Source organism: Cygnus atratus, chromosome 14 (genome assembly GCF_013377495.2).
Source record: "Cygnus atratus isolate AKBS03 ecotype Queensland, Australia chromosome 14, CAtr_DNAZoo_HiC_assembly, whole genome shotgun sequence".
In the NCBI taxonomy this organism is placed as follows: domain Eukaryota; kingdom Metazoa; phylum Chordata; class Aves; order Anseriformes; family Anatidae; genus Cygnus; species Cygnus atratus.
Genome location: NC_066375.1, coordinates 12,877,058 through 12,948,238, shown reverse-complemented (window position 1 = coordinate 12,948,238; position 71,181 = coordinate 12,877,058). Strand labels below are relative to the sequence as shown.

At 50.4% G+C, this 71,181-nt stretch overlaps 1 long non-coding RNA gene across 1 annotated transcript; it reads left to right on the top strand.

Annotated features, from left to right (window-relative positions):
- Positions 1–31,368: 31,368 nt before the first annotated feature.
- Positions 31,369–38,728, top strand: LOC118256158 (uncharacterized). Its single transcript, XR_004781158.2, has 2 exons — positions 31,369–31,572; positions 37,572–38,728. It is a non-coding gene; the product is annotated as an uncharacterized LOC118256158 (long non-coding RNA).
- The last annotated feature ends 32,453 nt before the right edge of the window (positions 38,729–71,181 follow it).

Below are 71,181 nucleotides of genomic sequence, written 5' to 3'. Positions count from 1 at the left end.
CCATGGAGCAGGAAAAAGGGAGCTGATGAAGACAACCAGACCTGCAGCGTGACCTCAGAGCTCTCAGGATCCATCTCCAAGACAACTTTGCAACAGCTCCTGTCCTGTCCGAGGGAATCCATGGCCTCTGAGAGCTCCTTGCTTTTCTCTTCCCTTCCCCAAGGGAACCACCTTTGTCCCCAGGGATTGCTGCAGCACCTGGGCAGCTGTGCAGGCATGTGCTGCTTCCCCACGGCTCCACTGGCCCCTGCTCAGCCCAGGGTTTTCTCAGCAGGGCGCTGCATTGCAAATCTGCATTAGGAGCATGGCATTAGCACTGCAGCTCTGTGGGAAGTGCGAGTGCTCCAATTCCCCCAGCGATTAGTGGGTGACAGTTCTGATAAATCAACTGTTTTATCATAAACATGTGCACTCAGCTTTAACTCTACATGCGCCCAGCTCTGTGTGAGGAAAACATTATTTGCTGGAAAAGAGAGAGCCTGTAACAGGGACACCCCCAGCGAATCCCTCCAAGGAGCTGCCGCATCCTTCCCCTAGCCCTTGCACATGTACACATGCATGTGCCTGGCCACACAATGCATGGATATGTGTACACAGGGCTTGCTCAGCACCTCCAGCAGAGATCCACATGCGCTCGTGTGCTTGGTGCCTTCTTCATGCCACCATCTCTGGGAGGAGTGGGTATGTTTTTACTCTCCAAGGCGGGGTGACCACTGTGCACTGCCTTTCTTGGTTTCCAAACTGTCTGCCTGCACCCTTGTTGGACTGACTGGCACCAGGTTTTTGCAGTCACAGCTGCGTGCTGAGCCTTGCAGAGTGGCACAGCCCCATCCCTTGCAGCCGGGAGCTGTGTGAGGAGGGGGAGCTGTATTCTGCTCCTCAGTGTCAGTATGTGGTGATGTGGGACATGGTCCCGTCCCCCAGTGTGTGATGTGCTGCTCTCCCAGAGCTGCCACAGCTGATGGGGACATGTCCACGTGGCACTGCTGGGGTTACAGAGGAAAGCTTTGCTCCATCCTGAGAAAGCGGGATACTTGACCCAAGCCTGGGCCAGGAACAGGGAGAAAGGGGCACCAAAGATACCAGGATGCAAGAGGGCCTGCAGCCAAGCAGCTTTGGATAACACAGGCAGGGAGCTGAGGTACACCAGCACCAGGTACCCAGGAGCCTGCCCTGAGGCTCTGGGGTACCATGGGCATCTCCCCGACCTCCCCATGCACAGGGTCCTGTGGCCAGGGCAGGGTGCCACTACCACACTGCAGGGGAACCGAGGTGGCATCCCGGGGGCCATAAATCATCGCGTCTCTCTGCAAATTCTGGCATCTCCTCGTTTAGCGTATGTATGTATTTGTGTATTCCTTCTGACATTTTTATTATTATGAGAGAGTTCCCCTGAAGGGGGATGAATAATGAAAACGCAGCCTTTGGATGTAGGGAAGTGGGGAGGCAGAGAGTAACGGCTCCGCCTGAGGACACCTCACTGCAGCACGTCCCCTTCCCACGCAGCGCTGTCCCCAGCACCTGCCAGCACCGCAGCCACCCTCCCCTCCTTCCATCTGCCAGCATGAACACGGGTGCAGCACATCTACCGCCCCTTGTCATCCCTCCAGTGAGCTCTGTGTCTCTTCTCTTGCCTCAACCCTTTCCAGAAGGGTGCTCGTGGGCATCGGGTCTCCCCTGCTGTCCCTCCTGCCCAGGCAACATTGGGTTGGTGACATGGAGTGGGGAGAACTGGAGGTGATGTTTGCCAAGGGGGTGTTTTTGATGGGGAGGAGTGCAGGTGCCATCTGATGTCCCACCAGGGTGTCCCTTGAACATCCCTGTGATGCCTTGGAAGGCTGCAGAAAGCGCTGGGGTAGCCTCCACACAGCAGTGGGCAGCAGCAGGGCGTATGGCGAGGGGGAGGAATAGCTGCCCCACATCTGCCCCACACCTGCTGCTACTGGGGAATGTCTCCCGGGGCAGAAGGCAGCACCGATGTCACCAGCTGGGTTTATAAAAATCAACAGTATCAGTTTCCGTGGCAACCTTGCTGCTGAGCTGGAAGCGAGCACCATGGCCCCCCTTCACCGCAGAGGTGCGGGAAGGCTCTGGGTGACAGCTCCTGGACAAAGCAGTGTCCCCACCGCTGCGTGACACTGGGCAAGAAGATAGAGCTGGGAAGAGGGGGTGCTGGGGCTGGAGTCACACATCCCATCCCTGCAGCCAAACCCACAGCCCAGAGATCCCTGCAGGGCAGGGCAATGCTCTCTTCTACTGGGGTCCCCCCATTTCCCCACCACGCACCCCAGGGACAAATGGGTTCCAGGGGGATTCAGAGCCTGGGGACCTTCCCTGGGGGGGGGGCTGCAATGGATGCAGGGGCGTGCTGCGAAACCCTGCGGCCGCAGAGATCAATAGCGCAGCATAAAGCCATTTATATCACTATAAAGGGAGCATATAAGCTAGAATTAGTTACACTAAAATGTCTGTCGCGGAGTATTAATTGGGTTACTAAATATGTCACCGCAAGTGTACTTTATAGGCAGCGTAAAGTCCTGCATTAATAAGGGGCATTTCTGGTCCTCGGGGCAGCCACTCACCATGGCGTGGGCCCTCCCTCACCCCATGCGTGGGGTGCCCGGCAAGCCTTCGTCCATGGGACACCCAAGGGACACACCAGTGTGACAGGGGGTGTCTGGGGGGCCTCTGGGCTGGGGGACGAGCACCACCGAAGAGCAGCCTTTGGTTTAGGTACAGGAATGTGAGCACGGGGTGCAGTTTGGGGTCTCACGTGTTTGCTTTGCCCCAGTTCAGCGCTGCTCCCCCTTTTTATGCATGTCTGCTGCGATCAAATGTTTCTTTAAACACAGAAATTCAGCTTTCTGGTTGTTTCAGATTATTTTTGATTCTTGCACTGAAAAAGTTAAAAATAATTTAAAAAAAAGATGCAGGCTTTGCTGGAAATGTGAGCTCCTGCCTCCCCACTGCCCAAGGGGCTCCCGGCGGCGCTAGCAGTGGCACGGGGAGTGGGGTCTCCTCAGCCAGCGCTCTGCCCATGGCTGTTGTGGGGCGGTCACAGAAGGGAAGCAATCCTGCTTTTACATGAAATATTTAACTGTATCTAAGTTACAACTGGCACACATCCACTGCAAACAAACAGCCGTGCAAGAGCTGAACTGTCAGTAAATGCCTATGAAAAGGAGGGGGAAAACACAGCTTTCAACGTAAAAAAAATCATTGCACTTGCTCCTTTGGGTTTAAAGACTCTTTAAGGGAAAGCCTTTGACCCTACAGCCCTGTTGCTCTGAGCCATTTTGGACAAGGATGTATCGAAAGGACAGTTATCGAATTGGTGAAGCTTGATTTTTTTTTAATTTTTATTTTTGGTGAGTCAAATGAAGACAGAAGCATATAGACACGTGGAAGGAAAAGGGCACAGAGAAAAAAGGTAAAAATATAATTTCCATCTCACTTTGGCTTAGCTGCTGAAAAATGTCAAGCCTACAACCTGCTCTTGTTTCAGATTTGAGAGGAAAGATTTGGCAGAGGGCTGGCAGCAGCCAGCAAGTTTACCATGGGATCCGAGCCAGACACTTCTTAGGGAGGCAAATGAGATGCCAGGAGGAAGAGCAGGCGATGATCTGGGGGCAAAGAGGTGCACGCAATGCGGGGCTTCCCCAGCAAGAAGGGGACATTATGAGCAGACCAGGCTTGCCCTGGAGGCTGGACCCTTCCCGATCAGAAGTCCCTGCTCCTGAACCACGTGCTCCGTGGAGGATTCCTCCTGCTTTTGCTTCAATGCTCGTGACTCACACGGAGCTTGAGAAGAAGAAAAAGATGTATTCCTAAACATTGTTATTTTGGGTTCATGAAAAACAGATTGTTCACTAGGTAACAAGAGAACAACTTGCCAGACACATGTAGAGGTCACGATGATTGTGATTCATCTTACTAATCCAGCAGGTATCTAGAGCCATTTAAAACATCTTTATGCTTGGCAGTGATTCACAGCGACTGCTCCCAAGCACCTTTCCAAAAAATGCATGCTTTCTTCACTTCTCTGTGGCTGTGAGAGCTGTTCACACAAGGTAAGGAGAAAGCAGTCAAGCACTTGCCAGATAACCATGAACCTCACCTGCAGACAAGAAGATTCAGACAAATCTACATTTAATGTCTGCACTCAGATAGCAAAATGTGAACACACTGCCTGCAGCAGAGCTCTGTGATGGACTCTGCTCTGAGCACTCACCTTCAATATCCCCACAGCCTTCACACATAGCTCAACCAGAAGCCCCTCCAGGAGGTATCTCCAAAACGAGACCCCAGAAGAGCAGCAAAGCTTCTCCAGTCCTATAACGGTGCTGACCACATGCACAGGGCCTTCGTCTGAGGGGTGGTGGTGGGACATCAGGAGAAAGGAGGTGAGGTGCTCAGAGGGTCTGTGGGAACCTGAGACTGGATGAGGAGAGGGTAAAACAAGGTCCTCCAGAGAGGGACTGGTGTCTAGCTTAAATCCGGGAGCCACAGGTTCAGACTGGAGTGTGTGGGAGTGGGTAGATGTGGTGTGGGTGGGAGGCCAGGGCTTGGGCAGGGAGAGAAGGGGGGGTAGGTGGGATTATGTAGGTTGCTTGGAGAGATGGAGGAAAGGCCATCATTCCCTTCCACATCCCATGTGGTGCTTGGAGGAGCAGAGGAAGGTGTGTGCAAGAGCAGGGACGGGAAGACATTGGTAAGTTTAAATAGACTGCCCTGTGCCTGCCCTGCGAGCATCTTTCAGCATGTAGGTGCCACGGTAAAGTTGCAGGGAGCTGCACCATGCAGCCGAGCCTCTGCCATCTTGCTAGGATGGGATTTAGACACCTGTATTGTCAAAGCAGTATTTGGGACAGATCTGGGATAAATATGGACATTTTAGTCAGAGAAATAGTACCCTTTCTGCCATTTCATTATTGAGGAAACCAATGCAGGTTAAATCCACAGGAAAAAACGAACCAGTCCTTTCAAACTGTCTTTATCTGGAAAAGCATGGGTCCCATTTCCATTTGTATTCCGGGGAAGAGATCTTCAGCCTAAGCTTTAATGTCAACACATTGAATTAAAGGGTTTTTCATTAGTTACAAGGAAGGTGAAAATCATCTCCTACTGAAATGTGATTTGCAGCAGTGAGCTGCAGGGGGATGATTGCGCCGGCTCGTGCAACAGGTTGCTGCTCTTCCCTGCGAGTGCAAACCGGCAGCGCCTGATGTGGGAGAAGGAGAGCCCTGGTCCCACTGCGTCAGGGCGTGCTTGGGCAGGCAGCTGGGCATCCGGGTCTCCATCACCACCCTCTCTGACCCACCCCAAAATGGAGCGTGGGTGTGCTCCATGTTCCTGGGGTCAGAGCTTGGCTGTGCCTTGGGATTTGGTACTAGAGGTTTTAGCATCACTTTGGAGCTGGGAAGCGGCTGGGGAGCAGCCCACGCACCCAGTCCAGGATGTATTGCTCATCATGCATCCCACAGCACACCCACGGGGCATCAGAGGGTCGAGGAGATGCGTGGTGGGTTCAAGCTTCTTTGTCTTTCTTTGTGGACGGACCTTTGAAGAGTTCAGCCAGCCGAAGAGGATTTAGGCAGCTGGGGCAGCCAAGAAGGAGCTGAGGTTGGAGGACTTGCACGTAGCTCATGGTTTCTTCCCCGCTGCAGCAGAGGTCAGGCTCTGTGCAGCACTGAAGGAGGGAGGAAGCATGGTGTGGGCTGAGGGTGCGAGGATGTGTGCATGCATTCATCCGTCAAGCACAAACATATACATGCAGCTGTATAAACCGTATTTACCCAATTTTACTGGGGTGTTTTTATTTTTTATTACACTATAAAGCAAGAATAAGTGATCAGAAACAAAAGAATTTAGTTATCAGCTGCCAAAAACAAGACGAAGATAGAAGCACTGCAATAAATTGCACAGTCCATAAAAAATTCCAGCATATTAACGAAAGTACTGCAGAGCAGACAACAGGTAATGATAAAGCTGAACATAATTACCGAAAAAAAATATTTTAAAATACTGGGATATTCTCAATTGAGAAACATTGCTGATCTACAGTTTAGTTTGCTGGATGAAATATCTCCAGTGAAGTCAGGAAAAGCAGAAGCAAGCATGAATTTGGCAACAAATCCAACCCAGTTTGTGTTTAGGAATGCTTCAATATTTTACATAGCCTCTGAATACGTGGCTGACACCTTGCCTGGCCCAGTTACAGTGACAGAAGAAATCGCTGCCAATGGGCCGTGAAGGAAGTTCCTTCCTTAATCTGACACAGGTTATGAACCCTTGCCCAGACTCCGGAGAAACAAATTCACAAAGCCTAAATACAGGTTTCTATAGGCGACTTGGCTTAGTGTTTCGTTAACAAAGCCCAGGCTGAAACTCTCTCAGATTGTCCCCTTTATCAGTTTTCCCAGCCAATGCGAGATGCGGAGGCTGACATCGAAACAGTGTGCTGGTTAGAGGATTCAGACCGCATTGACCAAGTCATTTTAGTTAATCAATTACCCATTCCATGGTCCTAATAGCTCTTTAGATCTCATTTTGCTTAGTGAAACTGCAAACTCTAGTGCTCAACTATACAATTTATTAATGAAAATACACTTTATAGCAATTTTAGAAATTACGGAATGGAAAATAAAGATGATTAAGAGTGCCTGCAAAGATTCAACAAATGTATATAAGATTTTAGATCTTCCTTGTGAATCAGTAAATCTAATCAATGAATAAATGTTATATCAGAATTAATATTAACATAGTGGTAACTTATTCTAATTATTGCATAACCTATTTTGGAGGGGTAATTTTTATATCAGCATGAGCTGTTGGTCTTTAATCTTTCATTAATTTCATTCATAGCCTTTTATTAATTTGCCAATCAAGTTTTGTACTTGAATTAAAAGCTCTGGGACTTTGACGTGTCAAGTCAACCAAACGATTTCAAAATCAGGATTTAGGAATTTAGACAGTTACTTAATTACTGCAAGCACCAAGTTCATTCACAACAGCCTTTCCCTCATCATGATACTCATGGTCACACCCTTCAACTCATCAGGTTTGCTCCTTCTGTAAACTTAATATTTTCTAGGAAAGGTCTCAGAGAGAAAAAAGAGAATGTGGACAGTGAAATAATGGCCTGGTTTGCATTGTGTGTTGGCTTCAAAGCACATCAATTTTTTAGTCAGCTCTAATTGGCACACTTAATTATCAAGGTCTGTCTTTGCTAGCTTGTCTTTCTGACATGTGGAGGGACAGCTTGGCATGATCCTCTCATGATGCAGCTGCAAAGCACTCGTGAACAGCCTCGTGTTTGCTTTTCCCTCCACGAGTGCCCAGCCCCAGTGCTCGTACACCTTCCCTCACCCAACCCAGGCTCTGCAGCACCGCCGTGTCCCCACACCAGCACCAGACCCATCCATACTTGTCACAGGCAAGACAGCGCTAAGGCCATTTGTGGGACAAGGAAGAGGGAGATAGAGTTATCACACCAGGCAGGAATGCTTATGGGCATAGCTGGGTCACTCCTATCTTCATTCGGGGCCTCCGAGCCCATGCATCTTTGTAATGTGCTACTTGTAATGCTACTATCTGGTGACCTTAATGCCCAGCTACTGCCTTGTGGATATGAATATCATGAATATCAAAGTTACTGTGGTGTTTACATTGAGTTAGAAAATAGATCCCATCCCACCCACAGGAACTGGCTTGTTTTCCAAGGTAATACCCTTGTTATTAGTAATTTATTGGTGGCATTTGATATCGCAGACGGGGTGGGGCGAGGAGCAGCGGCAGGAATTGCTCTCAGCATGGTAAAGATGTGCACACAGCCTGGGGGATCGTGCGATGCTGCTGCCTGGTCACACATACCAGGTAAGACCAAAATGCTCTTGCATGCAGCCTTATCTCTCTTGCATCGTCTATAGCAGGTCAAAATAGCCTGCTGCTCAAGCTGTGAGACAACATCACCAAAAATGCATCTTATTTTTCAGTGGTGAAGACCAGCTGTGAAACAGCAGCCTTAGACCTGGGGGTTCAACCTGCTGCCCAAATGGCTTTCTCACTGATAGCCATCAAAGGAAACGTCTTCTTTGAGAGGGAAGACATCTGAAGTGGAGCGAGGGCCACTGACACAGTGGGACTGGAAGCAATGGAGTCCAACAGTGTGTGGTCCTGAGCAAGTCTTGCTGAGATGCTGCCCATGCTAGCAAGGCTTCAAGTCCCCACGCTGCTTGGGGACAACCCAAGCAGTTCAACCCTGTGCCATCCGGGAAGGTAAGCAGTGAACCCAAACCAAATACCCAAGTGCTGCAGCACTTCCTAGAAAGGGTCAGGGACTTGGGGTGGAGAGGAGCAGGCAGTGAGCTGGGGCTCAGAGGGACTGGGCAGCCTCCAGTTCCTGCTGTAAAAGGTGAGTTCAGCATTTAGCCCTGAGAAACCCATGTACCTATCTGGGGCCTGCTGAGCAAGACCTTGGACTTGAGTTCAGCCAGGTTTTGTCCTCCGTCTCCACCCCTTCGCTCCCTTGTCCCCTGAGGCAGGAGCTCCCAGCAGAAGCAGCAGTGGGAGCAATTCCTCGGCTCTCACACTGACATTTAGCGTCCTTGCCTGCCTCTGAGCAGCTAGTGACCTGAGTCAGGACAAACTGAGGTTTCAGCATCCCCCGTTTGCAGAACAGAGCTGGGGGCGGTGAGAGGAGCTGGTGGCGCCCAGCGCTGCGCAACAGAGGCACAGCCGCGACCTGTTTGCAGGTGCCTCTGCTCTGCAGACTGGAGCTGGGGCTGAGGCACTCTCCTGCTTTCATCTTTGGGGTGTAAGTCTTGCAGTTCTGGCAGTAGCCTGAGGGCAAATTGTTCTGGAAAGTTTGAGCAAAGCAGGTTCAACTGCTTCAAAGTAGGAAGTGAATGACAAAAATACATAATTGCCTTCCTAAGAAAATAAAAAGCAACTTTTTTTTTTTTTTTTTTTTTTGGGCAGATTGGCAAGTACACACTTCCTACGCACTTTCCCTTCCACCCAAAACATGATTCCAGCCTTATTTTTATTTCAGGAACTGTGAATTATGAAAGGGCTCTCCCCTCCCTCTTCCTCTGCCTTTTTCTCTCTCTCTCTGGCTCCTTCTCTCCCTCCCCACTCCTCACCAGTACGATGTTAGTTTATAGCCTTCACATGCAGACCTTGTTCTAATTTACTTTATACACATGTTGCAGGGCCCGCAGGACAAGGATTGGCTTGCTGCTGCTGTGGCTTTATGAATAAATCCTTTTACAAAACAAAATCCCCCTGCAGTGCCACGGCTGGGTGATATGTTTTACTAAATCCCAGTGGCCCTCATCCCGGCTCGGAGCTGGGGACAGGCGAACCCGTCCCCTCGGGTGCCCCCAGCCCCTGGGACCCGCGAGGGGCAGCTCCACGGCCCGGTGCTGGGTCTGGCTTCTCACCCTCCCGGGGTGATGCTCGCCGTGACGCTGTGCCTGATCTCGGCTGTGACGTGGCCTTTGGGGATGTCTCGTCCAGAGTTTCTCCAGCTAAGCCTGCTCAAGAAAGCTGTGTTCCTTGGCTGGTGCCTTTACACAAATGCTGACCTGTGCTGATGAACCAAGTCCATGCAGTGAGGAGGAGCTGTTCCTGCCCTGTGCCCCGGCAGGTTTGGCTGCAGACGTAATCAGAGAGCTCCCCATGACCAGCCTCAAGCCTCGCAGACCCACCACTGCAAAGGGAAGCCTAAGGAGGTCTAAAGCCATGGGGAAAACCCCTTTGAGAGGCAGGGGAGGGAAAAAGACTTTTTGGGGGCAGAGATGCAAAGCCACTTGTGGAGCAAGGACAGGGAAGGGCTCACCTGACTCAGCTTCACTCCTCGGCAGCACCTGCTATGCACTACGCCAATACATTGGCCAGGCAGAGAGCAGCAGAAAAGACCCGGATGGTGGAGCTAAGTGTCCTTGGGAGCCTCTGGCATCAGGGGACTCAAGAAGAAAAGGATTAGGCTGGCTCCTCCACGCAAGCAGCACTTGATCTCAAACCCTCCTCCAAGTGCCCTGGGACATGACTGGGATGCTGTGCAGCCCCAGCTAGAGTGGCTCAAATGTGAGCTGCAGGCAGAGCATGGAAGTGCTAGGGCTTGGGATCCTGGGGCTGGGCAGGAGGCATTGCTAAGCACCAGACACAGTGACTACTGATGCACCTGGGCATTACCCAGGCATGCACCCATCACCAGATGGGCAAAATGCCATAGGAACTTCAGCCACCACTGGGGCTTGTGTCCTGCATGTCCCCAGTGGACTTGTAGCAAAATGAAGACTAATGCATCCTTCCTGCTATGGCCAAGAAGATCAAAACCAAAGAACAAATCCTGCCAGGACGAGTAACGTAAGCAGGAAAACAGCTGTCCATACAGCTCTTCCTTGCAGGAAGGAGACAGGCAGGCGACCTGTTTTAATCTCCCTCCCCTTCCTCTGTCCCATCGCTAATCTGTGGCACAGGCAGGTGACAATGGGTGACCTGCAGACCGTGAGGTGATGCGCGATGCAGAGGAGCTTGTGGAGAAGCAGCATGAGCATGACCAGCCCCAACAGGGGCTTCTCCTCCCACCCGAGCTGGGCAGCTCATTGCATCACAACATGCTGGTGCAGAGCAGGTGGCTCCCAGCACTATGCTGAGCTCCCACCTCTGCGTCTGCAGCTGCTAACACCTCTGCCACCACGGGCACTGTACTGCCATCACAGCCTGGTAGTCCTACTTCAACATCTCTGGAGCCTCTTGTCCCTGGATCCGGTCCTTCAGGAAGGAAAAAAAGTCACCAGAGGCCATGTGTGGTCCCTGTGAGTCACCAGGTGGAGAGAAGGTCCCAAGCCTGGGCTCTGGCAAAGGAAGATGTGGTGCTGGCATCCAGCATGGAGCAATTTGGAGAGCAGGGACCTCTGGAGCCCCAGATGGGCTGAAGCCCCCACTCCTTAAGGCACTCCACCTGCACACCTTGCCCTATGCCAAATGCTGTGTGTGCATTTATCATTCATAAGGATCCAGGAAGCCAGGATGAGCTGTGATCCCTGCTGAGACCCCTCCAGGAGCAGGGCCCTGCTAAGTGCTCTCCCTCCAGTGCGGGACTGAGCTGCTGCTTGGAGAATAAATCCCCTTCCTAAAAGCTGAGCCTGGCCCCCCAAGCTCTCGGTGCAGAGAGAGCTTCCCAAGCCCACAACCCATCCATCTCCTGGCACGCTCATCTCCGCAGTGCCTCTGGCAGAGCGGTAAGCTCCTGAATATTTTATGTGGTTATTAGTCGACAACATAATCTATCTGAGGGGAAGTCAGAACTGCTGACCGAGGCGTATGGCACGGCAGCAGGGAATGCTGGCTCCCTCGCAGCAGCAACCACTGCGGGCTGGTGGCTTTTCCTCGCTCGTGCAGCATGCCCATGGCCAAGTGTGGGCACATGTTGCACTTACAGGCAGCCAGATTGTGTGCCTCCTTTTTTGCAGGGCTCCTGTATACATCCCCACCACCCCCAAATTCATCACATATGGTGCAGACATGGAGTCTTGGTGCAGGGGCATATGCTCTGCACGCAGCGCTAGCTTGATTAGTGAGACATTAGCCACAAATATCCCGGAGATGCAAACAAGTGCAATGCATATAGCAGTACAAACAAACACGGATGTGAGCATGCAGAAGCTATGCATGCTGGCCTCTGCTTCATGTGTAACCCATCCAAGTTCCATGAGCCTGCAGCCATCTGCACCCCGGCTGCGAGCAGGCACTCACATGCCCCATGGAGGATTTCTGGCTGGCATTTCACAGGGTGTAAAATTCAATAGTCATTGCATGGGAATGCCTTCAGAAGCAAAAGATTGCAGAGCTCAGGGGTGCATGTGGGCAGTGCTGTGCAGGCACTCACTGTGCAAGCAGCCTGGGAAAGCAGTGTCTGGACTGGGAGGGTACAGAGAGGCTGCAAGCACTGCACATGCTCGTGCCGTGGAGCTGCACAGGGCCGGGGAGAAGCAACAGCACCGCACGGGGAAGGGCTGGCAGAGGGAAGCCAAGCTGCTTCTTCTAAGTGCCTGCCATCCAAGGGAGGTTTTTTCCAGTGCAAACAGGCAGCAGCTGTGCAAGGTAGTGTGGAAGAGGCTGGGCTGCTCCAAACCCGTTCCAAATCCTGGTTGCCAACGCGTCTCCCTGACTCAACATGGACACCCAGCAATGGTGTAAGCCAGGCTAGTGCTGAACTGCTTGTTCCACTGCCACTGGTGTGCATGCAGGGAGCTGGGTCATAGGTTTTCAGATTTAAACAAACAAACAAAAAAAAATTATAGCCAGATCAGCTTCCCCATCCATGTTTTTTTTCAGGGCCGTGAATTCTCCTGCTTCAGCCAAAGAGCCCTGCAGGGGATGGCAGAAGGGTGGCAGCAGCACCCAGCAGGACCAGGAGCTGAGGTGCAGAGCAGGGTGGGCCAGCAGTGCGGGGGCCTTGCTCCAACCCCTCCCTGGTGCAATGTGAGTGCTGGCAGCGGCGGATGGAGCTGCCGAGCAGAGCAGAGCAGGGCAGAGCAGGGCAGAGCAGAGCAGAGCAGAGCAAGGCAGGGCAGAGCAGAGCATCCCTGCTGAGCCCCAGCCCTGCTGCTGAGCCACCCAGCGCTGCCGAGGAAGACAGCGCTGCGCGGGTTCATCTTTATGTAAATCACATTCACTTCAGCTGGCTTCCAGGATAATCAGTATTAAAGGGAAACTATTTTCTAGTTCATTAGAGGAAAGCTGCGTCCCTGCGGCTGCTGCTGTCGGCACCTCCTTCTCCTTCCAGGAGAAATGATCTCCACGAGCACCAAACACGGAGACATTCACACTCCAAATGTCAAGTGGAGGAAGGGGGAGAGGAAAGGTCTCTGGCTCCAAGGGCAGCCCTTCCTCCTCCTCCTCTTCTTTCTCCTCCTTCTCCACCCTCCAGGGCTTGAGCAGAGCGTGGTTCTTCCCCTTGGGCTCCTCCCCACCAGCCCTCACTGCCATATGGGATCTGCCAGCTCCCAGACCCCCTGCCGTGGCTGTGGGGTCCTTCCCTCCATCCCCTGCTATGGGACCCCTGATAAGCCCTCGTCTCGTCTTCTCCCCGTGCTGCCTGCTGCTTAGAGGCATCCCGGAGAGGCCAGGTCTCTCCGTGTACACGCAGATTGGTGGTGGTGCCAGTGCCTCTGCCAGAGCCTCTTCTTCTGAGAAGGATGCTCTGAAGTCACCCCCGTGCTGGCACTGGTCTCCCCCCCATCTCCCAGTTCAGCCCCCCTTTTGTGCAGGGAAGGACGCTGCTCTCCCATCCCACCAGCGCACACATGTGCTTGTGGTTTTGAGCATTGCAGAGGATGTCCCCTTGCTGACAGATCTCGACCTTGAGACCCAAACCACCGCTCCAGGACAAGGCTCTGTGTTTGCCTGAAATCAGGAGCTGCCAAACTCAGAGCTCGGCATTAATCCAGCTCCCAAGAAACACCAGAATGGTGCTGGAAGAAGCGGTGCAGGCCTGAAGATGCAGGGAGCAAAACCTTTTAACCTACAGGGCTCTGGGGAGCCGTTCTCAGGGGACACAGGCACCAGAGGTGGCATGAGAGGACCCCAGCATTGTCTGTGTCCTTTAGGACTTTAGGAAGAGCCAAGGTACCTTTCCATTTACACACGGCAACTGGGAATGACTGGTGGAGTGTGCTGCCGGTGAGCTCTGGATGTTTTTGCCCTGGAGGTAGTGAGACAACCTGCCATGGGCCAGTGTCTTTTGGTTCATAAACAGGTTTTTGGATCACAAAGAGAAATGGCCTCAAGCTGCACCAGGGAAGGTTTAGGTTGGATATTTTCTGAAAAGGTTGTTTGGCACTGAAACAGACTGCCCAGGGAAGTGGTGGATTCACCATCCCTGGAGGTCTTCAAGAAGCATGTAGATGTAGAAATTTTGGTGGTGGACTTGTCAGTACTAGTTTAAGTTTGGACTGGGTGATCTTAGAGGTCTTTTCCAACCTGAAGGATTCTACAATTCTGTGATCCCTACCAAGCTCCAGCAGAGGATGGTAAAAGAAGCTTACTCAGGTGAGCCTCCAGGTCACCATCTTTGTGGTGAACCAGGCCTGGCTGGAAGGCAGCCAAGGGCACCCCAGGGTGTGATGGAGAATCCCAACACAAGAGCACGTGAATCCTTTCCCTGGATGCTCCTGGGGCTGGGGCACCTGCCTGTCCCTGGGGGCTCCGTCGGGGCAGGGCAGGCTGTGCTGTCTCTGGGTGGCCGAGGGGATGGGGTTTGCAGGGGACAGGAAGGTGGCAGTGCTCCAGGTGACCACGCTGAGTTTCCTAAGGACAGCACCAGCACTAAGCACATCATTTTCCACTCTTTGGAAAATGGCTGGGCTTTGCCCACTCTCTCTCCTGCCTGCAGAAATCTGGGAAGTGGCCACAGCATGCTGGCTCTGCAGCTGCAAGGCACACTTCAAGGCACACCTCTGTCCGTCTGTCTGTCCCACACATCCCCATAGCATCCCGCAGCGTGTCCCTGCTGTCCCCACAGCTCTGGGCCAGGCCACCTCCACTGGGACCTTGCCCCCTGCTTGTGCCTCTTCTCCTTGCTGGCCTCTTGATGAAGCCGGCTCTGGGTGACTCAGACATCACGCGGGCATGCATCAGTGTCCAGGCTCATCAGCAGCAGACAGAGGAGTGACAGGAGGACACTAATGTAGAATTATTAGTGGCCTCTATTAGGATGGCTTCAAAGCAAATCCATTAGGAGCAGCTGCCCTGACCGTGGCTTCTGCCTGGTGCAGCAGAAGGGCAGAGATGTGCTAAAGGCACCAAGGAGCTTGGTGTCCTTCTGCCAAAGTCCTGCCGAGACGGATCCTGAGCTGGAGCACGGGGCATGGGGCAGAGCAGCGAGCTGGGGCTGGTGCAGGGCGATGGCCATGAGCAATGTGCATACATCAGAGAGGAACCAGCAGGCTCTGGGCACAGCTTTTCCTACCTTGCTCTGCAAGACGCAGCCCTGGAGCTGTTGTCCCCAGGAGAATGGTAAAAGTAAGTTCGGAAAGACCTGGCATGAGTGCCCTGGCAGTAAGGACATTTTTTTTGGGAAAAAAAAAAAAAAAAAAACAGTACAAAAAAAACCCTTGATAGCTCCATCCTGGCAGCTCCAAGCATGCAAATGCACTGGTCATTCCCTCAGATGGAGCTGGAGAGCCAGTGTGAACTTCCCAGTCTTGCAGGGGTATGCCAAGCCTTGGCCTTGCAGAGCTGTTTGCTGCTCTGGCTCGTAGCCACAGCCTGGGGATTGCTCCGAGGAGAGGCCAAGACTGACAGATGATCCTCTAATCAGCTGTATAAGCAGAGCCCAAAGTCCCTGCTCCCACCTCCGCCAGCTAATTGCTTTTGTTACTAGCCCAACGGGGCAGGCCCGGATTTTGTGCTCCGGTGCCCTTTTTAAGCATGCATACTGCGTTTCCCAGATAGGCTGTGCAGATGCTGATGAGCGCTGATGAGCTGCTCGCCCGTCCTCCCGGGCACCGGCCCGGGCTCCCCACGCAGCAGAAGGCAGCTTGGAGAAGGTTGCAGTGAACCCGATGGAGTTTGCTCCTTTTGCTCACTCTCTCACGAAGAGAACCCGCCTGTCAGTCAAGAAGAGAGCTCTTTTTGGATGGACTGCCCCCATCCTCAGACCGAGCCCGGAGGTGGTTGGGGACCTGTGACGGCAGGCGGGGCGGTGTGCGTACAGCAGGACCAGACAAACCTGCTGCAGGCTGGAGGGACAAGTGGGGATGGCACCACGGCATACCGGGTGTCTAGACAGTGTGAATGAACGGGAGAAAAAACCGCCCCTGGGATGGGGTGCTTCTGAGCTGCTCGGGATGCTGCTACAGCAGGAGACAAAGACGCCAGGTGGTTCCTCACCTCCCCGCCGAAGGACCAAGGTCTGCTCCAGGGAAGCGCTCACAGCACTGCATCTCTGCTCCCTGCATTTCTCCCTCAAGCACCAGGAGCCAACAGCAGCTTTGGTGACAGGCAGCAGGGATGAGGTTTGTGGGAGGTGTTTGCAGCCTGTTGGGGCAGCCCCTGCTCTGCTGGGGCAGGGAGCAGCGGAGGCACAGAGCCAGCCTGGTGGCAACCTGGCCTGGAGGAGCAGCTCTGTCTTGCAAATGAGGCCAAGCTAAATTCAAAACTATCTCTGTATGGCTAATGGAGTGGAATGGGCTTTCCTTCAGACCCCCTGGGGAAGAGGTGTGAGTTTATGTGAGCTGTTTCAGACAGCAAGCTGGAAGTTCAGCCCCTAGGGCCCGAACTCTCCATGCAGAAGAGCAGGGCAGCAGCGTGCAAGCCTCCCGTTACACACAGCCTGCAGGAACTGTGCACACAAGTCATGAGACAGACTGAAACCACCTTTAGTGGTGATTACTGCTTGCCAAATGGGCCCAGAAGTAAAGAGGAACCTGGATGATGGGAAGAAGGAGAGGTCTGAAGCCCCTGCAGCCGTCAGAGCTGAAATTCCCTGGAGCTGGGATAACCAGCTGGAGAAGATGGAAAACAGGAAACAGCGAAAAGGAGCTGGAAAGTAGCCTCTGTGCTGGTGGCAGGGAGGTTTGGAGTACCTGGAGGTTTAACACTCTTTAGTTAACTCGGGAAGAGGAGAATAATTATGAAGTCCTATTGAAGAAATTGGAGGAGTACTACACTCGACATGAAAATGATGCACATGAGAGAGGGCTTCTCAACCGGAGCGTACGAAAGAAGGTGAAACCATAGAGGCATTCGCAGCTCATCAAGGACTGAAGAGCCAATTTTGCAATTATGGGTGCTGAATCTTCAGTAAGAGATTGAAATCTGATTGTGATCTGGAGCAAAAATTTTAGACAGAGCTTACTGGAAGGCCCTAAATTAACCCTCTGCAGAGCAACTAGAATTTGCTAATCCAAGAAATCTCTCCACCTGGTCTGAAGGTGACAGAGCACTGGCATGGCTTTGCACTGTGGGCATGGCAGAGAATGCAAAGTGACACAGGAAGAGCAGCGAGGCAGAGACACACACAGACCTGAGCTGGAGAGCAGCAGGAACACCAGGCAGTGATGCACAAACCAGGACGATGAGACTACCCGTCTGAAAGCACAGCGGACGATAAATATGCGTAAGGTGGATCCTGATGCTCAAATGAGGATGGTGCCAAGGCTGAGGTCACCTGTAGGCAAGAGGCAGCTCTGCAGCCCAGCCCAGCCTGTGCCTGGTGGCATGCAGAAGCTCACGTCTGCCTTCCCCATCTGTGGCTGTCCTTCTGGATCAGCCTACACCATGTCCTGTGCCATGGGAGAGGCTACTGCAAAGCCCTCTGCTCTGCCCTTGAGTGACAGCTGCCCACCAATCTCCAGTACAGCTTAATTTGATAATAACCCTGAGCCAGTTTAAATACTTCAATCATGCCACCTCTTAATCATCTTCTCTCAGAACAAAATAATCCCACTTTGCTTAATCTCTTCTCCTGTGGAAATCCTGTCACTCCTTTATTGTCTAAATGACTTTACACTGCGCTCTCTCCGACACAAAAATATCTTCCTTCGAATGAATTGACAAAAACAGGACATTGCTCCCAGTGTGGTCTAAGGAGTTTTGTGGCACTGAGTTTGTAACCCTGATGAGCATCTCGTGGAGGCTCGACACCTCCTCTGCATCCATCTGAGCGGCTGGACCAGGACAGTTTTCTCCTGCTGTCTCCGCACGTGTCTTCATTGATGCTCAAGCCTGAGCATCTTACCTCCATCCCACCTCACATCTTAAGGTCCCTGAGCATCTCTCCCTCCATCCTCGGTATGCTGTATGGGCAAGCTGTGTCATGGGGACAACCCACTGGGATGTGGAAGTGGTTGCTCCTGTTAGTGGGTGTGGATCAGCAAGTCCTGGTTCTCCCCTCTCCACTCCACAAAATGCTCTGCACAGCCAATGTTGTCACCTGGGTAGCTTCTGCCAGGAGAAACCGAGGCAGAAGATTTCAAACCTAAGCATCTGCAGAAGATTGTTGGGATGCCCTGGCTGCACTTCAAAGATTTAGTCTGCAGCTGTGAGAGCCAGACATGTAATTACAAATTTATTTATTTAAAAAAAAAATCAAGATGAGATTTTTACACATTCATTTTGACACTGGGAAGTTGGGTTTGGGGAAGAGCAGCAAATGCCTCACAACAAATCTGTGATAGTTGACACAAGTGACATTTCATCAAAATCTGGGAAAGGTTTGTGCCTGGAGGTGCACAGGTGAATCCACCCGTAGGAAACCTGTTGCTGTTAAGCCTGTACCCTCTTTTCTGACCTAAAATATTCCCTCAGATCTTTTTATTTTCCTTTTTATTTTTTAAGGAAAGTTTAAAAGGTAGCAAGGATGGGATTAGCTGTTCTACGCCCACACAGGCAATAAACAGAGAAAGGAGTTTTTCTCCCCAACTCTTGCTTGTTTGTTGCATTTTGTATCACAATTCCTTCTGCCTACAATGAAACAAATATAGTGTGTCCATATTCAATGCAATTTGCTGAGGTACTAAAGAAGAAGATGCTGATATTTAAGTGTGAAACATTATCCCCAGCAGCATGAGGTCGTGATTGAGAAGCTCTCAGGCCCCAGGACCCGCGGTGCTGCTGATGTCTCCCATCATAAAGCTCCACACAGGGTGGACAATCCTTTTCCCCAGCCGCTGTCTTGCAGTTATCATTATCAGACAAGGTTTTGTTCGGCTGGTGCAATGAGGCCAGGCTTGAGCTCAAATAATGAATAGGTACCTTTTAGTCGAGTTCATTGATTTGGGAGAGACAGCATTTCATAGCCCTGATTGATCTCTTGAATAACCATCGGCATTGCAAGCTGGGCTGAGATGCTTTGATTCCGTGTCTGCTTTGAGATTTATTTTCCTGACACACTGAAGTGTGACTGAATTGTGTACACTGGCTTAGATCATGTCGCCGGTGCCTCGGCCAGCTTCACGCAGACCCCCAGGAGTCATGAAGCAGAAAGCACCAGCTCGCCACGCTAAATTCGTGGCCTCAGCAGGGAGGGAGTGCAGCTGGAGCGATCTGCTAGGGCGAGGAAAGGGTCTCCCTGGAGCCCACTGCCCCGGTGGTGTGTTCCCACTCCAAGGGGTTCTCCAGCAAATCTGCCTTGTGAATGCGTGGAGCTCCGTTAAATTATCGCACAAGGCACTGAGAACAATAGCCTGGTCCGAACTGAGATGGGGCAGTCAGGCCTGGGCGACTCAATATCGCAAAGCCTGGTGGATGCCAGGATGGAGAGGTGTTGGGGCTGTCGGGAGGCAGGAGGAGGGATTTCTGCTCCCTGCAGAAGGCCAGTGGCTCCTGGCTGGTGTCCTGCTGGGCCACCAGCTCTGCTGGCTGTGATGGCCAAGCGTGATTCCCCACCACCAAGGAGTGCCCAGCAAAGAGATTGATGTGAGGGCAGAGTGTCCTCCGTCGGTGTTTTCATCTATTTATTTCTCTGCTTTAAAATAAATATTTGATAACTTTTCTGGGATTAAGCCCTCTGAATGGGGCCCTGGTGATTTATTTATGCATGCACTTATTTTGCTGTGGCACTCTGCTGTAAGGGAGGGAGAGGTCCTGATGGCCGAGGCACCGACACGATCATGGATGTCCCATCCTGGGGCACCTGCGTGGCTGCCATCGGCTCTAGCACCCACCCCGCACCACCAAGTTGCCTCTGCTCCTACAGGGAGGAGTAAAGCAGCAGCAAGGACCTGGGCAGGGGGCGGTGGAACAAGAGCTAAGGCACCCTGTGTGAACTTCCCCAGAGACACTGGGATGCAGGAGAAAATGTAGAGAAAAAGCACATTAAAAATGGATGATCTTGGGAATTGCAAAGAATGTCACCACAAAGAGGGGTTTTGCAGTGTGTTTGGTCACCTGCTTCTTTCAGGCCTCTGTCTTCCTTCTTTTCTTCACGCTCTTCATGTGGCAGAAAGATAACAGAAGAGAATGGGTTAGCATCGATGACAGGGCTTAGGGATAAAACTTGAATTGCTGCTCCGATGCCTGGGGCGATGCATCTTGCTGGAGCTCTCGGTCTCTGTGTCTCCACTCTCAGTAGCAAGGAGTTAAAGGGAAGCTGGGGAGAGAAATGGTTTTTAAAAGGAGCAGAAGGTAGAAGGAGGAAAATGATGATAATTTGCTAAGGAGATGGGGCACGTTGCAGGCAGATAGTTGAAACGCAACGTGCTTGTGGAGGGTGACCTGCACTTCTGGCTCCTGTCACCCATCTGGCCAACACAAGGGGGTTTGGAAAGGCTGCCTCGTCTGCTGGGCTGGGACGCACGGCCCCGTGCCTGATGGCAGGGTGCTTTGAAAGGATGAGTCCTCGTTTGGAGCTGATTTAGGTCTCTGTGCTATGCCGTGCAGATGAGCACAGCTGCAGTCGTGTCTTCTGTGTCAAAGAAGACTCAGCCCTCATCCGTATGCACGGGCCACGCCAGGACTCCCGGGCGAGATTATAAAGGCAGGTCCTGGAGCTCTGACAAATGTTAAGGTTGTCGGGATCAGACATGGGGAGAAGTCCTCTGACTGCAGCCAAAGCAGAGCCACACAAAAGGTTGTGCTGGCGATGAAGATTAGGAAAGGCAAACAAATTTTCATGAAGTGCAGAATTACCTATCGGAAAGAGCCCTTTCGAGAAATGTCAGGTTCCCGCACATGTAAGGACTGTAAATGAGGACTGCACCGCATCCAAAAAAAAGTCTGCGCTCGCTGACCTGTGAGCTGGATGCAAAGTGCTTTAGGTGAGCTGCCATGGGCAGGCGGGTGGGAGGAAGGCAATGATCCCCCTGCCCTCGGCATCTCCAAGCAGGTGAAAAGCTATGGCATGGACCTTGCTAGGGCCTCTGCTGGTGGCCACGTATGGACATGGCAGCAGTGCCATGCATCAGCAGCACCCCTCTCCCCTTCTGCCCCACCAGCACCTAGTAGGGCAGCTCCTGCCCATCCCGAGGGCATCATCTGTTCCTTTGCACAGTGCCACAGGCAGCAGCACAGCACCAAGCTGTTCCATCTGAGCTGCTTCAGCCCAGCATCCCACCAGGGATGCTCCCTGCCTCGCGGTGCGCTGCAGCAGCAGACGATGCTCTGCCACCCCTCGTCCGCTCCCTGCCCTCCCTGCTGACCTGCGAGCATCACCGGGGGCTGTGTTCATTTATGCCTCTCATTTGCGATTCAACCTCTGTGCGAGAGCAGGAGGAAGCTTTCCCGATGCTCTGAGCTGAGTAACGAGCTCTCAGTGTTTTGTTCAGGGCTGGCAGGGAGGCAGCAGAGCCTCGGAGGGCGTTTGCAAAGAGCAGTGCCCTGGGTGCAGCGAGGCTCTGTAGCAGCTCTGCTGGGTTTTCGGGTAGCTGTGGTTCTAACGAAGCAATTTTCGTCTCTTCAGTGGTGAAATGAAACCTCTGCCAGTCAGAGCGGCTCTTACAAAGCCTGAGGACGGGGCTCTCCTCTCCTGTGGCTGCCCCCAGACGCAGCCAAGCTCCTGGAGGACATTTCAACCCACCCTGGGCCCAAGGTGGTGTTTTTGTCTGATGGTGCTGGGGTGGTGGAACGCTGGATATAGGCAGCGTGTGCTGAACGAGTGCCTTGGCTGGTGTTACCCAAGAAGGGATCGGCCATGCAGGAGCATCCCTGGCTGCCACCTGGGCAAGCTGGGGGGAAGCAGGGAGCATTCCTTTGGGACAGACAGACAGACAGACAGACGCCTCCTGGCCACTAGCAGCCCAGCCCTCAAAGCACCACCAACAGGAGAGGAAAGGTAGACCAAGGGCATCTCCAATCACATGCCCTCAAGGGAATTCATTTCTCCCCAATTGCCACCTTTTGTTCCATTTGTGAATACACCCTGATTTCTTCGGAGTGCGAGCGTGTTTGCCTGATGCTCTGGATGAACACATTGTAGCCTCCCCCCGCGCTCGCGCCTGCTCGCTTCCAGCACCCGCTATTTGCTATTCATGCCCTCTCATCGGGCGCCTTTCACAGTGATTTCGAGAGGGAAGGATGACTAATGCATGCCAAGCAGTAGGTAACACACATTCGGAGCCCAGTCTCTGACCTATAATCCTTGATGATAAAGCAGATGAAATGCTGGGGATCACAAACCCCTTCATGCAAACCTTGCATTTCTCTGGCTCCTGCATTTGTCAGCTGAAAACAAGGAGGTCTCACAAACAGCAGCGAAGAAAACTCACTCCTCTTTTGGGCGCTTTTGGTTTGGGAAGGAGGTTTTGGAGGCAGGCAGTCTCACAACGGGTTAATGGCATGACCGTAATGGAAAGCACTGCTGTGTGCTGGAGTACGTACGAGGGACACATCTGACTCTTTAGCACTAATGAGAAAAAAAAATAAATACCAGCAAAATAGCCCATACCTCTGTGCTGGATTGCCTTTGTGCTGCACGCAGCGGCTGCAGAACTTGGCTACGGAGCGGGATAATGGCCCTGCTGTAACTTGTAGCCTCTTATTATGTTACCTGTGTGATCGCGTGGCGTCTTGGAGCGGGAGGCAGCAGCACGTTGCTATTGTCCTCAATTGGACACATGCCCATGAAGAATGCATTTCATCCCACCCAAACTTGCGGTGCTTGCTTTTTGAACGCAGAAAAGGTTTCTGACCTTGTACAAGAAAAGTGGCATGCGACTAATGGTATTTAATGGCACATCCGCTAACATGTCTGGCATTATGTATGGGCTGTTTCATGTGCCTTGTGCCCTCACCGGAGAATAATACAGCTGCTTCAAAGTTCCTATAACACAAACCCTCCAAAATCATGCTTGGATTTAAAAGTTAAGAATGAAATAAAATAAGTAATGGTCATTTTCTTTGGCTGGTCTTCATTACTGCAAATTTTTATTTTTGTCTGAGACCAAGGAATCTATTTTTATTGGGAAACAGCCATAAGGAGCTCCACTTTCAGAAAATGACTGATGCCTATGTTATTAAGGAGACTGAAGCTACAGTTTGCTGCAAGTAAAACCAGCTTTTCAGGATGGTCTGCTCCATGGGCACGGTTACGGCACTGTGGGCTTGGAGAGGGTCTCAGGTAGGCAAGACGAATGGTTTGAGCTGGTGAGGTCTTGCAGTGACCACCTGGCTCTGCCCCACTCATGGGAGCATCTAGAAACCCTACCCGGTACGTGCTGGCTGGCCAGCTCCTGGTGCTTCAAGGGTAAAGGACCACCACAAGCCCAAATCTCAAAGGAGCTGGCACATCTGTTAAAACAATTGTATCTTAATCTGCAGCCAGAGAATAAATAATCGATTAATTCTATTTCAATTGAATGTTGGAATTGATTGGTACGGCATGGTACTGCTGCAATACGTGAGTGTTTGGGTAATGACAACATATGTCCTTAATATTTTTAATTTAAATTATTACTGAAACGCACTCTCAGATCTGACTGTACTTCAGCATGTTTTTATATCATATTTCTTTTTCCTGGGAGAAATAGTCATCATAATCATCAGTGCCATCATCATTTTTGCAATTGGAAACTCTCTTAGACAGGAAAGATAATTTTCCAGAGGACTGGGTGCCCCGCAGGAATAAGCCAGGACAGTATGTATCCGCTCCTTCAGTGTACATAATGATAACTACAATACATTCACAAAACATTTGGGAAACACTTCAATTTGTGTAAAAAAAAAAAAGGAAGAATTATTTTGTTCTGTATGATTGTTATCATTATTATTAAAAATAGACAGAAAATTCAAAACGTCTGGAATCCAAAGCATCTCTGCCGCGACGTCGTAGCAACAAAGCTCAGCTAACGTAGCGAAGCTCAGCACAAGTCCATACAGGAGATGAAGATTTTATTTTAAAATGAAACCGATTTCCCTCACAGGCATTCTCTTATGCCCACATATTCACAAGTGCCAGGACGTGCACAGCCACGTAATCTATCCACAGTACTTGCCGTGACAGAAGAGCCGTGAGAGCTGCTGGCTGTGAAATCCTCTTCCTGCCTTCTGGCTTCTTCTTAGGATGGGACGTGTGGGTTCTGCGTGAGCCTCTGGTACCCTCCAGGTGCTGGCAGCAATGCTGACCTTTCCGTGTGCCCACCCTGTGCCACTTCTACGAGTCACTGGATGTCAGTGCCGATTTATTCCCTACCTCTTGCCTGCCTACCTGGGTATCCTACAACTTCAGTCCTTGTCTTTATTCTCCTTTAATCTGGCCATTTTTATTTTTTTATTTTTTTATTTTTTTATTTTTTTATTTTTTTTTCCCAGTGAAGGGTGCGGAGATGTGCTGAGGTCCCGGTGATCTGCTCATGTGGGGCTCTGCCATCCCCGTGTCCCTCTTCTGCCATTCCGTCTGGTCCCTCCACATCCCAGCTCTCCTCTTCAAACACTACTCATGCCAATCTCTACATTTCCTACCAAAATCTCTGCCTCTTGGTACACGCTTTTGGTGGAAGGTCTATCCATCCATCCCATGGGATTTCCCAGGCCTTTATCACTGGCAGGGAATGGACTTGTTGGCCTGGGATCTCAGGTAACTCTTGTTATCCAAGTGATGAAGAATGATGTGCTTTTTTCTTTCTTTTTTTTTTTTTTTTCTTTTCATGCTGCATTTCAGGAAATGGCTGCCCTGCTAAATCTCTTGTTTCTGCAGGCAACATAGCTGGTTGGCTGGCTGACCTGCCACGTACACAGGTTATTGTTGTTGCAGTAAAAAGAAGTGGCATCTAAAGTCAGCTGTGAGGGCTTGGCGTAGACAGAGTGATAATGGCTTCTGAATGCCAGAGAAGAGGCAGAGTGGTTATAAATTGAAGGAGATTACATTTAGGGAATAGGAAGGTTTGGAAGTGGGTCACCGAGATGCACAAACTGAGCACACTTTCTGCCATCCCTGTTGGGAATCCATCTAATGACGTATTCCTGTTAATTCTTTAGTCGTGCATCCTCCCAGCCTGGCTCAGCCTCGGGCGCCCCAGCCCAGGCGGACCTGCCACAGCCGCTGCTCGCTCCTGGTCCCCCGGGACACCTGGAGCCGGAGCATGCAAGCATGTGGCACAATGGGACCAAAGGCAGCCCCACTAATTACCTTCAGCAAAGCTGTCGCCTCCTCCGCGTTGATTTGGCCCAGCAACGGTGGCCTTGGAAGGGAGACGGAAGGAGTGATTTCATGCACTGGTTGTGTGTCCTAGATAGTGATGTGCCGGGAGGGGAGCCAAGGAGAAAGAAAGCAGCTGGAAAAGTCTTGAAAACTGCCTGTTTTCCTTTTTTTTTTTTTTTTTTTTTGACACTGTTTAGGGCTGAAGTGCGAGGTTGCATGATCTCATACTCGGCCACAGGAGCAGCGATAGCCATGTCCTCTCATTTAACTGGGTGTGAATAGCAGTGCTGGGAGAAGTGATTTAACCGCTGCATTTCCCAGTAAAGGGGATCTCCATCATCACCTGGCAAGCCCCTGGTGGTGCCGGCTGTGGTTTCAAGTGGCTTTACATTTCCGTGTACAAGCCACAGACTTGCCAAGGCTGGGGGGGATACACATGGAGGCCAAGGACTAACTCAGTGCAGTGGGAGAGTTTTTAATCCACAGGTTATATCTACATCCAAATGTGAAACGTTAACAGTGGCAGCAAATCAGTGGCCCAACAAATAAATTAAGCTTTGAGCTGGTTTGGTAGGTGGGGTGAAAACAAACCGTGTGCCTTTTAGGAACACAAAGCACAGTGCTGCAGTCCTCGCAGCAAAAATATCCTCTGTGTGTGGGGATTTGGGGAGTGTTTCAGCAAAACCAGCGGTGCAGTAGGGGGCCTAGGAAGCCAGATCAGCAGGACACCAGTCCAATTTATAATTAATGTGGATGCATGTGACAGTTATGTATTTCGAGGGGCTCTTAGGATGGAAAAGGGATCTAAAATGTAGGGAGAGCATTACTGAATATTGCATCAAATTGTGGCATCCACACTTTCATTGTGGATTAAAAAAAAAATTAGAGAGCTCAGAGAAGAGCTGCAAGAATGAAAAAAGGTCTGAAAAACCTGCTGTGTGATGATAGGCTTAAGGAGTTCAACCTATTTAGCTCATCAGAGAACAAGTTGAGAGGTGACTTGATCGTGGTGTCTAAGTACTTACAGGGAGGAGATTTCTGATAGCAGAGGGTCCTTTCATCCAGCAGACAAAGGCAAGGCTCAGTGGCTGACAGGTGGAGTTGAAGTCAGAAAAAAATCAAATTGGAATTAAGACACAAATATTTAACAGGGAAGGTAATTAACTTCAGAAACTGCTCACCTAGGGATGTACTGAATCCTTCTTTAGATGATCGTTGAAGAGCTTTGCTCTCATCTATACACAAGATATAGGCTCAACAGCACTCATCCATGTAGAAGAGAGGGAAATACCTTCCACTGTGTCTATGTGCACTGCTCTGCTTGCTCAGGACCGGACCAGTTGCCTGGCCTCATGGTAGGGATGTGCCTGGAGCTTGGGGCACATGTCCTTCCCATCCTGGCAGCCCTGCACCGGAGGATGGGGGCTTCCTTCCCTGGTGACACTCAGGGGTGCTCATGGGCTTGCAGCTGGGTGTGCATCTCACAGACTTTTACCAGTACTTTCCTTGAGTTGCCAGAGTACGTGTCCTGGTTTGAGATACTGGTGGTTTTGGCATCAAGGTTGTTGGACTTCTCCTCTGACTCTGTCACTGGACTCAGCATGTTACTGTCTCGAGCTGCCAAAGGTGCATCTTCAACCTGAAGTTGCTCCAGAAGTTCATCATTGGAAGAAAGCTCTTAAGAAAAAAATAATCTCAGAAAAGCTCCAATTGCATTGGCAACGAAGTCACAAGGAACCATTAGTTTTGGTAGGTGGCAGACCCCTGACAGACCTCAATGGCCCCAACCAGCCTCACCTGGGCCCACACCCCCACCTATTTAAGATTAGCCTCAGATCTTTCTTCCTTTCCTGAGCTGTGTTGGTGGTGAGCCCATCTACAGGTCTTCTGGCCCTGCCTCCTGGAGGGGCCTTGGACCTTTGCTGGACCTCAGTCCTTCCTGGCTCCTGCTGCTCCTGACTGGACTCTGGACTCAGTTCATTTTTGGCTATGACTGGGACTGCTGGTGGACCCTGTTATCAGAACCTGGCTCTGCTTGCTGTGTCCAGATGCTGTGGGACTGCTTCTGCTGCTGAGGATGCTGCTCCTGCTGGGGTCACCCTCAGATCCTGTTCCCCCTTCCCAAGATGTTCCTTGCTGCTCCCTGAGAGTAGGTACATCCTGGTAAGCAAGACCGAGTAGGAAAGCACATTTTCTGAGAGCAGGTCGTGTAGTTATGCAGGTATGCCTGCACACAGCAGCGCTATTCCCCTTGTGGTTGTAAGCGAATCTCTTAAGGTTGGTGGTGTTCAACATGTGCTGTGAGGTGCTGAACATGCAGGGTGCAGTGCTTCCTGCTAGACTGCAAAGCCCACTGTAATGGCTGGTAGCACTGAATAACATGTCCAGAGATCAAAATCTCCGTCAGAAGGAGAAGCCTGCTGGCTGTAAAAGTGAGGATGTCTGTGCTCATGGCAGTAATCTCATGACGTGTGGTGAACGCACCAGCAGAAATGAGAAGAGCTTTAGGGATGCCTAGAAAAGATCTTGCCAATGCAAGCAGAATGCCCATGTCATGCATCCCTAGTGACCCAAATCACTGTTTAGAAATAATTAGGGCCACCTTAGAAATACTTAGGCATCACCCCAAGGTGATATACCTGGGCTCTCAAAGCTGTGTGTGTTAACAGCATGCCGAGGGTCTTGGAGGGTTCAGAGATGTGTTCCTCCACCCAGCACTAAATGGCTGCTTGTCCCCACACCTCACTAAACCAGAGCATTTCAGGGCAGGGAGAAAAGACAAGGAACTTGGAGTGAATCTGGTGCCCTGACTCTTGTCCGTAACGTTTCTCTGGACTTACTGGCATGGCCAGACCCTGGGGACCATCGCCTGCCAGGCCAGCAGGTGGGCAGCATGTGAGGTAGCTCACGCAGGAGCCGGTTATAGCTGGAGATGGGTATTGCTGGTGCGTGGCAGCTTTTCATCCAAACATTTTTCTTGTATTTTAGTGTTGAAAATTGAAATATTTTGAGTGAAACGAAGAGCTGTTTGGAGACAAATTCATTATTTTGTTGAATGAGCGCTCCTGAGCTGAATTGTTCGTCCACCCACCAGCCCCAGAGGCTCTGCTCAGAGCAAATCCTCAGCTGCCTCCTGGAGCAAGGGGCTCTCAGACAGCTCCTTCCTCCAGTGAGTCATCCCCCAAGGCACAACAACAAATTTCCTCAAGAGCAAGGGTTGCCCAAACAATTTAGCCAAGCAAATGTTTTACTGTAGTGTTGTCCAGGGAGGGGATCACACTGTTGTACAGAATAATTTACAGAGCCTGCAGTAGAGATTTAGTGTAACAGATTTAAACCGGTGCTGAATGACTACTGAGTATGTAGAGGGGTGTGTTGGGGGATGCAACCGAGAAATCTCTAGAAATTGTGTTCTGGGGTGGCTGCTGCTGCTTCTAGCACATCGTAGCAGCCTGGCAGAGGTTGTCCTTAGGGAAGGGCAGCAGCGTTGGTCCAGGAGGCTGCATGTAGGCTGTAACCTCATTAAAATCAAACACACGCATGTAAGATCTGAGTGTTAGGAGATGGTGAAAGGAGGAAAACAAACACCAGCAGATCAGACTCATTCTGACACTATAGATGAAAAGCCAAATGAAGTCTAGAAATTCATTCATCCACATCACTCATGCTAAACCTTAAAATGTTCATACTAGCCAAGGAAAGCCATTAAAGAAGCGACAGCTAGGTTCTCTAGAGGAGAAAGAGTCAGAGTAGCAGATACGGGATATGCTTTAGCAAGAAAAATTTGATGAGCCAGCCTCTAAGTTAGTGATTTCTATGACTTCATCGGTACATTAAAAATGTAAGTGAATGCCATTTGGTGTTAGCTCTGCTCCTAAGATATTAGATGGAGTCAATTCACAGTTCTTCAGTGGATAATACTTTTTGTTTTTAGCAAAGGGTGTTGAAACAGAATGGAAAATTAAAGCAATTTTTCTGACAGCAATGCATAAATGTTGACCATGAAACAGAAAAGCAAAAAAACAAAACAAAAAGCAAGTACATGTCTAACCAAGTGCATCTGTATTAGGCAGCAGTGATTTCATTACTGTTTTCATTTGAATAAAGGCAGAGGATGATATGCCCTTTCTCTAATGGAAATGCTCTTCAAGTCCAAGCTATCCATGGTCATTATGCTCTGAAGAGAATTGCTTAGGAAATAGCTGTACGGAGTCAGAAGTGTGCCTGGGGCACAGCAGTGCTCCTTCCACAGCTGGACATGTTTTCCCTAACTGCATGGGGCTGGCTGCAGGTGGGTCCTGCCTTCCCATAAACACCTATGTCCATAGGGACATGTTCTGCAGTGGAATGTTTCTGGAAAAACTACAATTCCATCTAGAGGATGAGCTCTGCTTGGGGTAACAGGTCTTTGCTCAGTCACCTCTCTGGTCCCAGCTCCCTGCACACCTAATGCTGGCGCATCCAAGGCCCTTGCTGCTGAAACGCATGGCCCAGGTGCTTGTCCAGGTAGGGCTGTGTTAGTTTTCCCTAGGGAATGCAGGATAACGGCTTTCCCACCTCTCCCCTCATCCTTCCTCCAGCTCTCTGGTGGCAGAGGAGCTGGCTGCAGAAGGGGGTTGGACTGGCCTGTGGCATGGTGAGGTCTCCTGTGCTGCCCTGGTATGTGCTGCCTCTGCTTTGTCACTGACCCCGCACCATCCCGCCATGCTTTCTGTTGCCTGGGTTGTACTTTTTTCCCTCAAAGGATCTCCAGCTTTTGTGCATGCATCTCTGCAAGGGGACAGGAGCCTCCTAAGCTCTGTCTTGTGGCTGTGCACCGTCTTGCAGGAGCTCGGGCTCCCGCTGGGCACACCTTGCTCCTGGAGATGTCCCCATCTCAGCGACCAGCCATGTCCCCCGGGGCTCGTGGGGCACCAGTGGTGGGATCCTGCCTTCTGCCCACCCCAGCCGTTCCCCTGTCCCAAACTATGCAGGGTGGGCAGTGAGAGCTGATGGGAGAGGTTGGGGGCTCCTGGGCGAAGAGGGGGCTGAGTGCCCAAGCCGTAGCCGAGCGGAGCGTGCTGTCCATCGTGGTGCCGCTAGATGTCCTTATGAGAAAGGGCTTGGGGCTGCCCACGGCCGGGTAACCACCGAGAGAAAGCTGGGACTGGAGCTGCAGGCACCACAACCTCTCTCCGCCGGCTGCAGGAACCAGCCCCTGGGGAGCCGCGGTCCCAGCCCTGCATCGCTCGGGGATGCTGCAGCACGGGGGTGCGCGCAGGCTGTGCTGAGTCAGTCCTCGCCCCTCCTTATCAACTCCAAGTGTTAAAAAATAAAAGGCTGAGAGAGGAGCTGTGTGGGAGGCTGAGCTGGTGCAAAGGGCTTGCACATGGCTTGACTCCTCTTTGCAGAGCTCCCCGAAGCTGGCCAGAGCGTGGGAATCGAAGGGTGGCTCAGCACAAAAGGTGCAGCTTTTGGGTGCATTTTGCACCACGTCTCCGTGAGGCTTTTGCTGTCGAGGGCTTTGTGGTGCTGGCACAGGGAGCCAGCCCTTGCTGTGATGTCCCTCTGGGCGGGCCAGCACCACGCACCCCCTCCTGCCGGCTTCCGCGGTGCTGGCAGCGCGCTGGGAGAAGGACTGAGAAAGCAGAAGGTGAAACTCTGCAGCAGGGAGATTAGAGCGCTCGGGTTGTTTCTTTTTCTTTTTTTTTTTTTTTTTTTTTCCTTCTTCTTCAAAGGAATGACTTTGTATTTTTGGAAATAATAGCTGCTCCGAAAATCCTGGTACATACTCTTCCAGGCTCCAGCCTTGCTTATCACGCGCTATGCTAGGGGCCCTGTTGGGAATGTAGGATTTTAACTCTTGGCTGCCTGCTCGCTTTTCCCACTTCTAGTAACTTGCTGCCCCCTGCCCCATCTCAAATTAATGCTTGGAACTGAGGGCAAGTCTCAGCTGGGATGGTGAGGGGGCGCTGAGGCGAGGGTGCTGGGGAGCGGGGAGGTGGGTGCTGAGCAGCCGCGCTCCAGTGGCGAGTGGCAGGCGGTCTGCAGCCTGGCAACCCGCAGGCACGGCTTTCAGAAAGGGAGCTGCCCAAAATAGGAAGACTGGAAATAAATCATTGTCGTGGCTTGGTTTCTGGGCTGACCTCCTCATCTCTGGTGCAGCCCTCAACAGGGCTGATGTCTCCTGAGAGTCAGGAGTCCTGGGGAGGGGGGAGATGGTAAATTCGACAGGTGGAGCAGAAGTGATGTGAAGGAGGGGAGCCAGCAGCACACTAATTGCATTTGCAGATAACTCCTAGCTGGAAGGAGATGCAAGCTCCGGTGAGAAGTGAAACACAAAGGAACCCGGAGGGACTGGAGCTGTGGGCAGGAAGCGACAATGCAAACCAGCCCCTGATGAATGCAGTTTCTCTCTTGTGGGAGAATAACCCCAAAGCTGAATTCAATGGGAGTGAAACACCTGGAGAGCAATAGCCTTGGGCAGAAAGCACTCGGCGTACCAGGTAGGAGTTTGTAGTCCCTGCTATTGTGAGTTGCAGACCCTGAGGAATTGTCTGGTAGGGCAGGAAGGGGCCCTGTTGCTTGTCTGAATCCCAAGAAGGATACAGTTCAGGTAATGTGTGCGGTGCTGGCTCCAAGAGGCCTTGAGAAAGGTGGTGGAAAACAAGGGGAAAACTTGTGCATCTCAGTCCTGGGCAGGCTGGGAAAGGAAAGAGCTGGAGGTAGTTAGTGGGACATCAGAAGTGACAAAGCAGGAGGCTGGAGGAAGGGGGAGAAGAGGAAATGCCTCACCGCATATGTGCTTTGCTATTTTTAGGCGATCCTTGTGGCTGCTGTGTGCAGCGGTCACCCGAAGAGGTGGGGTGTGGTTGGGGAGCAGCCTTTCCTCAGGCTCCTGCCTCCCGTCTGCAAGGGGCAGGGAGCATGGGAGCCTGGCACGGAGTGTGGGGACCCAGTGTGCAGCTCCTCAGGCCACCCCACTCCTCGTGACAGCGGCACCTTGCTGAGGGACATGGCCAGGGCTCAAGGGACACAGCCTAGAGCAAAACAGCCATCTGATGGCCTGGGTTTATTCACTTAGTCTCTGTCAAAGCCACTGCCTCCAACTCCGTCACCCTGATGTGGATTTGGAGAGGCCACCAACTTCTTGCTGCCCAGGCTGTGAAGAGCAGTGACTGACCTGCTCCTGATCTATTTTCAGGACTTGTGTTTTTCATGTGTTAGATCAGCCCTGTGGAAATCTACTATTGCCTTCTGCTTTCCACTGAACTCATGCCGTGAGCAGAGCACTCCTCTGAAGTGTCTCCGAGCTGGTCCACCTGAGCTCGTCCTCCTGGGACTCAGTGTCCCCACTGCTATGACATGTCCCTCACACCCTGTCCTTCCAAAGGACCAGAGGAAGACTCCCTGTGTGTGTCTTGGTGAAGGAGGGGGTGACCCCGGGCTGCTTGGCAGCTCTGACCTTGCTGGTACGGTGTATGGGATCAGTCACATTCCCTGGCGTGGCCCCATTTCACCAGGGGTGGATGAGTCCTCGGTCAGGGTGAGACAGGGCGATGTGTGTGGAGCTGGGGCCTCAACTTTTCTGCAGGGCTGGAGGAGCGGATTTATTTACATGGGGTAAAGGGCTATGGAAGAGAGGTGTGCTGCCTGTCAGCTCATTATAGCAGAAGCACCAGCCAGTGTTTTAGGAGACCTCAGCTCCCTCTTCTGCTCCTGTAATGGTGAAATCCATTTCCAGCAGCCCTCCTGGGATGAGCCGCATAGGTAGTGAGGGCTTAGCATGCCGTAATGTGCTTGCGGAAACGGCTGCCCTCCCGAGGCTGTGCCACACGTGTTAGCCTGCCGTTACACGGATCCTTGGCCTGCTGGAGTTAACAGCAATCATAGTTCAAGTCTTGCTGCAGAAATAAATGGGATCCCAAGGGGCTTCTCATGACCGGCCCCTCTAGGTCATGATCTGTGCCGAGCAGACTGGGACAGTGGGTGACAGAGCAATGTGGGAGCTGGGTGCAGGCACCGAGCAGAGGGATGCTGTGCCGACCCCTCCAAAACACGGCAGCCTGGCTGGGGACAGAGCAGAGGGCAGATGTGGTGAGAGGGATTACAAGACTCCAAACCCATGTAAACCAATGTAGATGGAAAGGGATCAGCAGCAATAAGAGTGCAGCAGAAACAAGTGGCAAGCACGGATCGGACAGATGGGTGGTCCAGGAGAGATGCTGCTGCCCCACAGGTCTCCTATTTTTTGCCCAGACGTTTCTGTGGGAGACCCAGTTCTCCCAGGGCAGCATGTCTGGGGGGTCCAAAGAGTGCTGCTAATCCCAGCTATATACCCTGAGGTCCCTGGGACCTGCCGGCCAAGCCCGGTGGGGTCTCCAGCAGGTGAAGAGCTGAGGACAGGTCTCAGCCAGCTTGGAGCCTGAAGCAACCAAGGTTGGTCCCCAGGAATTTGCTCCATGATTGATGCACGTATCTGCCCAAGCCCTGTGAGACCCAACGTGTGAGGGACTTGTGCTTCAAGCAGGACCTCGGGTGGCCCTGCGTGGGGATGTGCAGTGAAAACAAGCAGCAGCATTTTGTCTCCTTTCCCCCCTTTTTTAACAAGGACACGCTGTGCATCTGCTGTGCTGTGTTGGAAGAGGCCTCGGCTTCCTTCAGAGCTTATGTCAGGAGCTCCAGCACCCACATGAAGCTTTCTGAGGATTTTGTCATTTGCAGCCACCGTAGCTTGAAGCTGGTGCTGGAGTTATAAGCTCTGGTGCCACTGGTGAGCCCTGATGCGATCTCAAAGCTAGCTGAGCTCTGGTGAGCAGCCTGTGTCCTGCAGCCAAAATAATTCAGGCTCTGCAACTTGAAGCACAGAGCAATTCACAGGCTAACCCACTTGTAGGGTGAAGGATGAAGTGCTACATCCTGAATATGAGCAGTGAAATTACCAGTGCCACCTCTGTCAATGCCACTGAATCCCTCTGAAATGAATTCCTGAGAAGAAATGAGCCCGTTAGACGAAGAGATTTGCTGAACACCATGGATTTGCCTTTCATACCTCTGTGCAGGGGCAACATAGGCTCACCTTGTTCCAAGGTCGGATAAAATCAGCCTGGGTTCAGCAGCGAGCGCTTCCCAGCACGCTCACTCCGCTTGCGAAATACTGGCAGAGTCTATTCCTGGGGAGGTGGTGCCAGGTTAGGGCAGGACTGCTCTGCTTTCTGCAGGGCAACAGCTTAATCAGTCCCACCATGCCTCCTGGAGGCACGGGTGTTAATGCATGCTGGTAGCAGGATGCTGCCTCCGAAAAGGTTCGGCTGGGATCAGGGCCAGGGCAGGTGCCGGGGAGCTGCTGGGTCAGCCTGGGAGCTGCGTGGAGCAAGACCCAGGGCCAAGAGGCTCTGCCATGGGGTCACCTCCCTGGAGAAGCCCATCCCCACCCATCTGTCTTGGGAACAGTTGGTCTCAACCTATTGCCCCCCAAGAAGATGCCTGTGGAGGGGCAAGGAAGGGGTTTGCCCTCTGCCTGCTGCTTCTTGCTCTCCCCAAGGGCTCTGGCTTTTGGGGAGGCTTGGAGCAGCTCCAGTACAGCTATGATTGCCCCCATTCGGGGTGTGCGTGGAGCTTTTGGGTGGCTCAGATGCTGGGGGACATCCCTAACCCCCTTGGACAGATTCGTTCCCTATCTGAAAGAGGCTCCAAGCCAGCCACATCATATACTGGCTGGGTTAAGGTAGTCAGTGGAAAACTGTTTCCTCCTTCTGCAGAGATTTTTCCCTTCAGAAGAGAACATGAGGTACGAGACGTCACAGGATCCAGACATTTCATGCCTGCTGTTTCCTAGCTGCTCTTCTGACTGGTGCCAGTGTCCCTGCGTGGCTCGCTTCCCAGTTACATCTTCTAACCATGTTTTAGGGAAGCTTGTTGGGCGTGACAAACCTTGGGGTCCCAGCACGTCTGTGTATTGGGATGTCCCAGGAGGACCTGGCAGAAGACAACCTGTTGTGCCCACGGGAGGTGGTGGTCCCCTCTGTGGTGGGGGCACATGGGTGTGGGGGTCCCCAGGAAGCCCCAAACCTGCAGATGCTGGGGTCTGCAGGGAGAAGGGGCTCTCTCAGGGGTTGGGATGGGAACCCAATGCCCGTGTGTTGGCTGTGAGCAGCCCAGGACAGAAGGACCCATCTCTGAGGACAGGGTGGGCGAGGGCAGAGCTGAGCAGAATGCTTTCTTCTATCCCTGCCGCCAGGCTCTGTCTTCAGGGGCTCTCTGCTTACAAAGCAAAGCCTTCCCCTTGATATTTAAATAAAACCCAGCTTTTGAGGTCAGCAATCCCTTGGAAGGGGGGAGTGTACAGGAGAGGCCTAGGGAGGCCTGCTGCAAAGAATATCTCTGTTGTCTTGGTCTCTCTGTGCTGGGAGCATGGCAAAACCCTCAGATCTTCCTGATTCTGAGGAAGGGAGCACACAGTAACAATTTGGTCGGGTTCCCCACTGCTGGGAGTGCTCTTAGATGTTGTGATTTCTTAATATACTCCCTACGTGTGAACATGCCAGGTGTAGTAATTTCATAAATTTGCATCTTCGCAATAGCTGCTTGATTCCCCCAAGAGGATCAAAGCTGATCTTTCCTGGAGAGGCAGCCTGTCTATTCAAAGCGTTTTTCTGTGACAGCTCTGTGACAGTGCTGTAGATCTGCAAGTAGCCACCACCCAGAAATGCGTGCTGCTGTTTGCATTGCTGCTTTACAGTTCTGTGCTCTGGGGCTTCCTGCTCTGTGGGCTGCCTACCTGCATGCCCCTGGTGCCAAGCGACCTGGAGAGGGGCATGAGCACACCAGCGCTTGAAATGGAAACCTTTCAGCTGGCTCTTTATTCACACAACTTTTCACCCCATGCAGACTCTCAAAATCTATTAGAAAAGACATTTTTCTTGGGTGAACAAAAATATCTCAACGCCTTAATGAGAACATTAAACTCAGTTTTACCTGCTTTGACTGGTGCTATGAGGTCTTGTAGCAGAACAAACTTTTTTTGTCCAATTACTGGGGGATAAAAAGAACTCTTTCCCTGGCAGGTTCTGTATTACCTTGTTCTTGAAATTCCCTTCATTGTTCATCACGTCAAGCAGGGACACCCTGTTGTTGATGGAGTCGATCCCAGCTCTTAAGAGACAAATTTGTCTCTTAAGATTGTCCAAAGACAATCCTTTGTCATTGCCTATGCACCATCCTTTTCATGGATAGCTAACAGTAAGCCCAAAAATAGAGGATTCCCACCTTTTGGTAACAAAACATGAGTATTTCCACATATTGCTTGTAGTGTTTCGGTGTCCTCCATCAGTATTACACATCTCTCCAGTAAAAGTGCCATGTTCCCAATCTGTCACTGAATTATCACACTGTTTGATGTCTTCCAGTCTTCTGTACTTGGTGGAAATTTAACAAATATCCACTGAATATGGTGTTGTAGTTTCCTGGTATTGAATCTGAACTTGCTGCCTGGGTTTCTGTGCTTGTAGCACATGGATTTGCATGAATCTGAAGCCCAGAGTGTGAAAACCAGCAATTGAGATTAGTGCTGTTGCTACTGACCTTGGAAACTCTGCTATCCCCAGACCGTTTTGGGGGGCTTCACTGAAGCCCAAAGACAGGGGTTTGCTATAGTCACGGTGCTCTGAATGCTGCTTGTTCCTCCCTCAGAAGATGTCGAGCAGGCCCAGGGGGAAGATCTCATCCACGTTGGCTTCCAGCTACTTCCTCCATAACTTCCACCTATCCTTGCGACTTCTTTCAGCTCCAAGTCACTCTCTTAGGGGCATCTCCCAACTTCAAGTTGGCAAGTTCTGAAGGTCAGGAGCACAAAGCAACCCCAAATACACCGTGGTGTGATCTAAGGCTTTCACCAAGAGAAGTGTACCTGGATAACAAAAGGGTGTCTATGTAGGTATCTGTGCTGGTCCTCATTTCAGATGGCTGTTGGCCAGGACTGCTCTATCATCACACCTTTCCCTTCAGCTGGTCGCGGTGGGATATGGTCCCATCCCACATTCCTGTAGCTTCCTCTGCCTTTATTTAGATCCTTCTCTATAGTAATGACCCTCTGGCATGGTGGGTCTCTTCCACCCCCTTCTAGTTCACCCTGTGACTTTGTCTGCACCCTCAGAGCAGCCTGCCGGGGCTGTGAATGTCTGGGTATCCCAAGGGCAGGAGTCAGGAGGTAACCTGCCAATTAACATCTCCTAATTGAAGATCATGTAACAAACGCTTCTCCTCAGGCTAGCTGGAAGTCATGCCTGTGATCAGAAGTTAAGTGCAGCCCAAATGCAAACGTGAGCAGATGCATGGCTCGGCGTTCCTCCACGCTGCCAAGCTGGGGACCTGGTATTTAGGTAAATGTTCAGTTTCCCAGAGGGGCTCAGGTTGAGCAAGAGCAGCAGTGGTGAAAGGGCTGGAAAATCAGGGAGTAGTTTGTAACCTCGTTATATTCATGCTTCTGTTTCTCCACTTTTTTTAGCTTGCTGTTTCCAAGTGGAGGAATGGGTGGTCTTGGCTGGGCCTGCAGCTCTACCAGTTTTTCTTGGGTGAAGTAGCTCCTTGTGAACATGGAAACCCCAATATGCCTGGGAGAGTCACCTTCCAGAGATGTCGGAAGCAACATCTACGAGATGTGATGATGCTAGAGACAAAAACCATCTGGGTAAGTGGAAATCTGTAGAGACAGAGGCAAAGAGGCACTTTGCATACTCCAAAAACAGCAGCATCAAGGGCTTTGCTGAGCTGGCTTCCTGACCGAGTCAGCTGCTCTTTCCGGAGGACCTCTACATGCTGGTTTGCTTTGGCGAGGATATCTGCAGAGCTGTCGCTTGCAGCCAGTCTCCCCAGGGACTTCATTCTACGGGGGCCAGCACAGCTGTCCCTCTCTGAGCTGAAGTTCAGGCCCATATTGTGTCCTGCAGGAGCTGTGCATGGGCTGCTGCTGCGGGCTGGCCATGGGCAGGGAGTCAGGCTGGAGGGCAAGAAGCCCTTTGCTGTGGGGCCGGGCACTCCAGGACCAGACCTGGGTGGTGGAGAGGAGGGCTCCCAGGGTCTGCTGGCAGCTCCCAGCTTCCCACGGACTGTCTCTGAAGGAGCTCAGGAAGGATTGATGGCACCGGGTGCCTTTCCTAGACCAAAGTCCCATCACTCAGAAGACGTTAGACATTGTCTGGCGTGACACTCTGCTCTCTGGCACTGACCGGGGCGGCCTGCTGACTGCAAATCTGCTGGGTCCACAGGCAAATTATCCGCACATCAGCACATTTAAGAGAAATTAATTTCCCTGCAGGAGCGAAGAAGAAAGTCTCTTCCAAATCAGAGTCCAGCTCACAGTGTCTGCTATGAAATGCGGTGACAATCTCGTGTGTGCCATGCAGAGAGGGACCAGCACCGCACCTGGAGACACAGCCAAGCCAGCAGGCAGGAAAATCACAACAAAACATGGAAAAAGAGACTCTGGTAGCCTGCCTTTAAAGTTAGTTACAGAGGGCTGGGAGCCCTGAGGGTGTTTGAGGTTTCCCTTTGCAGTCTGTGCAAGGACACAGAAGCTCTGTGAAGAAGCAGTGATGGGGAGAAAGGGGTCACAGGTGTGTGGGTGAGGAGGGAAGTATTTATAATAAATCTGCTATAATCTAATTAGTGGCACCTGACTGAAGAACAAACATCTCACTGCTTAGAAGGAAGAAAAATTCAACCTGCTTGCACCTGTGCTGACCTAAAATACTATGTAAGGTTTAGGGCAAAGGACACAATAACAGAAAGGAAGGGAAGGTACATGGAGGTAAATATGAAATGGAATAAAATGTAATGTGGCTTTGCCAGAAAAAAAAAAAAAGATCAAGTGAGATAAACCTGCTGTCTCCTTTTAGGAAGATAACTGTTGCTGGTTTTTTTTGTTTGTTTGTTTTTTTAAATGGAAGGAAAATACAGTAGATTTCATCTAGCTGAATTTCAGCACAGCACTTGACATGGCACCGTGTGAAAGCTTTCTCGTGCTTCTGGAGGAGATGGGCTCAGCCAGGTGAAAATGACCCCAGAAAGGTGTGGGGACAGCTACAAAACCCAGCTCCTCAGAGTGATGGTGGGTGAGAATCCAGTGCAACAAACCAACCCCAGAATTACAGGAATTAACGTAGTGCTGATTCGGGCAGCCCTGATAAAAATGGTTATAGACAACACTGAGGTGCCACCCCTTGGCTTCAAGGGGCAAAGGAACAGCTTCGGGAGGAAGGCATCCCCCTCTCCCACCACACTGCATCCTGCCTGCAAGTTGCTCCGCCACTGCTGTCCCCAGGCTGCTCTTCTTGCACGTCCCCACGTCTGAGTGCACATTTCTGCAGCTCACTGCGTCAGCCGGGGCTGGACCGGAGCTGGGAAGTCTTTTATGTGTGCAGACATTGAAAGGAAATGAATGCTGCTTCCCCTCCCAGGTCTGAGATGGGGGAATGATTTGCTGGGGGGGTGTAATAGTGGTGATTTTGAACAAAAAAACATCTGGATAGAATTTGTGTGGGATAGTCCATAAAAATAAGTAAAAGAGGAAGTCTGAAAGCAAGAAATATGTCTGCATCTTACTAGGATAACTCATCTGTAGGGACAGAAAAATTAAGATAAAAAAAAAAAAAAGGTTTTCCTAGCTGCCAGGAACTGATCTTGCCATTGTGACCCCAAAGAGCATCAGGGCAAGAATTTGTCCCACACCAGCACTTCTGCAAGGTCCTGGGGCAGTGTTGAGCAGACATGTGGACAGATCCCCGTGCTCCAATCCTTCCTATGGTGTGAGAGCCCCTCTTTGGTGCACAGAGATCAGTCAGCATGCTGTGAACATTTATCCAAGCCCTTCCTGGATAAGCCTTGGACTTGTGCTGGGATGCTGACGGCATGGGAGCCAAATTTGTTTCCTGTGACTGCACTTTGTCCCCTGCAGTCCATATTATTTTCCAGGCAGGACTTGCAGAGGTTGGTGCGATCACTGACAACAGGCATTTCGGGTGCCTGTCTGGGTGCTGTGTCCTGTTTGGGTTTGCTGAGCGGGGAACAGGTTGCAGGCTGTGAATTGAAGGACAGGCAGATGTCCTGCTGTCCTCCTCCCCCTGTGCTGCCTTGGACACTGCTTTGGCCGTGCAATCAGGTGCTGTCACCTGGCTAGAAGGACACACCACTTTGCCCATTACCTGTGCCAGTGCTGTCTGCCTGAGCATGCGGAGAGGCACGAGGGAGGAGTGGGGCTGGAAGGAGCTTGAGCTTTCCCCTTTCTGGGGCACTGAGCTGTGAGGCCACCTGCGGGGGTGACTTTCAGCTTTTGTGTCAGGGGGCTGGTAAGAAGCTGTGATGAACAAGCTACCAAGGCAATTAACTGCTAACGACCGTCCCTCTGATAGACTGTGGTGGGAGAGAGCAGAACAAGGGGCTCTGTGTTCCTCAGTAATGGAAGAAAAGACCGATTTGCTAACTCTGCAGCATCCAGGGGCCAGTCCATGTGCAGAGGCAAGGGGCAAACAGCCTTGGCTGCTCAGCAGTGGGACGCCAGCGGGAAGCTAAGCAAAGGCTCTGCAGGATGCTGGCCTCGCTGGAATACACAAATTTCCCTGGAGATATTTCTACAGGAGCCCAGCAAGGGCCTGGAAAGCGGGGCTGGGGATGTGCTCGGCCCACTCTCACACTGCTGATGGTCAGGTCACTGTCAGGGCAGTAAAGGCGTTTTGGGGAAGGAGCATCACCCAGCGGGATCTGGCACAGGGCAGCATGATCTGGAGGAGGAGGACAGTGCTCTGCTCTGCATCCTGCATCCTTGCCGGCCGAGCTTGCCAGTTGTGTGTGGTTGGAGGCTGCTGCTCACCTCCTGGCCCACTGCAGGATCTCCAGGGACACTGACTTATGGCTGGAGCAGCAGCAGCGTGGCGAAGCCCTGTGTGCTCCTGTGGTGGCTTGGGAGCTTCTCTTCCCCAGAGGTCCTTGCAGCAGTCTCATTTCTCTTATACATACAATAAACCTGTTGCCATTCACAGGTGGCATTCAGCCTGGGCATTCTGCCTCTCCTCTGGTAAGCTCTCCAGCAAGTTTTTGCTGGCTTGGCAGAACTTTCTGCTCAGAAATTCACTCACCACCTTTCCAGAGATGTCCCAGGCGAGATCCAGGCCACACGTATTGCAGAAACCCTGGAGACCGGCTGCTGGGAGGAATCTGGAGGCTCTGTGGGCAAATCTGTCAGGAAGAGCCACCCACAGGGGGCAGGACGGCTGTCCCACCACCGTAGGGGGACACCTGGAGACCCCCAGAGCTGGGTTCTGGCCACCTCTGTGTTGGCTGCGAGCGCCTCAGGCCAGGAGGACGTAGATCTGAGGACATGGTGAGTGGGGCTGAAAGCAAGCAGAAAGTTTTTTATTTCCCTGCCACAAGACCCTGTGACTTCTGGGGCTCTCCACTTAAAAGGTGGTGAAGCTTCACCCTTGCTTTTTAAAAAAATAAAAGAAAAACAGTTTTAGAGTCTGGACATCTCTCAGGTGCAGTGTGTCTGGTGGGATGGCCAGCCCAGGCTGACATGCAGCAGGCCGTGGTGTGCGCGCAGGGGGGACTTTCCCATTTGCAGTCCCAGCAGCTCCTCCAAGGCTTGATGGTGCTGTGGGGTTATTTCTCTTGCCTTCCTGTGAGGAAGCACGGCTTTGCCTCCCACTTGGTGCCCGCAAGCCTTCACAGCCCTGGGGAAGAGCCACACTAGGCAGAGCACCTGCTTCTGCAAGAGGCCGCAGTTTTCCTGCTCACTCAGGACTGGGAGGCATTGGTCTCTTTGAGGAAGCTCTCCTGTCCTACTGCTCGTGTGCTGCAATTCAAAATGAAGCTTTCTGTGTCGTTTTGCCCCATTTGATGCCATGAGGAAGCCTGCGGGCATTAGGAGATGTGTGCAGGAGGCCAGCCTGCGCCCGGCTCTCGTGGCTGGGCCAGGGAAGGCCTGATGCTGGGAGGCTGGCGAGGACGGAGGCGCTCTGTGGCCAGGAGCTGCTGCTTCCTTTCTTCCATGTTGAAAGCAAAAATGACCAGTCCCCCCACCGCATTCTTGATGCAGGAAAAGCCTCTCCGATATTAATAAGAATCTAATTATACATTTATTGTTCCATGAATTAATTACATTGCAAGTAGAGTTACCTTTTACACAGCCATTAAACTTCAGGAAGGCCTCTTTATACCACTCCATGGATAATTTAATTAGCATACTAATGTCTTATTAGCTATAAACCCAAAGCTGGTTTAGAATCACTTAAATTAAAACTCAAAAGCCTTCAGCCACCCTACAACCCCTCTGCCTGAGTGGTGGGTGGAGGACAGGAGCATGCGCTGGGCGGGGGTGAGGAGCCCCTCGGCTTGCCTCCTAATTCGCAATTTATTTCCTGGTGGCTCTCATTGGTATTTGCATTAATTGGGCTAGTCCGGGACAGCTGTGGTAATCCATTAGGGATGGACCATTTCAAATGCAGGGATTAAAGCCACAGGGGGGAAGGCAGGAGCTGGGGCTGGGAGTGGCTGTGACACTTCAGGGGCACTGTGCCCAGCCCAATGCCACCATCTCCATGCGCTTTCAGCAAAGGAAGCCCATGGCCTGGCTCCTCCAGTTCTCACCCAAGGTTTGCAAAACTGTGGGTGCTCCCCCTGTGCAGTGTCCTCTCTGTCCCTCACCGCCCAGCAGCACTGGGGCTCATCTCGAGCCACTGCAGCTTCAGTGGTTGCACTGCCAGGCGTTACATGATCCCAAGCATCCCACTCACACTGGGGTCAGGACTGGCACTTCCATGAGTTCTTCAATATTGCGGTGGGTGTGCTGAAGCCTTTTTAAAATGACCCCTTCCGCCATTCAATTCATGAGTGTAACTTTTTTTTTTTCCCCCAGATCTTCTTAGCTAATAAATAGCTTAATTTGTAGGTTTGAAAATTGACTCAGAGGCAGAGTTTAACTAAATCGAAGAGCAAGACTACTGCTTGAATGTAATAATCTGAAAATAATTGATTAATTTGCATGATCCTTCGTAATTACTTCAATTTACACCCAAGAGGCCACTGTCATCAATAGATGAATAAGACATAATTTTTAAAGTCCCAATAATGCATGGAATAGAATTTAGAAAACTCATTCATTCTGAAACGTGGAGCAGGCTCATGCGCACGATCAGCTCAGCTCCACTTCCAGCCCGTTACGAGGAGAGTGCTCATTGTTAGAGAAATCATGCTGTAATTTAATTCACTTGTTAGGAATGTAATTATGTTCATCATCCTTGGGAAAGAAAAGGATCAAATCCTATCACAGTGATGCTAACCTTTAGACTGAGAGATTTCAACAAAATGAGCAAGCTGGCCGACAGCACCAAGAGTCAGAAGTAAAGAGATTAAAATTCTGAAATTTGGCATGGATGCTCTTTAAGGAGTGACATAGCAAAATAGCTACCTTCTGCAAGGTACTTAACCACATGCTCAACTTTAATTGTCATTAATGAGATTTCAGCATATGTTTAGCTATTCTGAGACCTGACAACACCAACGGGGCTCAAACTGCCTGTGTAGGTCTGAGCAGCAGGCTCGGGAGGATGGCAGGAGCCAAGGCAGGTAAATGGCAGGGTTCAGGAAGGTGTTTGGGCCACACAATGGCCCCTCAGAAAATGGAAATCCAACCTTCGTGAGGTCAGTAAACAGGGGCAGAAAAATACAAGCATGAGAGAGGGGAAACAGGAAGCCTGCAAGAAATAGCAAGACTTAGAAGGCAAGAAAACAAACAATAGATGATTCAAGTCTGCCAGGAACAGGAAAGCCTGCAAAGGAACGAGACAGGTCTGCTGGCTCCCCAGGAGTTAAAAGGAACAATTAAGGAAGATGAGGACACAGCTGAGAAGCGAAATGATTTCATTTCATAAGTTCTCACCTCAGGGGATGTTGGGAGAAATCTGCTCTTGACTTGCTCTTTTCTGGTAATAAAGGTGAGTTGCTATTAAGGATTAAGGTATCAAATGAAGAGGCACTGGCGCAAATAGGTAATTTAAAAAATATTAAGTCACCAGGTCTAGATGGGACATTCAGGGGTTTTGAAGAAACCTAATAATACAGAGGCTGAGCTGCTGGGTGAGCTGCAAGAGTATTCATCTCTGTCGGAGCATGTGCGGGATCAGAGGGCTGGAGGGCAGCAGCAATTGCTGTGCCTGTGTTTTATAAAGAAACACCAGGAAATCCAGAAACTGCTGGTAATGGAGACGTGAGGTGAAGTGGCCAGAGCACGCAGAGCTGCGAAGCATCTCTTCGGCTGCCACCCATCCTCTTGGTGATACCTGCGTGGCTTGGGGCATCCATCTGGCCCTGGACTGCTCCTCACCAGCCATTTTACCCTGCCCCGCTCCCTTTCTGCTTGCAGGAGTTCCATGAGGAAGGTCAGGATTGTGGAGATCGGGTGGCAGCAGCTCAGAAAAGGGGGTGTCTCAGTCTTGCACCTTCTGCCTGCTGCTCCTTAAGACATTTCCCCAGAGGAGAAGGAAGAACTAGCTAAAGTGGAAATACAGAAAATGTACTGAAGCAGAAAAATTATTCAGATTTAAGGCTGCCTATTCAACCCTTCGTGCACATACATTATGGCACAGCACAAGGTATGATTCAATTCTCCTCAAGTTTGTTTCCTAATAGGTAGCTTGCTGCACCTTCATATAGCATTTCCTTCCACCCTGAGATGAGCATCTGAGAAAGGCAGAATGGGATCCGGTTTGGTGACACCCAGAGGTCCCTTCCAGCCTGGATTGCAATTCCCCATGGGGGAGCTGCCACCATCCTAACCCTGAATCCAGACAGGGTATGGAGATTTAGGGATTTAGAAGAATGCTTATTTGGGAATAATTCACCTCTGAACAACTTACTTTAGAAGTCCAGCATATTTCCCTAGAGTATGAGGTGCCAGAAAGAGCTTACTGGATGAGTGGGACCTCTCAGCTGATGCAGCCCAGCAGTGCTCTAGTTCAAACAATGACTTTTGTGGGACACAACCAAAGCGGAAACTCTCCACCCAAACATGCAACCCTGTTATAAAATCACAGCACTGAAAAAAAGACATTTTGTAAATCCTGGGCAGCCCCACAGCTATCCCTTGCACCACTGTGGGATTTAATGTTGTTTTTTAGCCTGACAGCACCATGGTTGTCTCCAGCAATGTGTTAAGGTATGGAAATGCAAACCTGGAACTTAGGAAACCCTGGCTGTGATTTGTGATGGTGATATGCCACAGAGGCGTGACTGGGGCTGGAGCACTATGGTGACTTTTTTAAAGTGGTGTTCAGCTACGCTGGTATTTAGATATGTGATAAATTTGCCTTATACTTTTCTCCTTGCTAAGGCAGGGAAGGGGTACGGTGCTTGGGAGTTGTAAAGTCTCTTTGCTGCAAGGGCTCCTGCCTCACGTCTGCTGCCCACCCTGAAGGTGGTCTGTGCCCCTGCCTCCGTTCCCCCCAGGGGCTGCAGTGTGAGTGATGCAAATATTAAAAATCAAGAGAAAAACAAACAGTACTGTGACTATATGTGGGGTCAGTGGTAGTAAAAGCCCGTCTTTGGGAAAAAAAAATCATCCAAGATGACTCCAAGATATGTCAAAACATTGCAATGCCTCTAGGTGTTTTTCACTGTTCCTGTGTTTTTCTTGTTAAATGTGTAGTTTAGAATATTTCTATCTTAGTGCTTTACTGGGGACCGTAAATACCTGATGAAAAACACTTACAGACTACCTGGGATGCTCTGAAAAATGTGTGAGCAGTAATAGTCTGCAGGAACATCTGCATCCTGACAGTCTGTGAGTTTATCTGGGCAGAGCTGCATCCATGTAGTGCTTCCAATTTAATTTCCATGTTTTTCCAAAAAAGAAATGTCTTGTGTTTCCTGGGTGACTAGAGGAAGGTTTTAGTGTGCCAGACATCTCTAATCTCCCTGTGCAAGATTTCCTTGGTGGCAGACAGAGCAGCAGCCTGGCTAGGCAGGGAGAAGTGGATTGGGTCTGCTTTATGGAGGTGTGGGCTTTCATCACATCCTGCTAAAAATATCTGCTCACCTTCAATAGAAGTTGGCTGATCAATGATCACGAAAACAATTGATGGGCTTGGGGTCTCAGTGAGCCCAGCCCTGCTCCTGCACAGCTACAAATAAGCAGTGTCCCCAGATCCCTCTCTGCTGCTGGAGAGCCACAAATCTCTGCCCTTCCCTCCTGGAGAAGTCCCAGCTGCTCTGTGCTGGTGGCTGCTGCAAGAAATCCAAATCAGATTGCCAAACTTTCCCCCTTACAGGACTCTCTCAGCTCCCAGCTGCCCCTCCACTGCAGGAAGCTGCTTCCAGTTAGAGCAGAATAAAGAGTGGAAGGGAAAAAAAATCATGAATATTAATTTGAATTCAACTGAATTTCAATTAGGCTGTGTTCAGTCTCTACAAATATTTGAGCAGTGCTATTGCAAATATGGTGAAAAAGCAAATCTGTAACTTTAACACACAAATATTCGCAAAAGATAAATTCTGAACTGCGTGCTCCCAATTCATACCAGCTTGACGTGAATTCGACAGCCATGTGCTATTGTTTCTGTGCCTGGGCCGGGTGGTGTAGGAGCCTGTGAATGAAATAAATGGGCCGATTTAATGTAGTCTGGTGATCTGCTGCGTTTTCAGCAAGTGCTCAGCAAAGGGAACGAGGTCAGGGGCAGAAACAGGCTGGATGCAATGCTGGGGAAGTTTGGGGATGGGGATGTGAGGGCTGGGGAGGAATCAGCAGCAAGAAGCCACCTGTGGGCCACAGTGAACGAGAAGCGCCCGCCTTGGTATGTCCTGCCACCGAGCATTGATTTCAGGTCACGTAGCACTGAGGTAGGGAGGTCCAAGTGATGCTCTCTACACTTACGGCATGCACAGGGGTACATGTCCCCGTGGCAAAGACCTTGCATGAAACCCGACATGGGCTGAGCAGTGGCAACAAGAGGAAGGGCTGCTTGGCCTCGTCAGGAGCAGAGTTAGGCCAGAACCTAGAGGTGGGGAAATCCCTCCCCTAAGCAAAGCGATCTTTGGCCTCCTCACTAATGGGAGCCTCTCCCTCATAAGGGTGGGTTGGGAGGCCTCGGGCTGGAAAGCTGTTAACTGTTTGGAAGGATTTCAGAAAAGAAAGGGAGGAACGAGCCTCTGGGCTTCTGCTGTGCATTACAAGAGCTATGCTAGTGGAGAGGTGGGGATGGAGAAAAGCCACCTGAGGAGCAGGTGTGGGGGGGCCAGTGGGCTGGCACTCATCAGGCACAACGGGCTTAATGAAGAATGAGGGTGTGATGGGCTCATTCAGCAGCACTGATTTGTTTGGCACCATGGGCCAAAAACAGCCAAGCTGGACAGAGAACAGCAAAAAACAGATCATAGAAATCCACCGTAGGGGGGTTGTGCAGCTCTCAGGTGCCACTTCGGCCAGCCTCTCCCCTGCCCCTCAGCATTCTCAGCCAGCACCCAAAGCCTGGGCACCCGGGTTTGTGCAGGAGGGAACGGGGCGGTGGGATTCAGCTGCCAGCTGTAGTGCTCCCTGTGGAGAGGGGAGTGCATCTTGCCTGAATCTAGAGGTCTAACTCAACTGTTCAGGCTATTTTTAGGGGAGGCTGGAGAGAAGTGGGCACTTCACAGCATGGTTGCTTACTTTCCTCCTAAGGTAAAGGTTTCAAATGCTCCAGATGAGTTGCACCCTACATTTCTGTGCTTTTCATCAGCTGTGAAAGGAGACTAGATGAGTAGCTCAAGTGTAAACATCTCTAATGTAAAAAATTCCACTGAGAAATCCCCCTCTGTGTCCTTCACCTACCTCTTTTCCTGTGAATAACTGCTTTTTCTGCATGCTGGCCAGCCCTTTCGGGTGAGTGATATTCAAACAACAGGCAGCTGCCCGGCTGCTCCCGTTGAGTCCCATTGTGAAGCTGGTGAACTGATTGATTGTTTGGTTTCTTGAGAAGCTGATGTTGTTTCTGCCTTTTCACTGGGTGGCTGAAACGTTTAAGCAGGAGAAAGGAACAATAGCAGCAGCAAATAAAGAGGGGAGAATTGTTAGAAATTAAGCCTATATAGCAAATGATTAATAGTGCATTTCCTCAGACAAACAATAACAGTCGGTGCGAAGCAATGACCACTGGATCCGTGAAGATTTGGTGATTGGGGATGCTTTTACTGACTCCCTAAATACAATAAATAATGGGAATGGGGGCTCCCTTTCCCTTCAAAGTGAGTATGGGCCCTGACTCGCAGGTGTGTTCTGGGAGGTAACAGGGCAGCCTTTGCAGGGTCACAGGGCATGTGAAAGGTGCTGGTAACAGGACACATGAAAGGTGCCATGCACTGTGCCAAGGGCTTTGAGCTTCTAGGCGTGCAGGGGATGGCCGGGCCGTCCTGCCCCTGCAGCTCCCACGGGTGACAAGCACCCTTGCATCCTCCTCCCTCCTCTTCCTCTTCTTCCTGCAACAGTGCTCGGGGTGGATTCTGTCATTTCTGTCAGACAGTCTGATGCTGCCCGTGGAATTCATTTCTTTCCCATGGTAGACTCAAAAATTTGCAATAAGTCAAAGAAATTAAATTTTAAGCTCACTATTGAAGGATAATGAATCTGAAATATGTGATCTTTTGTAAAATTATATTCTTTCAAATGCTTAGATTTGGGGAACGCTATCTCATAAGGGAAGTACACAAAAAACTGCAATCAAAATGACCTATACAAAACATAAAGAAGAGTTAATAGGATTGCTCTGAATTCTAAAGGGGGTGGTGCAGAACAGCACAAGTGGGCCTTGCAGTGGGGCATTTATAATCTCCAATTCCATTAACAAATTTTAATATAGTCTTTGAGGGTAGAAAGCAGTCGTTAATAAAACTTTAAATTAAAGCATGCTAGCTGTCGGATTAGATCATTAAAATTGCAGGGTACCGGCGGCTGACTGGCTCTGCAGAAGAGACAGCGTTGCTAAACCTACATTGTTGAGACCATGAAATAATTCCAAAGCAAACAGGAAAAAGGAATAAAACAATTTTATATGTGTGAATTATGATTCTATATCATGTTTAATGAAGAGAAAAATGTAATCATATTTCATCAGCTCCCGGTGTAATCAGTGTTTCCGAACGCTGGGGACTAGACGTGGAGGGAGAAATGGGTGCGGGGTGGGTCAGCAGGCAGTCCTGCAGACGGACAGCAGGACACGTGTGGCTTCTAGGCAGGGGAAGATCACGGCTCTGGGTCAAGGCAAGGGGTGCACCTATCCTGCGGTCAAAGGACAGGACAGGGTCTGACGCCTGCCAGAGAAGCCACGTCTCCCCATGGGAGAATTTCCTTGGCAGAAAGGCAGTTTTGATTTCTAGAAATGCTTGTTTCCTGGGGGCCTGGGCAGCTGCAGGATGGATACATTTCTCATGGCAATACATTCCCAAAAGATTTAGGAATGATCTGGTAATGGGCTCTGGAAATCAGAATGAGGCTGCACAGCAAGTTTCTTCGAGGGCAGATATATGTCCATAGGAAGCCTTTTGCTCCTATATATATTTTGCATCTCATGAAAAACTATAGAGAACCAGGCTGGTTCCATTAAGCTTGACACTGCAAAATAGCAGTTTTCCCCCCAAAGTTGGACATACTCTGCCCAGGAAGCCGCACAGCCCTTGCGAGCTGTACAGCTCATGCCAACCAGCTCTGTGCCTCCACTGCCAGCCTGAAGAAAGGAGCCTCCCGTTAGTAATGTAGGGATGTCAGGCTAATTAGCATCGCTGCTTATGGGAGACCCTGCTGCTTCCATGTGTCGGAACAGGCACAGGGAGTGGACGAGCAGCTCAGGACAGGCGACAACCAGTGACATTTAGGGCAGCCCTGCCACGAGGGGCTGAGCTCCAGAATTGCTCCAGGTTTGGGACGGTCGGGAGCCAAAGAAAAGCAGGGTCAGGTTCACAGAACCGGGTCTGCACAGAGAGCGAGCAGCACATCCGTTCTCAAACATAGTTTCCAGCTCTTCATACGAATTGTTTGTGAACGCATTTGCCTTTCTATGAATTATTCATTCTCTTAAATGATTGGGCAGATGATTTATGTGAGCGCTTCCTGGCCTATTGGGAGATCTTTGCTTGTACAAACAGCCATGCTGGATGTGTCCAATTGGTGCACATGCAGGCTTACATGAGCATTTGTGACATTTTTGCTTCCTTCAAGCTTTTAAGTAAACAAAGTGTGCTCGTATGAAAGTCTAACTGGTGTCAGTGTGAATCTGTGCATGTATGAAAAATGAATACTTCTATTTAGTCCATGCAAAACATTCTTTTGATGTCGAACCTCACTGGTGAGCGTTTTCTTCACACGCAATCTTCTTTCTTCTTGAAATAGACTTTTAGACAGAATGTGAGTTTTGGTTATTTTACGCTGACGGGTTATTTCTAATTGTGTCTCTCCGGAAAAAGAAGAAAGGGAGGAACTGAATGCTGCGTACAGGAGAGCCAGGCACCGGGGAGCTGCCTACAACCTCGGCAGCAAGGCGCCGGCTGCGATTCGGCAGTGAGCGGGCCAGCAGCCGTCCTCCTGGTGGCCTCCAGAGACGGGGCAGCCCAGGTGGCCTCCCTTTCTGTGTCCCCTCAGAGCTTCACAGCACACGCTTTCATCTCTTCCTCTCAGTTTGCGCCTGTAGACCTGGCTCCTGTAGCACATTTACCTTTGAATAATTCTCCTCTTTATAAAAAAATACATATTTTATTTTTCACTCCTCACCTTACATGCAGGAGAAAAGTAAGGGTTTCCTTTGTTGTGCTCCTCGGCTGCATTGCTCTGTGCCGGATCGGATTTGAACTTGAAGCCTTTGCTACAGCATTTCTGCTGGGGCCGGGCCTGCTGCAGCTCTGCCCAGCTGGGGAATGCAGAAGAGCATTTGAGCTGGACTTGCAGACCCCTCATCTGGGCACAGTGACCAGCATGTCTGCTCTGCTGTGGTTTAACCCGCTGTTCCCAACACTTTCAGTCCTTGTTGTAAATCGGGAGTCACCTACTCCAACTGCTTTCTCCAAAACACTCGAGATAGACCTCCACGGTCTATCCAAGCTGAATAACACTGGTCTGTTCGGTCTCTTGGCATCAGGAGCATTGCTGGATCAATCTTTTCACTTTTTTTCCCCTTGTCTTTTATGAGGGGCGGGGTCAGGACGCTCAGTATTCACGGTGAAGATGGGCCATGGGTCTTTGTGCTGGTTATGAGGGCAATTCCCGTGCTCCATCTCAGGAGATGCCTTCCACGTCCTTGCCTGTTGGCCAGCACAGACCTGAGCAGCTTTCCCCGAGCACCCTCCATGGGGCTCTGTCAATTCTTTGATGAGCAGCGGTAGCTAATTCAGTGCTTATCATTGTCTGTTTGAACCGGGTTGCTGTTCTGGATTTTTTCACCTTTTCTGACATTCACTTACATTTATTTACACTGAATTTCATCTTCTGTTTTATTGTCACTAACTCAGTCTCAGAAGATCCTCTGGAGCTTTTCACTGTCACTGTTAGATTTCATGATCCTGAATAATTTTGTTGCATAGGCAAACACTGTCACTTCATTATCCCCCACTTTTCCAGATCATTGATGAGTGTGTCACGCAGCACAGATCCCAGCACAGGCCTCCAAGGGACCCAGTGTCTATTCTTTGGCCAACATGAACACTGGCTGGCTTTTCTTCCCTTGGTTGCATGTTTTTAGCCACTTATATATCTTATACACTTATATGAGAGTGACTCCTCTCATATTCCGTAACCTCGGTGTCTGTAAGCACTTTTTGTGAGAGACCTTGAAAGTAACTTTTGGAAAATGTGATTTAACTACAGCAACCAGCTAATCCTTGCCTGGACCTGTGTTGACACCTTCAAAGAAATCTAATAGATTTATGAGATATGACTTCCCTCCAGAGAAGCCAAGTTGACTCTTCCCCAATATATCCAGATCTACCTAGGCTCCTGTTAATTCTGTTGTATATTACAGTTTCTTCATATTTGCCTGTCACAGAAAGCACACTTACTTGTCTCCAGTTCCTTATGCCCTTTTTAAAGAAAAATGATGTCATATTTCCTACCTCCCACACCAGTTAGTGCCACGTCTGAGGAGAGCGGAGGAAAGCTGGGATGCGAGCGATATTTTATCTTGCAACCTCATGAGAAATGAGAGCTACCTCAGCAGCCCCTCAATCAGGTTATGCGAGAGAATCAGCGCAATTTGCCAAAGCCCAAGTTAGCACCTGCACAGACGCAGATTTACACCTTTACATTCATCCGAGCAGGTCAAGATGCAGCCTTGGGCAAGGACAGGATTTGCTACCATCAGCTTAAAGGGACAAGTCCATGTCTGGACTTGGGAACAGAGGGCAGGAGAGGCACACTGGACGTTCGCATTGTCATTGTTTTCCTTCTGTGTGGTCTTCTGCAGTTTACATGCTGGCTGCTCGGGCTGCTCGGTGTCCCCAGGCACGCTGCAGGAGTCAGCTCCTGGAGCATATCGTGCCCATCTCTGGCTGGCTGCTAATACACCTTGTGCACAGCTCGAAATATTCACTTGAGTAAGACTTCAAAGGTTTTGGTAAAAGGCAAACCAGAGATCTGGCCTGCTCTTTGCATCCTGCCTCTGCGTTAGTCCTGAGGCTCTGGAGCGGACGCACCATGCTGCAGAAGACCTCAGTTGCTCCTTCTTTGAAGTGGGAAGACTGGGACTGTCTGGCCACTGGTGGTGACAGCTTGGCAGAAAGGGGACACTTCCAAATGCCTCCTCCTCTACATCAGGACTGAGAGCTGCAGTGCCAACTCTCCTGTTGCAGCCATAAACATCTTCTCCATCACTACTTATCCATCATAAACTTACTTTCAGATCATCCTTATATTTTTTTCCTCTTTTTCAGGCATTTCTGCCTGTATTGGTTGGGATACTCCCTAAGTAATCCCTATCAGCATAACCAATGCTCAGCTGACCTGCCCCATTAGCAGCTCGAGGTTAGTTTCTTGTGGTTTCTTTTCCAAAGCCACCAGATTTTAAGTAACACTGAGTTACACATCAGCAGTGACTGATGGAGCATGCTTTTGGCTCCAGCTCCACATTCTCATTTCAGGTTTGTTTTTCTCCTGGCTGCCTTTTCACAGCTCCTGCTCTTTTCCCTTCTCTCAGGCTCTAAGGGAACCGATGTTTTCCATTCTTTCTTTATACTTAGGCTCAGACACTTTCCCTGGAGTTATCCCCTCTTTACTGTGGTGGCCACAGGACCTGCCTGCAATGTCCTATGTGTCCCCACCTGCAATGTCCTATGTGGTCACCACCTGCAAAGTCCTATGGGTCCCCACCTGCAAAATCCTATGTGTCCCCACCTGCAATGCCCTGTGGGTTCCCAGCTCCAGCAAGAGGCTCCTGAACCCAGGTGGGCATTGCTTACTCAGAGAGCCATGGGCAAGCTGTGCCTAGTAGGCAAGACTGCAAAAAGAAGCAGCTATTATTTTGGTGTCCTATCCTAGCCTGCTTTTCCCTAAAGAATTAGGCTGGTGCTTTAGATACTGTTTTTTTTTTTTTTCCCTGTTACTGTTTTATTTTATTATACTTGTATTGAGATTTCTGCCCAGCTGCCGCCCCCACACTGAGCACCTCAGATATGAGAATAAAGCTTCGCCAGCAGCGCGCTCCTCCTGTGACAAAGCACAGCGTGTTCAGCAGCCGGGATGAGAGGCAGGGGATGAGAGGCTGTTGTGAGCTTGCAAGTGACTGTCCTTGTTTGTTTTGTAATCCTGGGTCATCTAAATCGATTTGTCCCCCCGCAAGCAGCACTGACCAATTCAGAAAAGCCGGATCCTCCTCTGAGCCTCTCGCACACGCGTAGCACTGTCACGCAGAAATCCAACTGCCTCATCCTTGCTGAGCCTCTTTTTCCTTCGGGTTACACAGCTTGGGATCTGATTTGAGAAGTGGAGATTGCCCATACTCCCCTAGAAAACACCGCCTGTCTTTAGACAGGGGTCCTCTCTTGTGCCGCTTCGCCTTTGGGTGCTGCACCCCTACAGCCGCTGCAGCCAGCTGCAGGGGACGGGTGCTGGTCACTGCCAACACATGCCCGAAGATGTGGACTTCTGGACTTCTGAGTGTCGCTGGCTGGCTGTCGCCGTGCCCTGGACCTCTCCAGGTGCCAGGGACACGCAGCTGGCAGGACCGAGTCGCGCTCCGCACCAGTGACGCGCTGGCTTGAGCGTGCGTTGCTTCGGGTTATTACAGCTCCCAAGGCAGACTCGGAATGTAAAATAGGTGCCACGGCTGCTTCTTGGAATCAAATAGATAAAAAATCAATGCATTTGAAAGAGAAATAAAAAATAATGTCTGCTAACACTAATATTCCTCCATGCGAGACTGCAAGTGCTGAGCTTCTCATGGCAACCTTGATTAAGAGAAACATCTTACTTTAGGGGGGGATTGAAGATCCAGAAGATCCATCTAAAAGGGTGACCTCTGGGTGATAAGCATAATTACTGGCGCTTACACGGAGCTTTTTTATGTGACTTAAAACAGAAAAATAAGGACCTGGCATGGGATCATAAATTCAAACTATCAAAGTATCAAAGCTTCTTGGAGGCGAGCAGGAGGTGGGGACCTGCGGGTGCTCAGGTGTGGCACAGGCTGTTCTGCTAACAGACCTGCACACAGAGTTCTTTCCATTGATTTGAGAGGAAACAAGATCAATTGTCTCTTTGGGTTCCAGTGTGGGAATGAGATTATGTAGAATATTAATTTGGCCTGCAATGGGCCCTGACTGTAATTTTCTATCAGCAAAGGAGAATTCATATATTTCCATAAATTCAGATACTTCCATCTATTCATTCCACATATTCATAGACATTATCTCAATTCCCAGCTCTAGTTCAAACAAAAGTTAGTCCTTTTACAAATAAATTATTTTTCACTGTTGATGATATTTCTAATTTTTGTAGGCAAATTTATACATTTGAACAAAGGAGACAAAAAGTATCTTTGATGTAGCAAAGCCTTTCTGAGAGCCATACATAAAATAAAAGAGAGAAGATAGTCTGGAAAATTTGAGGAACGGATGGGAATGACTCCAAGTTACCTTGTACTTAATTGAAGTTCTCAGAAATGTTATTTTCTTGTTTCCATATTGGAGCTGTTCCTTGAAGTACATATGAATGCCTCTTCAAACTGGCATTTAATCTTTGACTGCATATATTTTTTTCTTAATTGTGGAAAGGGAGGGGCTCTTTATAGAATTTCTTATTCTTTGTCATCTCTCCACCTTGGTCCCTGGTTTGTGGTGGATGTTGCTGGGAGATATGGCAGCACCATCTGTACAGTTCAGAGCAGGATTTTCCCCAGTTTCTTCTTTCTGCTGCTGAAAATCCGCCCCCCCCCCCCCCACCCGCTCTGCAGTGGTTTCTGTAGCAGGGTGACAACCTCCACCAGCACAAGTCTGCCCTGCTTCACTGCCCGTAACTTATCTCCCGGGAGGATTTCCTTGGATATCTGTAGCTAAACAGAACTATTGTCCAGTAAAGAGGAAATCTGGCCACTTTCCCTGGTTTTCTTGATATTCCACAGCTTGGAGGGGGCAAGAGATGGATGACAGGCACAGGGGAAAGTCACACTGGTTGAAACACACTCTTTCAATCCCAGCTGTTAAAATCCAAGCAAATTCCCAGGCCCTGTTCACACAAGGCTGCTGTGTCCCCCTGCAGCATCCCCAGCTCCCCGCTCCCCTCCCAGACCCGCTCCTGCCCGGCTTCCTCCAGTCTGCAGGAGCCCTGCTTCGAACCATCCTGCAATTTATTAATGACAAACATGTTTGCTGTTCCAGCATGTGTGCACAGCGTCTCTGTCTTCAACTATTGCCTGCATTTGATTTCTTATATTAAGCTGCGTGAATCAGGGATATGCTTGACCTGTATGGAGCCACTCGTTCTGCCCGTAGTATACCAATCCTGGTAACAGCGGTAATAACACTAATGACAATGTTATCATGGGTGGGATATTAAAATCCACTAGTGCCACAGCTCCCAGAGGAATCTTAAAAGGCACGATAATTAAGTCACAACAGAGTACGGACCTGCTGCGAAGGAGAGACGCGAGAAGAAAAGATGCAGGCAGGACGACTTCGGTACGGGCTCTCAAGGAGCCAAGGTTCACAAAACTGCTATGGAAAATGCAATAGCAGGAGGCAATTCGGGATTTCTTAAGGCTTGGAGGAAAAAAAAGAACAGGCTAACAAGCTGTGCTAGCTAATGGCATGGCCAAGGGTACGGCAGCACAACAAAGGGAGCTTCTGCAAACGCGTCACAGAGAAAAGAGAAGCCTTGCAGTAAACAAGGAGGGTGTGAAATCGATGTCAGCTCAAAGACGTTGAATTTGGGTGACCAGCAAAAAGCTAAATTCTTTAAAGAACATTCTTCATAAGCAGTATACAAATGAATGTGTGATAAATTAAATTTGTGTAAAGAAGGGGTGTGAGAAGCAGGGAAGAGAATTAGCAGTGATTTATTGCCACACTGGCAATTCCCTGGGGAAAGATTTGTGTAATGGAGAAGAATAAAACACTGGAAAAAAAGTCAAGTGTTGGTATTAAAATGTATATGGAGGAAGAAACATGATTTTGGCAACTCTCATAAGTTAGTATGACCTTAGCCACTAGTAAAATAACAGCACAAATGGAAAAAAAAAAAAAAGCCTGTGTCTCCACACAACCAGGAGATAATGGAGCAGTAAGCAATATACAATATAATTTAAAAAGAAAAATCGCTGCAGAGTGACTGCCTTTGAAAATAACAATTAAAATAAATGGTTTGATCAAAATATGCCTAATATTTCTACACAGGAATAATGTTCACAGGCAGCCCTCCTGAGTTCAGTGTAAGTTTCTGAAGCTGGAAAGATGTTTGCATCTATAAATGTGTGCAGGATCAGTGTACTTGTGAGTAATGAGAATGCAGCTCCCAGGATGTAAAACGTGAGCCTGGATCCCCGGCACCACTTTGTGGGGCCAGGATGGTCTGTGCCAGCAGGACAAGGGAAGAACTCACCTATTTGGATGCCCTAAGGGGTGCTCAAAAGAGTAGAACAAAAATGATAACCATCTGCATGGATCCGCATGCATAAACATGGGAAGGGGGCAATTATTTTGAATGGCACTGAGAGGTGGAATTCGCACTACTGCGATGGGAAAAATAATAAAAATAATGCACACCAGCAGGGAAAGGTAAACTTCAGAGAACATCAAAAGCTCCCCCCAGCACCTGGGGTAGGCTGAGCAGGGCCATGCTGGCGCGGCAGCCTGGGACACGGAGAACCCGGTTAAACAAATCATTAGAAAACATAGAGTGGGATTCATTAGGAAATACGGAGTGGGACACGGTCTTATTCTTGCAAAAGCGAGCGGCTGCGAGAAACTAATTAGTTATTTCAATCAGGCTCCCTGGAGTCAGTCATGTCAGGATTTGCCTTCCTGATGCTGCAGCCAGCCTCTTTGGTGACCCACACTGGTGCCGGCGTTCCCGTCGGTCGCTGGTGGGCTCGGGCAGCTCGCACGCTCCTATCGCAGCCGTCTGCCTGCACGTGCACAGCACAGGCAGGAGGGAGGGGAGGCAAGCCGGAAAATCACGGCTTGACTATGCCGATGTATTCATGTGCATGCAGCCTGGTGGTATGAAGGCTGCACATCAGCGCTTTGGAGCTGGTATCAAGCAGCATGCTGAGTTTATGCTGACATGGTGCTTCCCAATGTGTGAACGTGGCTATTTTGGTCCTACAGTTTGAGTTATAGATCTGGAGTCGCTATTGAAGTGTGGCTATAAGGGAAGCTTGGAAAGCACTTGGTAGGATGGCAGCTCTGCTAATGGCTTTCCACCTCCAGCTCCAGACTGGGTGGGTGCTGATGTGGTTTCTGTGAGTCAGACCAGTCCTGGTGGTTCTGTAGAAAATGCAAGGGGGAAAAATGCATTGGTTTTGGGCAGCAAAATCTTCTGGGCTGTCTTTATCCTTATGGCAAGGGAGACGGGACAAGAGGGAGATTTGAGCAGGGCGGTAGCTTCCGACCTCTGAGCATCCCACCAGGAAGATGCCACGCGGCCAGCTGCAGCCACCATGTGTGCATGGCCCCATCCAAGAGCCAAGAGTGGCTTCCTGCAGGGCGAAGCCTGGTTGACACCAGGCAGCCATCAGGAGGTGCTGGCTCACAGACCTGAAGTGAGGTGGCTCCAGCTCTGGCTGTGGCTTTGCGGCTCGACTGCAGCCGCACCGCTCGATTTGGTTTGTGTGGCCACCAGCAGGGCCTGTGGAGGAGAAGCAGAGGGACAGGACAGCCCAGGGACATCTCAGCCTGGATGGAGACCGGAGAAGCCTTGTGTGCCCCATGTTTGCTAACAGAGAGCTAGTTGGGGCCACCTGATTACTCCATTGATCAGCTCTGCCACCGTGCCTGTGCTGAGAGATCGGAAGGTACCGAGCCCAGCGGAGAAGGGTGTGGTGGGGACAGCAGCGGCAGGGCGAGCTGCCTCTGTACTGATATCCACTGCAGGATGTCCCAGCAGGATAACACAGAAGAAGGAAGCCAAAACATTGCATCTGTCACACCCAGATCACCATCTCCTCCAGGCTGCTGGGATTTTCCCCACTTTCTGATGTGGGCTAGGATGCCACCAGTGATGCTGGGGAACTTCAGCTGTCTGTCCTCGCCATTGCCCCCGCCATGTGAACAAAGGCAAAGGGGGATGTGGACACCAGGGAGGGTTTCACACCATGTCCTGCTCCCCAGCATACTAGGTATTCTTGCACGGAGCTGGGTGCAGATGCTCCTTTGGCCCAGGCCACCAGGATGGGACTGGCTCAGGGTCCCAGGGAGTTGACAGCCACACTGGGGAGTGCTGGGGACTGGAGCCACGCTCTGTAGATGGATTTCTTTGCTTAACTTATGCTTTAATTTCCTCTCCTGGTACCAATGCCTATGTTTTAATGAGCTCGCTCCCCTAGCATATCAAGCAAGTCTGATCCCTGGTGCTCCCTGTTTGTAATTCCCAGTGGCTCCTAACCAAGAATTGTGCTGTTTAATTTTGCCAGTCTTCTAGTTTACATTGAAGCATTAAAAAAAAAACATAGTCGAAAGGACCATATTTCTCCCGGCCTATTGATAGAGCGTGATGGGTATTAAATTCTATAATTCTTTCACTGGCCTTTAAGCAGCCTTGGTGTTAATATTTAATGATGAAAGATGCTGGTAATCAGCCCTGTATCCCAAGTGTCTGAATGCTTTATGATCTTGCCTTTGGGAGCCTAATTGTGAACCCAGCCTGCTAGAGCTTCCCACCCCAACTTAATAAACTTTGCCATTCCTGCCCAGCACATCATCTGTCTCCAGGCAGGATCCAGCACAGAGATGATCAGGTAGCCTGAAGAGGAAGGATGGGAAGAGAATGATTGTAAGGGTGAGCACAGAAGATGCTGAGATGGAGACGGGTGTTAAGCAGGTTGTGTGCCCTGCCACTGCAGGGAAAGCAGCACCCAGGCAGGGACGTTGATAGTGGATTTGGCGCTGCTCTGGGGATGGCTCCAACTCCCACCTTACAGCACAGATTTCTGCAGGCTACAGAAACAGCCCAGAAACAGCAGACAAGTGCATTGACCATGTCCTCTCCAGAGGAATCAGGTAGCATGGACTGAGAGCCTGGGGTCTGCATATGACAGCCTCTACCAGTCCCACCGGGCTGGTGGGACACCTTCCTACACCCTCCTGCCTGATGCCAGTGTCTCTCTGATCTCCCATTCACCTGGCTCCCACACCAACACCCCCAGCTGGTTCTGGACACACAGCTCCATCTCCGTGGGGCTGGTCTGGTTTCCAGCGCAGCGCGGGATGCAGAGGTCTGGCACAGCGCAGGTAGCACTGCTGAGGGTGATGCTTCACTGGATTTGAATGGCCTCAGGCAAAGTCAGCAGAGCCCTGTACCAAAGGAGAACTGCTGTTACTTGCTAATACTATTTAGCACTTACACATCGCAGAGACATTCATGTTCAGAGCCATGTACAAACATGATCTCATTAACTGCCAGCATGGGAGCAAGTGCTGTCATTTAAAGCCAGATGCTGGGAAACTGAGGCAGGCACAGGACCCATGCAGATGTCACCCTTTTGCCATGACTGCATCACTGCCACCATCCCGTACACTGCCTCAGCCTCCCCAGTGCAGTGTTTCCACCTCTGGCTCTCCTGGGGCCAGCACTGGGCAGACTGGTCTCTGGCCCTGCTGGCAGCACTGCAGTGGGAACCTTTCTGATAGCACTGGGAGCCCTGCTGTAATGGTAGCAAAGTGTTCCACCTGAACATATTTTATTCCCATTTAGGAGATGCAATAAGCTTTCTCCATGAGGCATAAACCTTATTTTGCTTTATATTTGTCTGCCTAGAGTTTATGCTTGTATAATGAGATGAGTAAGTAACCCTGCAAGCTGATTGTGTTATACAGCCACATATAACCACGGTGGCGGCAGGGAGCAAGTCTTCCCTCTGAGCACAGCCCTGAGGGCAGCTCTCAAAGCAAGACATGGTCCTAGACCATGGAAACATGAAAAGCAGCAGGTGCAGGCACATGCTGCCAACAGGAGGAGTGTCACAGGATGTGCCAGTGGGACGGAAGGATTGACAGACTGAGCTCAGGGTGCCTCTGCTTGGGTGGCTCATCTAGCTGAGATCCTGGGAGGTTCTACCACAGTCCCAGGTCCAGCCGTAGCTCAGCCCTGGTGTCCTCCCAAGCTGCTGTCCTGGCATGTCCCCATTCCCATCCGGCCACCCCATGCCCATTGCAGCTGCCTTCTCCTCCTCCTTGCCACCAGCGCCTGTCCCTGTGTGCCCCAAGTTGTCCCCTGCACCCTGTCCCTCAGCACCTGCACTCACACCGTAGCTGGCAGCACCCTGTAGCGAGGCATGGAAGGGATCGAAAATTGCTGGAAATCTTTGACTTCTTCCTGTTCTTTCAGACTGGAAATATCAAAGGCAAAATAAGATTCTCAGCGTACCAGAGAGCGGTGCAGGCACACTGTAAACAAACTAATGAGTTTAGTGCCAGTGAGAATAGCCCGCGCTATTACATCTCTCTTCGCAAAATGAGAGAATCCTTCTGATACAATTTACTGACATCATTAGCAGGACTTCCTGCACTGCTGCAGAGTCTTCCCCCACCACTGCTTCAGAATTTAAGCTTGCAGGCTTAAAATGTTATTGTTTTAATCTTTACATAGCAAGAACATTTTAGAATTGGGAACCAGGCTTGTCTAGGGGGTTGCCTTGAAAAGCTCATATTCACCTACGGGGATATAGACTCTGAAGTATAACAATGACAAATTAACTTTCACTGCTAGCAGCCATTTCAGGAAAATCATCAGCCTCTGGTTTTGTTTACTTATTTATTTATTTTCTTGTTGCAAAACGCTTCCTGTACTTCCTCGGGGGAGCTGAGCTGCTCCAGCCATTTCAGACAATGCCATAGTGATCCAGCGATCTTTGGCTTAGAGATTTGTTTTTGAAGATTAATTTTGCATTTTGATTCTTGATATTTGTATCTGAAAATACAACATTTCTGCATCAAATCCCATGGGTGTTTGCAATTTTTAGTGCAGCTGGGTTTGCACTGAGGAAACTGGCTGGGTTACAGAGTGCCCAGCTTGGAATAACAGCTGCAGGACTGGAGAATCAAGTGGTGCCAGGATGCTTCAGAGTCCAGTGTTGAGTCTGTTTTTGATGGCAGCACATGATCTTGATAAGCCTAACAGAATATCTAACGAATATCCAAAGTAATGTGTGAGCAATCCAGCCTCCCCTTCAACACCCTGTTGGTCTGCATACTGCTGTAATTATAAAGAGTGCTGAAAAACTTTCTGCTCAAAACAGGACCAGCTTCAAAACCAAGTCAGGTTGCTCAGGGCTTGACCTGTCTCATGGAAAAGGACCCTCTCCTCTGTTCAGCTGGGTTTTCCTACATGCGCCTGTTGCCTCTTGACCTTTTGGTACATACATCCAAGAAGAATCTGCCTCCATCTTCTTCGCACCCAGGAGTTTCCGTTGATGCTGTAGGACTGCTTCTTGTTTCTGCTTCCTGCATCATAGCAAGGTCTGTTGGGGTTGCTGTTTTAGCTGTGGAATAGCAGAGGTAATTAAAGAGGAGCTTTCCAAATAAATCATCTTCCATCTTCCTTTACCACACTGGAGGAATCCCAAAATGTAACGCCAAACGAATGGGAGAATTGCTCCCTCCAGAAACCACATGGGTTTCATGGTCGCCTCTCTCCTTAATGAAGAGAGATTATCTCTACAGATTTAATTCTCCACCACTGGGATTTCCCACCGCAGCTCCACCTTCAGATCCACCCTGGAGCATCCTGCCTCAGTGCTGGCTGCAGATGGAGCCTGTGTGGAGATTTTGGGTGCACAGCATGGCATGAGGCTGTCACTCCACTCCTTGCCATCCCCTTCCTCCTGCCATGCACACGCTCAGCCACCTTCCCTTGCCTTGCATTCGGATATAACTTCAGAACAGCTCATTCAGATTGAGCTGTTTCTTTTCCAGACAAACTTGTCAGAGCTTATTTGTATGCCTCCCTTGTTCTTCTTCAGAGCCTCTACCTTTTGCTTTCCTGAATTGTAATTAAAATCCTGCAACTGTCCTGCAGACCCTGGGAGCAATTTCCAGGTCCAACACAAACTGCAGCTGCATTTTGGATTCCTGCTAGTGCAAGACGTGTGCACACACCCTTCTGTCCAAATGCTGATTTCCATTCAATCAACCATCCACATAGAAGCTGTGTCTTGTTCTGGCAGGTGAGGGTACTAATGAAGGGTGAACCATAAGCCCAAACATAAATCCTGGTGGTAGAGGAGGCACCATCACAAGGCGACTCTGGAGACCACCCTCAGTGGTTTCCAGGGCAGGTCATCAAATCGGGGCTAGGACTTCCTGAAGACAGCCAACATCCTTGCATTTATTAATGACCTGGAAAAGTGTACAGTCTTTTAACGATAAGAATTAAGAAGGGTATAAAACCCAGCAGGATGGTAAATGTCACTGAGGCAGCATGAATCACTCGCTAGGCTGAATTCATTCCAAGAGTCTGAATTTTGGTACAGCGAAACAGAGATCCATGCATCTAGGAACAAAGGTTTACATGCAGGATAGGACTGTTGTACAGAGCATGGATTAGAAAAGCATTGTGGGATTAGGTAGAAGACATCTCAACTCAAAGTCCCTAAAGAGGAGAACAACAAAGAGCAGCACCCACTGGAATCACATTCATGCAGAACTGTGCATGGCTTTAGTAAAACCAACATTGTGCTCAGTGTCCAGTTCCAGGGTCGCACATACTGACAGCTTGGAAAGGCTCCAAGAAAGAGGCACAAAAGTTAGCAAAACTTTGAAAAAAAAAAAAAAAAGAAAAAGAAAACCACCTTGTTTTATAATGAAAGGTTTAATGAAAAGCACTTTAAATAGTTACTTGACACAAGTCTGGAAGTACCCAGCAGAAGAGAATGTATCTGAGACCAGAGAATGCTTTAATCTGGCGATCAAAGGTGTAACAAGATCTGGTGGCTGGAAGCTGAAATTAGACAAATTTGACCTGAAAAGAAGGCACATTCCTACAGTGAAGGGAATTAGCCATTAAGCAATGTACGGAGGAGACGGTTGATTCTTCGTCACCTGGGGTTCTATTCCTTGAAATTGGATGTTTTTCTAAAAGCTGCACTAGCTCAGCCAGAAATTATAGGCCTGACATGGGAATCACTTGGTAAAACTATCTGGCCTTGGTGATGAAGGAGGACAGAGCAGCCTTGCTGGCCTTAGCATCAATAATCCATGGCATCCTGTCATGGAGACATTTGCTCATCTTGATCTACATGACTTTAAAAGCCACATGGACATGTCCAGTTGCACTCGAGTTACACTGAGTTATTTACAGTTTGTTCCACTGCATGCGAGAGCTCTGCACCAAGTGCGTCTGCAATCCCATGCGTGTCGATGTGATCGGACAGATCCCCACTCCTCACTCTTCACCTTGCCAGGATTTCACTTCCCAACACCTGTGCCATGAAATCCCCACACCTCAAAGCAGAGCTAATCTGGCTCCCCGATCAGACACCCCCAGGGTGCACAGGGAGGCCCAGCCCGGCGAGGGCCTGCTGGCCTGCTCTGTCCCCGCGCTGAGGGCGGCTGTGTTCAGTGCCCGCTAGGCCTCAGGGCCACGTCAGGCCTTGGGAAGCAGCAGCAGGCCGGCAATGAGCGCCCTGACCCTGCTATGGGGTGCTGGGGCTGGGGGCCGATGTGGGACGTGGAGTCAGTGCTGTGCTGGGAGGAGGCTGCATGAGTCCTCAGACGGGGTGGGACAGCCAGAGGTGACACGCTGCGGGGGCCGTGCTCCTGTCCTGGGCATGGTCCAGAAGAGTGGGCGCAGGCTTTGCTTACCTGCTGGTTTTTGATGTTGGTTGTCTTTAGATTTGCATAATCCAGTACAGTAAACAATTCGGTGAGATGAGACCAAACAAGGGGGAAATAGAGAAAAATGCAAACATATTTATTTACCTAGGCTAATGAGCAGCATCTGATCGGTGATGAGCTGACACCTGAAGGGCACAGCCTGGAGGTTAGAAGGAGGGGCAGAGCGTCAGTGTGTGGGGCTAAAAGCAGGGCGAGGGGTGCCACATCTCCTCTGAAGGGTCCCACACAGTACCCCTGGTCTGCTCATGCCTGTGGTCACAGCAGGGTGAGGAACACAACTCCAGCACCACCTGCAGCACTCCCTTCTCCAGCAGGAGCAATGGGGTTGGGATGCTCAGAGAGGCTTGGACCTGCAAAGCCACCAGACTGGGGACTTCCCCAGCTCCCCCAAACCTCTCCCTTCTTTCCCTGCTTCCCTGGCTCAAGAAGGTGCCATGAGCACATCCAGGTGAAAATGCTGGGAACAGAGCTGTCTGTCTGAAACAACGCGACGTTCGCAAGCAGGGGTCATGTCTGAGCAGAGATCAGGAAACCAACACACACAGTTGCTCCACTGTTGAAATGCCAGGCTACTTTTTTTTTTTTTTTAAAGAGAGATTTTGAGAGTAAATTCATTTTAATTAAATGGCTTTAAAGGAAGCAAAACACAGTGTTTCATTCAGGGTTTAATGCAACGTTTCATTCCACCCTAAATCAATTTTTTGAAGCTTTGTGTCAGAAAGAGACTTGGAAAAAAAGGACTGGTTTCAGCCAATGGGATGTGTTTTCTTTTGTCTTGGCTTAGTAAGCAAACTGAAGAAAAATCTCCGTACAAAGCCCTCCCCACAGGTGAAGCTCCTGACAGGTGCCAGACAGGAGGCAGAGAAGCTTTCAGCTGGGACTCGCTGCTTTGCCCGCGCTGCTCGCACCTCCCTGGCGGGGGTAATAAGAACCCTAGCAGAAGGCAACCTGCTGCCCGCTACAGAAGTGCATAATAAGGTGTATGTTTTATAAGGGAGATGGTTTTAATGGGGTTTAGTGGATCTAAGAGTCTCCACTGTGTCATAAATTCCCGAGACAAGCTTTTGGTGTCATATTGCTTCTTGTTATAATGAAGGGGATTTGAATAGGATGTAATGTAGTTGGGAGCTAAGATATGGCAGCAATTTATCAGGAGAATCTGCTGCAGTGCTTGGGAAAATGAAAGCTTTTTTAGATATAGATACAGATGGATTGGAAATGGACTTGATTCTCACACAGGAGTCTCCTTTATCACCAATAATATCAGGACAAATACTGCTTTGCACTTGGCACTGTCTCTAATTGCATTAACATATCAGTTGTGAGCGGTAATGCTTCCAGCCAGAAACTCATCACCAGTAGAGCCTCTGGCATACGAAGAAGGGTGCCAGCTGCTTGTAGGTGTGAATATTGTCATAAATGGGATTTCATAAGCAGAAGTAAAAGATCCACTCGTATTTCCTTCTAGAGTAAATGAAGCAGCTCCTTGCTTTGCAGCTCCTTGCTCCCCTTCCCCAGCTGGGAGCATGAGCTTGGATGCATGCAGGGGAGCTGTGGCAAGCTTCTGGGGGAAAAAAGGAAAGGTTTACCCCACAGGGACAACACCTCCCATAAGTTCACAGAGAATAAGCCTTCTGCTGTTGTGTTGACCCACTGCCATCCTGCAGTGGGACAATGTGTGTCTAATCTCGGCATGATAAAGAACACAGGGCACTGGGAAATGAGTCAGGGAAATAACTTTAAAAGAGTCTTAAAATAAAGTATGGGTGGATCAAAACATGGTACTGCTGCTCTCTCAGCCACATTCCCCTCCCTGCCCAGGATGTCTGGAAGGGATCTGCACAAGGAAGTGCCTACAGCAAGTGCAGGAAAACCACCTAGTGCCCCGTCAGCACAGGCAGCAGGTCCCTGGCCTCATCCCCAGCCTGCCCCTGTGCAGGAGATGTCACAGGGTGGCCTCGTGCAGGGCCAACCCTGAGGCACAACCCCACCGCTGTGCTCTTGCATGGGCTGGCATGGGATGGGATGCTTGGGGACACGGTGCCACCCGTCAGCAGTGTCCTGCCACCCCTCTGCAGGCAGAGCTGCCCTCTCAGACCCCGCAGTGTAGCAGGTGCTCCTGTTCCCAGTCCTGAGGGGTCTCTCTGGTGGGTCCCTGGGCCACTTCACGTTCTGTAGGACTCAGAAGGACCTTGTCACCAGCCAGGTCCTGCTCAGTTAATACAGGATGTGGCCATCCCAGGGCACTGCCGTGACTCTGCCGTTGCATTTTGGCTTGTTGTTGCTGCTCCTCCGTACTGTAGGCTGTCAGGGGAGCTCCTGCTTCACATGGAGAGCCTGAGCGGAGCACTGGAGAGTCTTCCAGCTCCTTCAGGAGGAGGGTAGGCCATATCCCAAAGGGAAAAAAACCCATTCCCCAAAGAGAAAGGCAGGGGAAGCAGAGCTGTGCCTTCTCAGCTTGTCTTCTTCCCACCCTCCCAGCCTTTAGCTACTGGTTTTTCTGTGCCACAGTCCCCAGGCATGCAGGATGGATGTGTAAGACAAAAATAAATAAATAAATAAAATAAATAAAACACCACCTGTGGGGTGTGTACAGCTTATGGATGTAGTGGGTTTTCTGCTCTCTGCGCACCTAGGGTCTGTGCTGCCCAAGACAGGGGTGACTTGCCAGGAGAAGCTGCTCACCACCTGCAATACATCCTTCCTGCCCATATTCCAAGCCCCTCTTTTCCTGCTGGCTTTCTGTTCGAGTGTAAGCCTGCAGCTGGAATGTGGTGCTGGGTGAGGACATCTCCTGGGCTCGCTTTGCATCCCCCACATGCTGATGGCAGATCCTGCAAGAGGAGGGCCCAAGCACTGTGCGGGCTCTCACGGGGGATTTCACAGGGAAAGGGTTCTGATGGAAAGGGTTCTGAAAGCTTTCCCTAGCACAAATCCTTAACCAAAAGGTCCTTCTCTTGCATCAGTCCTCCTTTCAGGTTAAATGTAATTGAATTCCTCACAGTTCTTAGAGGTATGGCTGTTACCTTCATCGTTTGGGCTGTGCCCTGGGTGGGAGGGGGAAGGACCCAGATCTGTTCTGTTGCTGCCTGTGGGGCTTCTTAAGTGTCAGCTACTCCGGGATGTAAATGCTGTACACATCAGGGTATTCAGAGTTTGGCTCATCCTCTTTTGATCTCATATTTGTGTCTTTTTCAGGGCTCTGGATCTGTTTATGCACCCCACCCCCTTCCTTTCTCCTTATAACTCTAATAATCCCTTTTAGCTTCTAAAGATAGGGCAATGTTGTGATAAGGAAAAAGTAATTTTGCAGCTTGACCTAAAAATGGGCATGTTTGGACTCAGTCAATTCTTGGAATGTAGTTTAGGCACAACCTCAAAAGCCCAAATCTGGACTTTTCTTGTGCTGTGCAGAGGGCTAGGTAACCCGTGGGGCGGTCAGTGCCTGTCCCACTGCCACGAATGCTTGGCACTGGGACTTGGTTTGGAGTCCAGGAGTGAATGGGAAGGGTGGGGTGGAGGTCTGAGATACTTACGTTGGCTTTGATGGCTTTAAGGAGTGCCATGGCAACAGTGGTAGCTGGATAATTAATACTGCGCACAGGATTACAGTGCAGGCATTGGAGACAGTGCTTCAAATACATACACTCGCTCCCCTGCACGAGCCTGCTGTCCCAGCTGTGCTCCAGGATCAGCAGAGCCATGGGAAAGGCCAAAGGACCTAAATCCAGTGCTCCAGCTGCCCCTATTTCTGGCCCAAGGCTTGGCTTGTGACCGCAGCCCCTGGGCCCTTTGGAAAGGAGCCGTGGGTCCTGAGCTGCCCGCTGGCCGGAGGAGAGCCAGCGGTCACAGCAAACCTGCCCTGGGTACCTCCTGCAGGCCAGTGCTGGATCTCCCACCTCTGCGGCCACAAGCTCGGTGAAAAGAGTCCTACAGAAATAAAAAGGCATCTTCAGTCAGGCCTGAGAGCTGTTTTTCTCAAATGTGTGATGCTGCACTGGAACAAATGCCCAGCGAGAGCACACCTACTGGCACAGCAGCAGTGAGTGTGCCAAGAGACGGTGGAATTGAGATTTCCCCACCCTCCCCTGGAGCAAGGCAGTTCTTCCAGGGGGAGAAATAGCTGGGGGGGAAGGTAGCATGAAAGAGACGAAAACAAATCAGCCTTGGCACACAGTGCAGGCAGCCTCTCCCCTCTGCCTCCCAGTGTGCCCTCATCGCAGGGTCCTTGCTCCTGGCCAGCCCACCCCACCTTCCAGGTGCTTCCTCCACGTGAAGGAGCTCGGTTCCTCTGGAGAACCGATCTCTGGAGGAACGGGAAATTACTGCTAACAGAGCAGAGAGCGGCAGCAATGACGAAGGAAGAGTCAGATTTCCTTTCCGGAGCCTTTAACAGAAGATATAACAGACAATACCTATAGAGAAGTGTGAACAAATAAAATGAACGGCTCTGCTGTTCATTAACGCAATGTAGGTATTGGCTTGTAGGGGAAAGTCAACCTACTGCTGCTGTGGGGAGCTGTTAACTTGAATAGCTATGGCCTGTTGTAAGTGAAGTGGTACTACGCGGGCCTGAAAGCTGAATGTTAGCTATTGTAATTGCATCCGCGGTAATGAGGAGCTTGGGAGTGGGGCTGATAAGCAGCTAGATAACAGACTAATGAGCAGGATGGCTATGGTCTGTCAAAGGACTAGCTAAGGCATCTGCAGGACCCCTATGGTATTGTAGGAGAAGGAAGTGCGGACCAGGAAACAGCCGAATATAGCATTTAAAAGATGTATAGGATGAACTGAGCACTTAATGCTGATAATAATTGGAGCTTGAGGGTGTGCTTAGTGTATGAATAAAGTAATTAACCAATTAAAAATGCACAAGAGACACATGATTGAAAATGATAACCAACAGGAAAATGATTGATGCCCTGCGCAGGGAGCTGGAGCACTCGGTGTGTGTTATTAGGGGAGATGCAGGGGCTCCTCAGGTACCGGCGTGTGCAGACCCGCCGGGTGCTCTTTGGGCCCTGTCTCCAACATTGTGCTTGCCACCTGCTGTGCTGCCTGTGTGATAAATTGCTTGGAATCAGTTCAGCCCCCCCCGTTTGCAGGAAGCAGGCTCTGGAAAACACTGGTGTCGGCAGTGGCTGGCCTTGAAATGACCAAGCACATGGGGCTCTAGGAGAGGTGATGCCTGGCCAGAGCAGCCAGCACTGTGCGGCACATCCAGGAGTCCCCGGGTGAGTGGGGGGAATTGGTCTGGGATGTGTGGCTACTTTCTCCTGTGCTATCTTGTGTAAGGCCCCAGAAAATGTCAATGACAAAGGTGAAGAATTCAGAATAAGGCTTTGAATATTGGTGAACACAACAGTGAAGGTCACCTGCATCACCAGAATTCATGTGTTCTGGATGAGCAGCATGGAAAACTCTCCCTTGCACAGGTGTGACTCCCTCTTTGCTAGATCCAGGTGCAGAGGTAGGTCGGGGCTCCTCCTGGGGGCTCTGAGACCCTTCATCAATTGCAGAAATATGAAGGTGTAAGGGAGGATGGCAAGCCCCTGTGGGAAGGGAACGATTCAAGTGATGGTATGCTGTCCTGGAGAACAACACATTATTCTTCCCTTTGCTACAGTGCTCCCATTTGATAGCTGGCAAGTCATGTACAGCAGCTATTTCACCTGTGACTTGTGTTCCTCATTTCCTTGCATCTGGCTAGAGACCCTACTGCTTGAATTGCATAAGGTTGGGCTACAACTGAAGTCAGTGGGAACCTGGCTCTGAAGATACAAGCTATCCTTCTGATAAGCTTGCTGGAGAAAAAAAAAAAAAAAAAAGGATTCAGGGACTAGGTGTCTCAGACCAGGCATCTAAAACTAATGGATCTATTTAATCTTCATAAACCTGAGTTCGCATTACAGAGTTTTGTGCAAATGAATTCATGAGCATCCGTGAAGCACTCGGGTACCAGAACAATGAGTTTCATAGGAAAGCAGATGAGGACATTAATATTTCTGTGTTCGCGGGATTAGGGCAGTGGCCAGTAAATAAGGCACTAATAAAAAATGAGAATGAAATATAAAGCGGGAGACTCTGTTCATGCAGGGGCCGCCTCACATTGAGCCGATGGCTCAGTAACCTCGCTGCTGTTTCCATGTGGGTTTTGCTCTGTTTTTGGGGTGTTTACTTGCCTTGGTGGCCAGCAGCCAAGCAGCTGTTGCTCTGTGGCACAGCACTAGCCTTGGGCCAGGGAAGCTCATGAAACTGCTCCCCAGCTGTGAGTGGAAGTCACAGGGTAAAGAGGCAGCTTCAGCTCTAAGGATCTCAGCTTGCAGACACAAAATGTTGTGTCTGCAGCATCGCACCTGGCCCTCAGCAAGCCAGAGCTGCTCCGCAGCACCTCCCCTTCTGAGGCAGGAGGTGCTGACGGTGCCAGGGCTCGTCTTTGGAGAAGCTCAGGCCCCTGACATGGGGACGGAGTGGACGAGTGTCACGCCTGTGCAGTGCTAAAGGGCAGTGGCAGGGGGTGGGATGCTGCACCCTCTTCATATGGACGCTGTCCCCAGGGGTGTAGGACCAACGCG